We start from the raw sequence: 72,089 nt of genomic DNA, 5'->3' as shown, positions 1-72,089 counted from the left end.
CCGCAAAAACCACAACACATGAACACACATGACCATAATAACCACCACTAGACTGCAGCTAAATTTATCCGAAGTTCAATCCTGCACGACTAGACTTGAGTATAATGAAATCAGGAAAGGCCCTATACAAGTCAGCCAAGTTGGCCTTAACTACATAACTGTAAGGAGTGCGCAACTAGGCTTGGGCCTAGATCAAGTCATGAAAGGTCCTATAGAAATCAGCTAAGTCAAGGCGTTAATCACATGACTGTGGATGCATGAGTAAGTTACAAAGAATTAGAACAACCCACTACATTGCAACTGTACATAACTTCAAGGTCTCATCCAAATAACATAAGCTAATGCCTTTTATAAGCTTAAAGCCACATGTTTAAGGTTGAAGGATAGGGGAAACAAAGAAAATATGCAACTAAAATAAAATCTAAAAATAAAAGTTTGCTGTCTCTTTTAAGGCTTTGAAGTGCCCCTAACTAATGCTCTTGCTTCTTTTTGTTTTCAACAACAATGTGCAGGTATGGAGCAGAGCACAATTTCATGTCTGTTTACTACAAAATTTCCAAGGCCAAAAAGGGTCAAGTTCCACGTTATTCCAACTCAGCCATTTCAAATAAGACCAAATAAATTGTTTACAGTCTTTTAAAGTTTTTCATTCAGAGGGAGCACAAGATTTGTCTTAAAGCGTTTGAAAGATATGAAGGTTAACAAGTTCCATATAGGAGTTAGGATTCGTGAATAGTTTGAAGAAGATGGGAGTTAAATAGGAAGACAAAAGATCCATTTTTTTGTTTTTCATTTTGTTTGTTTATCATGCTAAACCATTTTGTAGGATCTTTGGGGAGCAATTTATATGAGTCAAATTCATCTGTGGATATGTGTGCTCTCGTCATTGGTTCATTACTTGATCTACTTATTTTTTATTTTGATTCCACTTTCATGTGAAATGCATGCTATATTCCAGGTTCAAATTCTGCTATATTAAACATTTGAATATGAATTTTGGCCACAAAAAATGGTCAATAGTAACTGAAATAAGAAGCAACTGGTCAAAGAAATTAATTTTGCAAATTGGACTGATATTTGTTTTGAGCATGACATACTTTGGCAAATAAAATGCAGCAATTGCCATAAAATTAGTTGTATTTTTATTATATGTCAATTAAAGCTCTTGACTTTCACAATCCATTATACCTAATGAGAAGAACAGTCTTTTTTTGAAATTTTTTGAAGGAATGATGACGGATGGTGTCTTTAAGACCTTATCGAGGACAATCAGTAGACTACCAATATCTGCTCTTTAACAGGAATAAATATCATAAGTTGTTACAATTTATGAGAAAACTTCAAATTTTATATATAATTATTGTTTCCTTCCCTTAGATTCCTATAAATTTCCTGTTATTCTAAAATAGTGAGTGACATATTGAAATTCATATCTCCATACTTCGTTTCCTTTTCAAGTATGATAACATTGTTGTATGCATGTCAAACCACCTTGATCACACAGAATAGAGCACTCCAAAACAACTGCTGTCATGTATGGCATCTTCTTTGTATGCACATCAAATCATATGACTTGTTTTTTAAGATTTATGCAAACCACAACTCTGGCTTCAATTAATATTAAAACTTCAAGTTGGCCCCTTCCCAAATTCATATCATCCATACTTCGTTTCCTTGTCTAAGTATGGTAAAATTGTTGTATGCATGTCAAATCACCTTGATCACACAGAATAGAGTACTCCAAAACAACTGCTGTCATGTATGGCATCTTCTTTGTATGAACATCAAATCATATGACTTGTTTTTTTAGATTTATGCAAACCACAACTCTGGCTTCAATTAATATTAAAACTTTGAGTTGGCCCCTTCCCAACATGTGACCTCTGTTGTTTTATCTTAAATAACAAGATTCTTCCTTTGTAGAATGAAAGCCTTGGTCAAAGTACAGGTCTGTTGTGGACCCATCCATTTAAAAAATGTCCTACCTAAATTATAAGAGAGCCACCCAAGCATGTCTTGTACTACTAGGTGAAGTTATACAATCTGAGAACCTATCATTACTCAGTGATTGGTTTCCAAGATAGCTTTGCCTCTTTTGGTAAGTAGCTTTCATACAAAATCAGTGGCTTATACATTTGGAAACATGAGGATAATTATGCCAAGTTTTGTCAAGAGGTGTTATCACAGAGTTACTGAGGCATGAATTCTTTTACAATAGAAACACAAAAAAATTAAATATATTGTGGGTGTTTTGCAGAGCTTAAAACTATTTGAAAAATTAAATGCAAGCCTTATTGAATACAATTTGCTGGTGTCTGAATGGGTTACCCACTGCATGAAAAAAATTATTTAAGAGGGCATTGTGAGTACTCATGATTTCAGATCTAGGAGGCATATTTTGTCAAAATATGGAGGATTCTCTGCCCAATAGAATAATTTATGTCATTCCTTCCTGTTGTTCCAATTATACCTCAGTTTGCAATAGGATTCTTGGTTCTCTAGCTTTGTCGCATGGTACTTTCTTGGTTGGTGAAAGTCACACGTCTATGGCATGGGCTTCTTTTTCCAAGTCTCAAGTGTTTACGAGTCTATGTCTTTGCCTACTTGCCACCAGCTTTTGGTGTCATGAGTGGTCCTTGTGCCCCCTTGCAGCTTTACCAAGGCGGCTGATTGCAATGTCCCTTGCCTTGTTAGGGATAAATCACACACACTTCTCTGTGCCAAATAATTTTCCATGGCCGTTTCCAGCTAAGCTGTGGAAGATGAGGATTTCTACCAACATAAAAATCTAACATGTACATTCTATATAATTCAACCTTCTCTTCTTGACCTTTAAAACTAGGTGTTCGGATCTTGGAAGCTTCTTGTGACAGGTAAGAGTGAACTCTTCCCATGTGCTAAAGATTTCTTCACTGCCTTTGTTGCCTTTTATGAGGACAAAAGCTTTTTGTTAGGTAAGTTGCAAGCTTGGGGAGAACATTCTCTCTTCATAATTTTGCTTGACTCACTTTTGGAACCACTTGATGTATGCCTAATGTGGGTTAGATTTTCAAATCAACCCCTTAAGTTTTGAGAGGTTACATGGGATGGTACTGAAAACTCAATTCTAACTATTGGATGAATCTACTTCTCACATAGGGCATTCTTTCTTTGGCAATATTTTGATGGACGATAACATCTTTGTGCCTCTTTATACTAAGACATGGTTTTGATAGTTGGAGATAGGACTTGGACTCAACCCCTTAAGTAGGAGGGTCTTGTCTTTATATGAAATTGTTGCTTCTCTATTGGTAACTTGGCTACCTTTGGCAATGAATAGTGAAGATCAATTGACCATTCATGCTTTGGATTCTCACTTGCACTACTCTAAAGATGATGATGAATCCTTAGCTTTTGGTGGATTTCATGAATCTTGTAGACTTTATTGAGGAACCCCATGCTTTGATCTCACAACATGATGTGCCCTTAGCTTTGAATAACCTCCACACCACTTGTAATGGAAGGCCTCCTTTTGCCTATTTATTTTATTGATCCCTCTTTGAGCATTGACAAACTCTTCATAGGGGATTCTCCTCCTACTTCACCTTGGTCTCAAAATTTGGAAGATAATGTCTCCTAGATTGTTGTAAGAAATAAGAAAGTTTTCACTATCACAAACTTAGTCAACCATTAGAAGAACAACTTATTCTTCACTTGGGATTTTCTAAGTTAGAACCTAGGGATCCCAAATCTCTCTCTTACGTTTATTTGTAGTAAGTTGTTTTGTAGCTTGCCTAAATTGTTTCCCTTTATCTTAGTTGTGTTTTGTCCTTGTAACTAGCTTACTTGGGCATGTTTCTCCTAATGTTTTGGTAGTCTTTGTAAATGATCACGTCACCTTTATTTCTCATTTATTTATTTTTGAAAAAAAGGATGTTGTTGTAAACCCAAATAGTATGGTGGATTGGGATTGAAGGAACTCAAAAGCATGCCTCTACTCTTGCTTCTAAATGGATTGTTAAGGTCGTCCATGGTAATGAGCCTTGGAAAGTTTTGATCAGAAATAACATTCAATGTTCGATAGTTCCAAAAGGTAAAAGTTGGAAGAACATTCCATTGTGATATGCTTTTAGGAGATTTTAAGATCATGGTTTTTGGTTCTAACGTTTTTAATACTCTTTGGAAGGCTTGGACCTAGTCAAGGATATTCTTACTAGTTAAGAGTGTTGTTGGCTCTTCTCCATCCTTTGTTGTCACAAATAGATCAATTTGGTGGGGGTTATACTTAAATGGTAAACCTTTGCCACTCATACATAGCTGCTCAACAAAACAATGGAATGTGGTGGGAATCTCTTTAATTAGGGTTGGCTACTTGGGATGATCTTAGAGTTAGATATGGTATCCCACAAACTCGGGAAAAAACATATACTCTAATTTGCAAGGCACTTGGTACATGTAACTTTTCCAAAACTCTTTGACTCAAATATTTTTTTAATCAATTGTTGTGGAAAGATGGTACAATTTTTAACGAAATTTCAGTTAAGCAGTTATATTCTATGCTTGTTTCTAATCCTGAGATTTTTCAAAAGGTGATCCAAGGGTGGGGTTTGTGTTCTCCCTTTTTTGAATGGTCTTTCTTTTTTTAAGTACTTGTGGGAGGGTAAAGTGGAACCCAAGAAAGTTTGTTTTAAATGGCTTTTGATGCTTAAAAACTTGCCTTAGGACCTAACTTCGAGTCTTTAGGTCTTTCTTTTGACTGTTGTAAAACTTGTGACTCAGTTCGTTTGAGCATGTTTTCTTTCAATGTGATTTTGCTGTTATGATATGGTCAATTTTTTTGGGCAATTCTATTGTATGGAATTCAAAGCCAAGTCTCTCATGGAGTGAGATCTTAGCTGGATATGTTGAAGCTTTTGAGTCTAAGCTTAACTCTTTTTGGTCTGCTTTTACTTGTGAATTTTTATGGTTCCTTTGGAAAACGAGAAATGAAGAGGTTTTTCAGCAAAAGGATAGAGGACTTACTGAGTTTACATGTAAACTCAAACATTTTTCCATTATGTCACAAGTTTCACTCTCTTTGGAAATCTTTGTGGTTCAGTTCATGCCACTAGTCAGGGATGGTATGTTATTCAAAAGGATGAAATCAAGGCTTTCAAATACCTTAATCAATTTAAGGATATGATGGACCTGGAAGACATAAAACAAATTGGTAAGATGGTGGAGAATCTACACATTTCTCCTAGCACTCAACAATCTATTGCAAAAGTTTCTATTGGTGATCAGGTTCAGCTGGCTAATGATAGTGATTTTGTTCTTGTAGGATGGAATGATGAGTTGTTTGATGTTGCTTTTCTTCAACCTTTGGCTTCTAATGATGGTTGGGGTCTGAATGTTAATCCATAGTATATCATTGTTTGATATTCAATAATTTTGATCAGCTTCTTGTTATCGCAACAACTTTTCTCTAGTTTTGGTTTATCTGAATAACTCTGATACTGTTTTGATTAGTTGTTATGTGATACATATGGGTTGACTACCCTATAAGGCATGCTTAGTAATGATCTAATAGTCCTTAATTGGTTGTTGTTCGAGTAGTTTATGATGAACAGTTCAATATGAACCTAATGTATTTAGTTTTTAACCTATTCTAATATCAAAAAAAAGATGTTGTACGAGGGTCTAGCCTTTTTAAAATTCATTTCTTACCTTTGTTGGTGTGAATAACGTCTTGTGCTACTACAGGCATTATAGCTAGCTAGTTCCAACTAGGAATTTTCAAAAAAAATAAATTTACTTGGGGTCCTAGTTCTAGAATTCTTAGTTGTTTAGATAGATATTTAATCTTTATGTTATTTTTAAATTCTAGTCATCTAGGTAATTTAATATTTGATTAAGATAGTTATCTAGGTAATTACATTCGTTCAAGTAGTCACAATTATGCAAACTATTCATGCCATTTTATTCGAAAGTTATTTTTGTCTCATGAGTGTTCCTGGGGTTGTTGGAGTTCACCATTAATTCCTACATGGTATCAAAATGCTAGATCCACAAATGCCTTGTATCTCCATTGACCATTTGTGGGACACACGAGGGTAAAAAATATACATCATGGTCGAGTCCAAAAGGCAACCAAAAGTTTCATGCCATTTTTAGGGCTTCAACATATTTTTGTAGGTTTTGCAACCTATAGTGTGTTATCATATTGATTCACATGATTTGTACTTAGAGTAATTGATATCATTGTCGTGGTCATTTATAATAAAAGTGTTGATAAAAAGTCACTTTTCATTAAAATTTTGAATTTCATTTTCTAGTTAGTTGTTTAAAAATTAGCCATTATTGTTTTTTTTCATCTCAAGCTCTAAGGTAACAATTAATGATGGTTACATTGCAAAAAAAAGGTATTAAGGCCACAATTACATGGTGAAACCTATGATTGTATCAACACTTGTCTTCCACCAAAACATTACCATGTTATCAACCTCCACGTGATACTATAGGCATTTTTTTTTGTAAATCCTCAAAGTGGTCATATGGGCAATCATAACTTTCAACTAAGTTCCTAAGTGTTAAATATTTAGCCGCTAAACCCTAGCAAGGATTTTTTTACTTTTCTCCTAACATAAGCTAATAGAGGAGTTTTTACAAAATCAAAATATTGTCAAAAAGTTTGATCTCACAAATTTATACTAGTGCAAATTATTTTCAAAGATATTGCTCTTTGTTATCTAGTTCTTCCATGTTGATGTTAGAGCTTGCAATTTCACATCTAAGCTCATTTTTTCTTTGGACTTCATGTTTCTCTATTCTTGCAACACTAGGGAGGTGTCAAGAGCACTATGGCATTGTTCATACACTTTTTGCAAAAATAAAAGTAAAAAAGAATTTCATTTTTTAAGCTAGTTTGAGATTTTTGGGCAACTAGTAAATCTCCATGAAAAATATCATTTTATCTTTAACAAAAGAGTTAATTGGTGTACATAGCTTGTAAGAGGTCATAAAATGTCCATATTGGTGCCTTTACTCAAGTGGTAAAGTCATCTTGTTGAAAAGTGCAATATTGTCAAGAAAATACAAAAATTGCAGAGTTGTAATGTTGCAACAAAAAGTTACAAATGGAAGGTAGTTGGTCATGAGCACTTGACCAATTTTAGCACTGTCAAGAGACATCATAGAGGCATGTGAAATGGTTGAATGGACAACATGAAGACAAGTTAGGGGTTTGAGATCCAATGATTCATCTTGAATACACATGATTGTTTGAATAGATCTAGAAACAGTCACAGAGAAGAATGAATATTGGTTGCATGTCTCTAAAGGATGATTGGTATATGAATGAAAGGGGAAAGTCCTTTCTTGGAGAAACCTTGTAATGTAGTTTTCTAAACTAAGAATAAAGGAATTGCAAGTCAAATGTGAATTGCCTGACTGTTATGTGTCGCAAACATGGTTTTGCTATCTTTTGGATCATTTTCCTTGTGCAGAATAGGTTGGAAGATCAATGAAATTCACGTGATCATGCAAGATATTGAAAGAACTTCATTTTAATCCAATTTTGATGGATTGGTGTGCCTTCTAATGGAAGATCTAATTGAGAGTGCAAAAACTATGATAAAACCCTCAGTAATAGGGTAATTCGTGATGGTTTGTTAAATTTCAATTTGTAACCAAAGGAAATTTAAGAAACCCGTTTCATCTTAGACTAGATTCATATGGTTAAATGTTACACTTTGTTTCGAATGAAATGATGCAATATGGTGAGATTAAACTGATGCCCTAGTGACTTAGAATGGAAAAGGTGTATTTTTTACAGTAAAAGCAACAAACAATTTGTTGTTGTATTTGTGATGGTTTGTTAAATTTCAATTTTTAAAGGAAATTTAAGAAACCTATTTCATCTTAGACTAGATTGATATAGTTAAATGTTGCACTTTGTTTCAAATGAAATGATGCAATATGGTGAGATTAAACTGATGCCCTAGTGACTTAGAATGGAAAAGTTGTATTTTTCACAATAAAAGCAACAAACAATTTGTTGTTGTATGTTAATGTTTTGATTGAAGAACATATAAAATGGATAAAATAAGGTGAGGAGATCCTCAAAGATTTCATGTGAATGAATTTATTAGATTTTAATGGAAATGGATCAACGGTGGAAGGATTTGATTTGTTTTGTTGGTTTGATCAAACCTAGGAAAATTGTGATCGGAATTCATATCAATAGAAGATTGGTATGTGGTTATAATATGGACTTGAGTTCTAACAAAAATGTATTTTGTAGGACCAAATGAAGGTTTGACAGTGAACTATATTATAATTAGTGCAAATGTGACTTGTTACTTACAAGCGTGTTGTTGTTGATATGCAATGATAGTTGAAGAGCTACATGTTTTGATGAATGCTTAGATGGTATTTGAACAATGTGTTTTGTGAAGATTGATCATACCTTCAAGGTCATTTGAGTGTTTAAATATGGGTAGTGTCGAGCATTTCTTGAGAAGGATTGAAAAGCCTATCATGTTTCCATATGAGAAAACCAATTATGCTGACGAATCACTAATGAAATGGGATGTTATTGTCTCTAATATGATTGAGAGCAATGTTTCTGGATTAGATTGTGTGAGTTTTTTTAGCATCAACGTTTCGGATCACACTACATGATCCCTCATCAGGATGAGAGCATGCTCTCATCCTGATGAGGGATCATGTAGTGTGATCCGAAACGTTGATGCTAAAAAAACTCCCACAATCTAATCTAAAAACATTGCTCTCAATTCTTAAGGGATTGTGGAAATCTAATAATGTTAATCTAATATGATTGTTCTAATGTTGTTTTGTGGAATGGATTATCAAGATCCTTCAGTTATTGGTGTTTTTGGGACACTCTATATCATCCATCTTTTTTATGGTTGTAAAATCTCATTTTCCCTAAACAACTACCTAAATTAATATACTAGTAGTAGTATAGCTTCTCTCGTCTTTTATGGCATATTAGTGTTATAACATAAAAATGACACATGGATGTGTTTTTGTATTGTGCCTCAATCTCTAGTTTCTACTATTTTCTCAAATTAATGTGTCATATTTTAACTATTAGGGTGAGCATCGTATAAAAAACTCGTGGATAATTTCTAAATGCACCTTGTTATATAATTTTGAAATTAGTAGCACTACAATACTTTGAATCAAGTTTCCAACCCCTTTCTTCTAGCAAATATCTAGTTTTAACCAATAATATATATATGCTTTTCATCTTGATGTTTGGCTTATGAGTAAACCCCCAACAATTTGCATTGCATATTAAAATAGTCACTCAAACATCATTTAAATGTGAGGTAGTGATTTAGTAGATTAGTCACACATGTTCTACACAATATATTACATTTATAAATGTTTTGATTAAGTAAAAACAGGTTTTGAAAGGATTCGAAACCTTTTAACAAAAGGCCATAAAGATATAACAATGAGGATCAAAGTACAACTGTGATAAACCACCCAACAAAATAGAGAAACACACCAAAGTTCCCAACAAGAGGGCAAACAACCCAAGAAGTAAAAGACCATCAAGATTTACATTTTGGTCCAGTCTTTTGAGAGCGTAAAGACATATCAAAAGAAGGAACAGAGGATTTGCCTTTTTTCCTTTGACTAATATCCAACCATCCTCTACCTTCCCAGCAACCTTTTGCTAGTCCCAACTGACCCCCAACAGCCCCTCATCGACAGAGTCAACAATAGAAAAATGGACAACAACATTACGATCCAGAGCTAGTTAAGGGACAACAGTCGAATCAACAGAGACAACAGCAGGCAACAAGTTAGAAACAACATTTTGATTTGAAACCATCGTAGAGACAACAACAAGCAACGAGTCAGCAACAACATTCTGATTCAAAACCGTCGTAGAGACAACCTTCAAATCACCAAAAACAACAATAGAATCCTTGGCCAAAGAGAGATCAATATGCGAAGAGCTATCCGAGCCATCCACCTCCGTAGAAACCTTATGAACTGTGTAGTGATCATCTGAAACCCCCGACCACCAAGAAGGTGATTTCTTCCATCTAACCTTGTCAGAGGAGCAACTCGCAGCAAGATGGTCGGTCTTATGGCATGTCCTAAATCTGAAAGGAATACCCTCATAATCAAACAACTGAATCCAAGAACCAATTGGAGAAGCCAGCTTCAACATTTCTGGAAGCCCCTTGGAGGTATCCATCTCCACTAGGATGCAAGCATATGTAGTCCTCTAGACATTGGAGGAAACTGAATCAGCCAATATGAAATCCCCAAGAGCATCCTCTGTAGCCTCCAGGACTGAATCCTACCAGAAATGAAGGGGAAGATTTGGTAACCTCACCCAAAGAGGAATCTTATTAAAGGTTTCAATAGTTAGATTAAATGCCGGAAACCAAGGTTTGGCCATCAAGGGGAACCTTTCCTCCCAAGAGAAACCACGACCCAGGATGGCATTTTTGTCATCAGCATTAGCAAATTTCACAATAGAAAAAGCCCATGCCATAGGGTATATCTGCATTTCATCCGAAATGATTGGTTTCCAAAATTTGGAAATCCAAGCATGCAAATATGAAAGAGAGGGCCAAAAACCCCGAAAACGAAAAATAATAGTTGTATTGGAGTAATCCACCACATTGAGTTGATCTCCTCAACTACATCTTGTTCAAAATGAAGCACAAGGGGATTACTAACTGGGACAAGCACAGTCGAACGACTCACTTAAGGAGCAAACAACCTGAGCCCCTTCCTCACAAGATCATAAATAGTTGCCTCATATGCGACCACATCCGCATAAGAAAGAGCAGAACAAATAGGAGAACCTTTCGCAACAGGAGAAACATGAACACTGAGACCAGGACCACTCCTAGCCGCAACAGACAGCACAGGAGGAAACCTAGCCGCAACCATTACAGAAATAGAGATCTAAGAAGCTCCAATGGTAGGCAGAGCCGTCGTAGAAACCCTAGTAACCAGTGCAGGAGAAGTCGGTGGACGAGTAGGAGAAATCACAGGAGCAGGAGCGAGAATGATCTTCACCGCGAGAGAGGCACCAGACCCAACAGGAGCGTCCCCAACCACAACCAGCGCAACAACAGGAGCAGTCACAGAACGAACAACATGAGCAAAAGTTTGAATTCGCCCATAGGCAAGAGCGTGAGTGGGAGGCATCTCATTCACCTTTATAAATGTTTGTATTTATTATTGTCAATGTTTATTTTAACTAATGGCTTAGACAATCTCCACAACATACATACATGTCTTTTTAAGGCTTGTTGGGTTACCAAACAAACTATTAGTACCACCAAAAACAAATGTGATGAATTATTAGCTCATTGACAATTTCATTAGCGTTTGTCACTTATCTTTAAGGAGACCTATTCTACAAAAAAACAAAATCAATGATTTACATCCCTTTGTTGATGTAACGTCTATGATTTAGCATATAATATTTTCAACAACCATATTATTGTTTTCAGGAACTGTGTGGAAATATTGTTAGCAAAAACTATAATGTGAACCAAGGTAAACTTTAAGAAAGCCCCCTCCAAAAAAAAGATATAAAATATTGACAAATATTTAATTATTTTGAAAAATAAAATTGTTTCTATTGGTGATTATTTAGGAATCATAATTTTTGTGTAGAAAATATTGGCAAATCTTAATAATAAGAGGGAGTTATAATCATCATGAAATATTACAAATCAAACTTGAACATTTTTACCTCATGGAATATTATAAGGTTCATTACATTATATTTAAAATCAATAATGAAAATTAAATATTGGTTATATATCCCTAAAGTAATTAATTAACTACGATAATTATTGGTCAATTAATTAAATTTCTCCAAAATGTGTAATATTTAGGTGAATCAATTCTAATAATGGATCAAATGCTGTGGCAAATATTTGAGTTTAATTTTTTTAATAAAATAATTTATTGAGCAATTTTAAATATTTTAGAACTAAATTTTAAAAAAATGTGGTTATTTAGTTTGCATTAAATCGAAAATATTAGTCAAAAATTTCTAAAATTAGCCAACTAGCGAATATTAACCATTAAAAAATACCTTGATGTGAACATTAATTAAAAAAAATTGTCATCAAATATATTTTTTTGAATCATGGACAAACTTGCAAAAACTATAAGAATGAACAACAATTCAAAAATTTGTTATCAAATTTATTTATGTATTTTTTAATTGTAGATAAACTTGCCAACAGAAGTTGTCAATGTGAATATTCTATTTTAAAATTCATATAAATTTTTTCTTTCACCACAAAAATTATTACCTTGAACTAAGCTTTGCTAGAATTTTGTGTTCCTTTTAAAAGAATTTCTCAAAGGTATCCATCTTCCATCTATAAGATTTGAACTTGAGTTTACAATGCAAAACACTTCCTTCCCACTAGTTAAACTTAATCTATTGCAATGTACTAATTAACAATATATATTTACAATGTAAGTTAATATGGATGTCTCGTATACATCTATTTAGAAAAGACAACTTAAAATATCAATTCTAATAGCTTATCCAATTATTATCCCAAAGTAATAGAACACCTCAACTATAATGATAATATGAAAAGCATAGCCCTTCTTATAAAACCGCTCACTACTGATAATCAATCTAACAATAAATTTTCATACCTATTTTAAGAAACCGCCTTAATGGATTCAATGTCAGTAGAGGAGCTCCTAGGAACATCTTGACCCTAAATGTTGTTAAAAAGCTTAGCTATCTCTGCGAGTGATCTATTAATCAGGTTGTAACAATGGTTATACAAATCGACACTTGAAACATCCTCCGGAAGTTGAAAACACTTTTGTCTTTAATGTATGCAACCTATTGTTTGCTCATGATGGGAAGACATATTAAATGGCTACAAATCTCTCTCTATTCTTTGTTTTTATTATAAAAGCAACAAAAAAAAAGGGTGCTTAACCTTGTACGAAATCAAGTTGATATTTGAATATCTTCCTTTTCTTACACAATTTATCATCTATGTTATCATATATGAATCTTGTAATACCTTGATTTTCATTATTAAGTTCTTCTGATTATGCTAGAGGTAAAACAATTTGGAATTATAAGTTTACTGCACTGCACTAAGGTAAATATTACTTGGCTATTTTAATGAAATACTTGTGGGAGTCCATGATAATGATATATCATGAAACATGGGTCAATGAGTTTGACTCGAAAAATTACACAGTTGAAACCTGACAACAATATCACAATGATATCGTATTTTAAATGCAAATTCAATGCCTATTACATCTATAACAACATTCACTAACAATGCAGAGCATGCACAAGCCTCTTGTATTGAATTCAACTGGCCAATTTAAAATCTAATTTATACCCAATGAAATGAGTATAGAAAAAATTCATCAGTTGTTCATCTTCAAAGAGGCTCCTACATCACTTTAGAGATATCCAATCAACCTCAATGTAAAGGAAAATATTATCAAATAGATAAGATAAATTTATTAATGTCCAACAAGAGACCAACGGGTGTCTAGGGGACTGGGAATAGTACAAAAGGAAAACGTCAACAAGAGAGGGAACACCAAATGGTGTCTGCGAAAAGAACATGAAAGCCAAAAATAGTAAACTAAGACGAGAGAGAGAGACAGAGAAACAACTAGGTACTCCTCACAGGCAAGAAGTAGTCTAGAATAGAAAGGTGCGCACTAGAACGAGAAGGCGCACTGGGTTGCCTCCTCCGAGGACCACTAGAAGTAGGGGGCGTTGACGAGTGTGATCTCTGCGAGGTCTCACAGACTTGGTGTGGCTCGAGCTAGTGCAAAGAGACTGCTTCAACTCCCAAGAGGGAACCACAGGGGTGAAGAAGGAAGTAATTAGTTGCCTAGGGGTTGAAGTCGAGGGAGACTGGATCTAGAGAGTGTGGTCACGAAGCCCTAGGGTCTCTCAAAGTGTGAGACATCACTAGTCAGTATAGCTAAAAAATGAAGAAAGGGACCTGTATTTTTTGAACAAACAATGGAATCTCCCTCGGATCTCATAATAGATGGGACAACGGAAAATAAAGTGAATCTCGTTCTTAGCCTCCTCAAGGTGACAAAGGTAATAAACCTTGTTTGCCTTGTCGACCTGGTGAACAATCTGGATACGTAGTCAATGGGAACCAACTCTGAAAGAACCCAATGAGATGTGGAGGGCGTGAGTCCAACGAAAAGTGAGGTACTAGAGGCGTAAAATGACTCCGTTCTGGATATCAAGGAAGTGCTCAGCATAGGAGGCCATGTGCAAACGAAGCCCACCGAGAGGGTGACTCCAAGTCGTGATAATATACTGCCTGTAGATGTCAAGTTTGACATGCTCATTCAACTCCTTCTAGAGTGGAAGGAGATGAGCCGAAACATCTAGGGAAAACAAAAAGGGAGGCAGGTGGTCCATAGAAGTACCAATTGAGCCAAGAAGGGCAGAGGCTTGGGCGAACCAACATCGAGATATGCTACCAAGGTCTGAGCTTGTGACCGCCTCAAAGGAGCAATAGGCCAAGTAGGAATATTTGTGACGACCTTTAGAAGAATTGGCGAAACTTTGAAGTTGGTGAAGGAACTAGACCAAATAAAAAATGGTCCCCAATCTGAAAGGGTGAGCCCCAAACTCGGCTAGAATGATGTTGTGAGGTGTGGATCGGTGACATCTGATAATGTGATGAAGAAAAAGAGTCTGGACTCTTTCGACAGAGGTGCAATTAGACTCCAAGAGGGAGGGGCCCCACACAGTAGAGTCATAGAGGACACTCAGCCTGACTAGGGAGTCCAAAAAGGACATCTTGGTCGTGGTGTCCTAGAAGTGGTGACGAAAACACTGTCTCTCGAGCATAGCAAGGGAGCTGAGCCCCTTGCTAACTTGGGGCTGCATGGCCAATCTCAAGCTTAAACAAGGCCTAGACAGGCAACCCCACCAGAGCCCACCTGATGCCACCTGAACACCTGACCTCGTCTCTGAAGAAAGAGAGCCACTGGAAGCCGGTAACCCCTGGAAGAGGACGCATGGGGCTCTCATGTGTCTCCATAATAAAAAGGTCGGTTGAACCAATAGCATCACTAAGTAAGCTAGGCAAGGACCACAAGGTACCATTGCCATTCCAACAGTTGAGGCACAGGGAGCTAGCAAGTGCCTCACTTGTGTCCAATTGTCTCTGTGCACGTCATTTGGCCTTAAAGCCTGACCTCGACTCCCACCCACTAGGAAAGATGTTGCGAACCTCTGCCTAAAGGTTTCTAATCACTGTGTATTTACCCTCCCCTCGTGCTGCCATAACAACGGCGTGAGCTTGTTTGAGTTGTGCAACTTGTGATCAGATAAGATACTCATCAAGATAGATCTTGGTGGGAAGGAGGAAGAGCTTCCTCTTCACACGAAGAACCCAAAGGCGGTCAGCAAGTGAAAGGAATTGGATAAAGAGAGTGTTGTCATGTCCTATCCAAGCACTGTCTAGTGTGATGTCAGTGATATCGAGCTGATCATTGAGGAAGGAATAACATGCCTGAAGAGGTTCAGAGGAGGATGGAGGGAGTCCACGCACTCACAAATTCAGTTCGCAGGCCCACCGAACTCTTTCATAAGTTATCTTAGTTTGGACCAGCTTCTCCACCCTGGAGGGAGAAGTAGGATTGGGGTTGCTGCAGAAGGAAGACCACGAATTCAGTTGTCGTTCTGTTTCAGTTTGTAAAGAGCATTGCTTTTGGTCAAGTGCAGATTGTTTCTCCTTCGAATCAGACACAAGAAGCCTGCTATTGTTCACTTGTGTTTTGAGGTCAGCAATAACTGAGATGGCTGTGAAAAGTTTATCCGGTAAGTCTGATTCATGTTGCGTCCTACAGTCTGGCTGCTTCTTCAGATTAGTCATCGTGGCAGAGAGGGAAGACACATACTCACGCAGGTTCAGATTGTCACTTTCCAGCCTGGCGATGCGGTCCATCATCCTCTGGTATGTAACAGGGGTAGATGGTGTCAACAGAATGGGTTCACCACCATCAAGTAGGCGAGCCATCGACCGAGCAGAAAAACACCAGGAGCTTGCAGAGGTCTAGTCACAGGGGAAGCCCGAAGATAGCAGAAGAAAGCAGACAGGCGACACAAGGCTTGCGGATCAGAGAGCGAGCAGGGAGAAACCACGGGTCAGCAAACACCCGTCGGATGCTCAGACAGACAGAAAAAGAGAGAGGAGAGAAAAAGCCCGGGAGGGAGATGGAAAAAGTCGAACGCAGGAGAGTGGAATGGGAGCCGAGCGCCGGGAGAAGCAGCAGAGATCAGGAGGAAGGAGCAATGGCACGCGTGGTGAGAAGAGGAAGCCACCAGTGGCACAGAGAGAGAGAGAGAGAGAGAGAGAGAGAGAGGAGGTCGAGCGTGGCGAGGAAGAAGAAGGGTTGGGAGGTGCAAAAGGGAAGGCGCGCAGGGAAGCGAAGGCGACCAAGACAAACAGTGACCACGGGGAAGCACGTGGGAGCAGGCACGGAAAGCGGGAGGCCAGGTTGCAGTCAGCAGACGCCATTAACGGCCTGGTCGTGGTGAGGAAGCCTGGTCTGAACGCGGGAGCACATGGGAGCACATCGCGGATAAATTGTTATATCCGTCAATGCCTAACGTTAACCCACATTGTTGTTGAGAACGATCAGCTCATTCTCATTCTCCTCGGCATGGTTCTACGGAACAACTTCAATAAATTTTGAGGGCTCTCAAATCAATATATCCGCATCTTTTACGCTGAATGTTCATTTACATAAGATCAAATTGGAAGATATTCTAACATCTAAGATAGACAAGAGATAAATATTGACCATCTTTAATTGATCTTCAACCATCGGAAACAATCTAACCATCAAAGCAAAATGACTTTTTGTTGTACAATTGTATATAAATCCTACTTATGCAAAGAAAATGCAGACTGCTCTATATGCATAATTGAATCTGCTAGGCACTAAGGTTATTTTTTACTTGAAACTCGAAATTTGATGTGTATAGTTTGTCAATTTTCCACCACCTTGAGGTCAATGGTACAAAATGTAAAAGCTCTAGTTAGTGTTCATATGAATCCCTTGAAGAGCTTCTACCTGAAGTATATGATGTCTATCACTCAAGCATAAATCTATCCATGGAATTAAATCAACCCCAACTAAAATTAATGGTCAAAGACAAAACATTGGCTGTGGCGTTGCACTCTCTTGTTGGAAATTAGTATTACATTTTTTTATGTACATAAAAACATCCCCTAAGACCTCAAGAAAACCTGTAATTGCAAGCCACAACATGATCACAATTCCTCTGATCTCATTCATCTGAAAGTTTTCGGGATACTTATATGCACATCTCAGAAATCTAGCCTCACTGGCCTGTAACTTTTGATATGGCATCTTTAATTATTTTTGCCAGTTCTTCCCTGAAATCATGACAATAGTTCAAAGTCTTGGAAGACAGTAGTCCAAAGTATCACTTATAAATTAATATAGTATACACATTATCAAAGAATGTACCAGTTGCTATTTACTTTTCCTATAATAAGAATGAAACAAAGGATAATACTCACCTGTCAGGTTGGAAGAGCAAATAGCGGTATACAAACCACTGTACAAAAGAAACCATTTTATATCAACCGTAACTCTAAAAACACATTCACACACTGTGTGGTCATTTTTAACCGACACTAAAAAATAGAACAAAATTACTTATAGATTTGTAGAATGAAAAACTATTGTAAAAAGTAAAGCTCTATAATTTCTTAATCATAAACTTACTCCAGAAAAAAGAATTCCGATCACTTCAAATGCACCTGGAATAAGAGGAAGTCTATCAATTGCCTGAAATAATTACAGAAACAGGTATTTCGTTAGTTTTTTTAATAAAGGTACCTGGGGTTACGTGACCCCAGACCCAAAAATCTTGAAGCTGCCCCAGCTGGAAAAGCATGAGCTTGAGGAGAACAAATGTCATACAACAACCAGCAATAGGTTTCTAAGCCCTTCACACATGAAATACAAGACTTCATCCAAAGAACAAAGAACATTAGGGCTGTGCCGAGGGATGAATCATCATAGAGATGATCTTGAGAGCTTCTTACTAGCTTCTGTTAAGCTAAGGAAAAAGAAAAACATGCTGAGATAGACAAATTGCAAACTTTACACCCTTTCGTTGTGATGTGAATTCCCAGTTCAGTTCACTCTCCTGCTAATTCAATGAAGACATCCTATCACCATAATATATTGAGAGTAGAAAGATCACGCACACACTCTCGTCATTCTATCTTTTGGCACCAGCAATCATTCAGAATCAGAACCTGCCATAAGATATGCATATGCAGGCCCGAAAGGAGGCAGAAATTCACCAACATAGGAGAGTAAGGCTTGCTTTGATTGATATGTGAACTGCATAGGTGCTCAAGTGCTATGGAATCTAATGCATCCAGAGACAGCTATGAATCATTCTCCATAATCACAGAATCAAGAAGATGCAAAAGTGTGGCTATGCTGTAGTAGATACCTTTATGATTGGAGAAACCTATTTAGATCTTATCAAGGGGACTAGACAAAATTATAAGATTTACTTCCACAAAAATTCAATTGAAAAGATGAATATTGGTGTCTCATTCGAGAGAGAACTGGGATAAAAGCTTCTCCAAATGGAACAAGGACATCCAAAGATAATTCTGGGGAAGTTTTCAATTTTCTTATGCACCTGAGATTTTTGCACTCTCTTTTCTAAAGCAGACCAGAGCTCCCAAGGAGAAAAGCTTGCACTAGTTAAGTACTGATCAGAAATCTCCTCTCAACTTTCTACTTGTCTGCATGTTATCGTATGGTGAATTAGTTTGTTCATCCTTTTGCAAATGCATAAGAAATGTCCTTACTAAGAATGAAGAAGATGGCATCTTATATTTTTTTCTTAGAATGTAGCTTTGTAATTAACTCTTATACATCTTGTTCAGCATATGAAGACCATAGAAGAAGTTAGATGAAAGTCTTCTTGAGAATTCTTGCATGTAGGACATCTCAAGGGGTCTTGATAACCATTGTTGTTAACAAGAACTAAAATCAAATTTTGCCTTTAAAGCATGCTATTATTAATTTTACCCAGCTTTGCCCAATCCAAATCACTTTCCATGCCTTAATTTCACTATTGTCTCGATTGCCAATCAAAACTATAAATTTTGGAATCTGTGATGAACACAACAAATCTATCTAAGACTAACATCTATGAGCCAATCACAAAACCAAGACATAGAATAAACATAATCTGAATTCAATATAATGAAGCCTCAATACAATTAGTACAGTACAAATACATAGGCCTCTTGGATGCATAAGCCTCAATACACGTCCAAGAGGTGACGAATGAACCCTCTGTCAATCCTAATTAGGAGGTGAGTTAACTTAGCCAACTAAGATAGAGGAGGTGGCCCTTTAATACAAATCAAGAATTGATGAAGTGGTGACATGTGGTCACATCAAATCAAGGGAGATATGTGTCATTATTAGCTAAATTAATGAAAAAATATATATTCTTATTACCCTAAGTAAGCTTTATAAGTAGGCACAATACTAGATTTAGGGTAAAAAGTACAATTCCAGGTGAAGCACAATATTACACCAACAACGACTCTTACAAGAAATGATAAATGGATCCCAGCAATGAGGCAATGCTAGGTACCCATGCACAAATATAAAACCCCGAGAAGAGAGAGATCAGGTAGCTTCTCAAATGTGGTTCCTTCAACAACAATGATGGATGGATGACATTGAATGTTGATGAGCCCACTTTCATCAAATAGCAGTTCTCCCTTCTAGAAGAGAGAGATCCATCGGTGCATGTAGCTCTACCCAATCCATGAAGGAAAATGAGTTAAGGAAACATAAAATATGTCTCATATCAATGAATCCCAGGCCAAGTTGAAGAAGATGACTACAAAAATCCATGTGGAAATTGATGTAACAGGAGCCAAAGATGATGAAAATGTAGTTAATAAATAACTATCATCAAAGAGGAAAATCAAGTCCTCAATGGTTTCACCTAGATCTGGAAAGTAGGACTCAACAACATGCTCAAAAGATCTACCAAAGAAGCCATCCTTGTTAACTATCTAAAAAATAAGAATGATCATGTTGAATGGAATCTCTGGAAGCCTTTTAGTGAAGCAACATTGGACTTGGTAGAATCGATAGGTGGAGGTGGAATCTCAATGCATGTCATGTGACCATATTCCTCATCCCACAATGTGTCCATCAGATGCTCGAGTATGAAAAATTGTTGAAGCTACTAGAGGTTGTGAAATCTTGGTGCATGTCAATCTACTAATGAAACATATGTTAATGGTGTGAGTATGAACATCTACTAAAGAGGCATCAGTAGGTGCCTTGTATCTTAACGTGAAGGTTTCTCCAAGGAAGCACCACTTTTCGATGGTGATACAAGATCTTCATGTCCCTGTGTGATGACAACTCAAGCAACGATAAAGCACTCTGTTTGCTTGATCTAATACCAAGAACCTGATAATTCTTGTCAAACCTTTCAGTCTAGGACATGGTTCTCATGATTTAAATGACTAATTAGCATGCATGATGATAAGAACACACAATGGAACTCCATCTAAATCAATCAAATGAGCATGAGATGTGGCACTTATAACTATTGCACTTTAAAAAACTGATTTATGTTTTCCTAAGTTTTCACAACTTCCAAAGAAGACAATTGTTGGAAGTACAATTCTAGGATAAAACAAGAAGAAATAATGATAACCAATGTGAAGTGTGTGAATAAATATACACTTTCAAACAAACAGAACACAAAGAGGAGCTTTTATGTCCAAGATATGGCTCTTCAAACTACACAAAATGAGAACTACACAACATTTTTTTAAGAAATGGAAAATAAAGCCATCCTACACAAAAACCATTATACCATTGTAAAGCTTGTGAAAAAATAATACATTTCAAAAAATAAAACAGAAAAGGAGCTCTAGATAACTAAGTTACAAGCCTCCAAAATTTGCTAGGAAACAAGAAAACTCCATTTGTCCAAGGTAAGGTTATCTTTAAGATAGGGGCAATGTCATCAATGCAAAGAGGACTGACATGGTGCAATTTGGAGCTTCCATATGTCATTATGACATGGGTCCAAGTCACAAGAAAAAAGTGGGCATACCAAGCAACCGATTCCATAGTAGAAAGATTCAAGCTAGCATATTAATCAAAGTTCCCAAACTTCAACTCGGCTTGGACTTGGCAAGGCCAACTCAACTTGGTGAAATGACTCACTAAATACTCAACAAAGTGAAAAAACCCTTGAAATTTAGAGAATTTAAGGATTTAAAACTTGTTTCATGCACGCATTATTGAATAAATCTTGAGACACAATAACATCATTAAGTAGAAGCTAATTTGATCACATACATAAATATACATTGATCACATAAGCACAAACACTAGTTAATACATTGACGACAATTAATACACTATCAAATAATTAATAATATCAAACACAACAATGGCATTTTATGCCGACTACATTCTTCACCCCAAGGAAAATGTCATCTTTCAAACAACAAGTATACACCAAGTAATATCTAGGAAGACTAATGAGAAGTGTGTAGATAATGACTCATACTGCACAAGCTAAAAGTTGTTGTGTACTTCAAAAATAAAATGGGAGTCTAAGGGTAACAACCCCAACAAGGTCAAGGGGAAGCATCCCCTAGCAAGGTCAAGGGGTACAACCCCTTGAGAGGATCTAGTGACAACACCCCCATCGGGATCAAGGGGTAGAGCCCCTTGTGGGGATTGAGGGGCAACACTCCTCATAGGGTCCAAGGGCAATACCCTAGGCGCACTCAACAAATGCAATTTCCAAATTTCTTCCTAGTAATGTTTTACTTGTCAAACAAAGCACAAGAACTCAAGGAATTGCAGTTGTCTTAGATAAGGGTGGTGTTCATGTAGCTTCTATTTGATTATGTTCATAGAACTCAATGACCCACTCGGATTCTAGGCATGACTTTGCATCTCAAATTGAATGTTTTTTGGACTACAAGGAAGAAATATGTCAAGAAAACATAAAAAATAGAGTTTTTCAAATACCCAACCCTACATTGATGTTGGTGGAGTCAACAACTTAGACTTAGTAATTCAGGTTGTGACTCATAACTCAGCAAGTCACATTCTTGACTCAAACGAGTCTAAGTTGGAGTCATTTTGACTCAATAGGAATGACTTGACTCACAACTTGCCATGAGTCTGGGGACTCTGATATGAATTGACATGTTTTGTAGGATGTCACATAGAGTAAATGATCCTCCATGGAGGCATTTAGTTCGTAATCCACTTAATTAGTCATACGGCCACAAATCAACTATTCGTAGCATTGTTACTGGCGTTGTACTCACAAGAAATAGTACCGATGACAAACAACATCAATAGTGTTGTATGTTGATTACAAGTATATGAATCCATTAGGGAAACTAAGTTTGGCAATCTGGTGATAGTCTTAGCTATCAAATGTACTTTACAAAAAATCAAGACAGATATATATACATTGATCACATAAGCACAAACACTACTTAATACATTGACGATAATTAATACACTAACAAATAATTAATATTATCAAACACAACAATGGCATTTTATGCTGACTACATTCTTCAACCCAAAGAAAATGTCATCTTTCAAATGACAAGTATACACCAAGTAACATCTAGGAAGACTAATGACAAGTGTGTAGATAATGACTCATATTACACAAACTCAAAGTTGTCGTGTACTTCAAAAATAAAATGGGAGTTTGGGGGTTACAACCCCAATGAGGTCAAGGGGAAGCATCCCTAGCAAGGTCAAGGGGTACAGCCCCTTGCGAGGGTCTAGTGACAACACCCCTAGTGGTATCAAGGGGTAGAGCCCCTTGCGGGAATTGAGGGGCAACACCCCTGGCAGGGTCTAAGGGCAACACCCCAAGCACACTCAAAAAATGCAATTTCCAAATTTCTTCCTGGTAAACATTTTACTTGTCGAACAAAGCACAAGAACTCAAGGAATTGCAGTTGTCTTAGATAAGGGTGGTGTTCATGTAGCTTCTATTTGATTATGTTCATGGAATTCAATGATCCACTCGGATTCTAGGCATGACTTTTCATCTCAAATTGAATTTTTTTGTGGACTGCAAGGAAGAAATATGTCAAGAAAACATTAAAAATAGAGTTTTTCAAATACCTGACTCTACATTGATGCAGGAGGAGTCAACTAGCTCAGACTTGGCAATTCAGGCTGTGACTCATGACTCAGCAAGTCACATTCTTGACTCAGACAAGTCCAAGTCAGAGGCATTTTGACTCGATAGGAATGACTTGACTCACAACTTGCCATGAGTATGGGAACTCTGATATGAATTGACATGTTTTGCAGGATGCCACATAGAGTAAATGATCCTCCATGGAGGCATTTATTTGGTAATCCACTTAATTAGTCATACGGCCACAAATCAAATATTCATAGCATTGTTATTGGCGGTGTACTCATAAGAAATAGTACTGATGACAAACAACATCAATAGTGTTGTACTCAATGTACAAGTCTATGGATCCATTAGGGAAACTAAGTTTGGCAATCTTGTGGTAGTCTTAGCTATCAAATGTATTTTACAAACAATCGAGGATTGGTGGGTGGAAGACTTAACCAATATGACATCAAAAATAATAACAAATTTGCAAGCAAAGAATGAGAACCTATTAGCAAAGGCTTTCAAGGTGACAATGAAGTTCCTCATGTCAATGTTTAACCATGACTTTCCATGTGCTAAACTAGGTACCAAGGTACCCTCCCTTTATACCTTAAACCAAATGCCTCAAGTTTTGAAAGAAACCTCTACTAATGCCATTAACCATGCAAAAAGAACCTCAACCGTGGCAAAAAATAGTTACCAAAAATATTGAAAACATAGTACCAAATATTGATCCACATGAAAATACTGACCTATGAAAACAATGTGGATCATCTTGGACTACATGCAACCAACAATTTCCAGACAATATCCTTGGAGAAACAAGCTAAAAGCCTCGTAAGTTTACAATCAATCTTAGTAGAATGATGACTCCTAGATGCAATAGTGAGATACATTCATTGTTAGTACTCTTGTAACAACCTACAAAAACCAATATAGACCCTAGACAACTAACTTCCAATTTGTTGGATTCAAACAAAATAATGGTGAACTAGCTAACCTGGCAGTTTGATTCACAACATATGCCAAAACGTAGATCACTATGCACCCAAAACCTAGAAATGGACTAAACTAGCCTATCATGGCTATACCATGTAACAATTTTGATAGATTCTACAAATCTACCTAGGACCTAATGTCTATGAGCTAATCACAAAACTAGGAAATAGAATAAAGATATTTCATATTCAATATAATGGAGCTGCACTACAATCAGTGAAGTACAAATATATAGTTTTCTTGGATGAGTCAAGGATTTGAGAGGCCATGATTTGACTCTAACGAATCCCAACCATGAGGTGAGTTAATTCAGTCAACTAAGACAAAGGTGTTCCTTGATAAGACAAGGTGGCATTTGACTTCTATCAAAGATGACATGTCATTATTAGCTACATAGATGAAGAAAAACGAATAATTCTATTATCCTAAGTATACTTAATTTTTCAAGTGTAATATTGCATTTAGGATGAAGTATAATCATGTTGTAGCATAATATTACACCAGCACTAAATCCCCTTTTTCTAAGAAGTAAACCATTTTAGAGGCTTTCCAAATTAACATGTCATGGTTCTCTTTGAAACAAATATAAAGTCAAAAGTAGTTTAGTAATTTTTTAAGATCTTGCAATCTATCTTGAATGTTAAAACTTATAGTGTGTCTACCCCATTTATCATCAACCAGGCTTATTGAAAGATATTTTCAGTACTCTATTCCATCGTTGTAAAACATGAATTCATTAAAATATAGCAGAAGATTATTTCAGTGAGAAACACACAAAAATATAGATTTGGAAGGTGCTATGTACCATCTACATCATGTTATTATCTTGTGCAATCCCTACTTAAGATAAGGTGTATGGGATAAATTAGGGAAGATGTACATATACGTGTCATCCGAGCATGGCCAAAAACTATGTGTCCCATGGAAAACAATTTGCAAGAATAAGGAGATTCTAATGAGTAGGATTGATTAATGGGTGTATTTAGCATCAATATACCCACTTAATATTGATTTGGAGGAAGCCCAACAGTAGTCTCCATTCTTGAGAAGGCCATTTCTCTCAAGATTGCATTAGACACAAAAAAACTGGACTTCCACTAGAATCTTTGAGAATGTTCTTGCATCCACTACATCTACCTACAAGCCTATAGAGTCAATTTTTTTATTCATTCCCCCTAAAACAAGTCTTATTGAATGAAGGACTTTGAAGAAGAAATGCAAAGTATGTGTAGGTACATCAAGTACAAATGCTAATATGTTTTGATGATATGGCTATGTGACTAAAAAAAATTATTTGTCAATTTTTGAATAATTATAAGAGTCAATTGGTAGACAGTTGTGTTCTTCTTGGCAACCACTTGGTTATTTTAATAGACTTTGTGTCACCATGGAAAGAAGTTTGATCCTTCATTGACCATCTAGTCTACTTCTATAGCAATTTCATGTGTGCATAAATACATGTTTTTAATGGGGTTCACCACTTAGTGTGTTGGTTGAGTGATAAAGTTGTTCTGTCCACTCAAACCTCTGCTGGGGCATTGTGATTGTGGGTGTGTGTCTTCAATAATCCAATGTGCTTGACAATTTGAGCCACAACTTTTTTAAATGGGGATGGCGTCCCCCATTTTTTGGCCTCACTGATTTATAGCTCCAATCCAAAAGCATTTCATGTGGAGCTGGAGGGCGTGTTGTTCCATCATCATCGGTGATGTTAAAAAGTCTACTAGGCACTTATTGTATACACACACACACACACATATATATTCATCATTAATTCAATTATTAGTTTTATCAAACAGTAGAAGAGAAACATTTGGCATCATTGCTTGAAAGAAATTAGGTCAGATTTAAGATAATACTACCATTAGAGACCAATAAAGGTGTCAAGTATATAACCAGATAACATACAGGTCTGAAAGTGCAGACCACACTTGATCTTCTCATCCTATATACTACGTATGGCATTATATGTATTCTTCCTCTTATGAGACAGCGACTTCCTAGAAGGTTATGTGTTATTAAAACTAATCTAAACTCTGTGTGTTAGTTAGTATTTAATGGCAACTAATCTTGTAAATCGCTGATTTATGGAAGAGGCATATGGGCCGACTTGGGCAAGAGACATGTCCATTTGAGTGTCATGTCCTTTAGTCGGGTATACAGGAAGAATAGTATTGCAGTTTGAAGGACACAAAATTACAATTAAGTCTGCTTCTTCAAGCAATATCATCCTATATAATTTATTGCAGAAATTATATAAGATTCAAATCAGAAGTAAAGGTGACAACTCCAATATAGAGATTAATAAGATCATTCTCAACAACCAAGGACAAAATCAAAGTCTGATTGAAAGGATACAGAATTTGCAGAAACTTTACATGGTATCAGAGCACTGGTAGTCGAACCTAGATTCTGCAAAATTCAGTTATCAGACTTTATAAATATCTAGCAAATATCCCCTATCTTCAATGGCATACACAATCAAACCCAAGGATAGGTTTGATGGGAAAGAACACTTTGAGGCCTGGAAATTCAGAATCATGATGATTCTTGAAGAGAATGATGTAAGACAATTTGTTGATAAAGCATCCAAGCAACCGCCAGTTGAACCTCATAAATCCATCTAGAGCAAAAGAAATAGGAAAGCAATTCAAATCATATTAGATGGAGTAAAAAATGATATCGTACCCATGCTTACAAAACATCAAACTACATTTGATATGATGAATGCATATGAGGTCAACAATGCAACTAGGGTTCTAGCATTGAAAAAGCAACTAAATCACATTCAAATAAAGAAAGGCGAATCAATGAATTCTTACTTCCTAAGGGTTGCCAGCATTAGAGATGAACTGTCAAATATAGGAACCATTATTAGTGACACATAATTAACACTAATGGTCATAAATGGATTACCAGATTCATGGCAGAATTTTGCACAAGGAATAAGTGCCAGAGATAATCTTCCTGACTTCAACAAACTTAAGAACGATTGTCTTCAAGAAGAATCCAGAAAGCTAAAGAAAGGAGGGAAACTAAAAACAGAAGATGAAGAACTTCATGTTCTTAATACAAACTCCTATAAGGGCAAGAAGAAGCATTTCAAAAAGAAAAAGGGAAATCGAAAGAATGGGAAACCAAAGAAAGATCTATCTCAAATAAAGTCTTTCAAATGTGAAAAATTTGGACACTACAAATCAAATTGTCCTAAAAATTCTAAACAACAAGCAAACTATACAAATGTTACTAGGGAAGAAGATACCTATGATCCTGAGAGTCATGTGTTGTACTCATTATCAAATGAAATTTCAAGTAAAGCATGGGTAATTGATAGTGGATCTTCTAGACATATAATGGGATACAAAGAAACACTAGACTCCTTATCAGTGAAGGTTAACGGTGAAGTTACCATTGGTGATAATTCAACACATTCTGTTGAAGGAATTGGAAATTGCACCTTGAAACTAAAATTAGGAAATACTCTTCTTCTCAAAGGTGTACTCTACGTACCAAGAATTAAAAGAAATCTAATCTCAATTACAGCGCTTGAAGATGATGGGCATAATGTTGCATTCATAGATGGCAAGTATTAACTTCGGCGAAGAACTCCTCAATCAAGAAAGCAAAGTTGATTGGTCAGAGAAAAGGATACTTGTATGAATTGAATTGAATACAGAATCTAGTCGACCTATTCAAGCCTTAGTTAATGAAACTGCAGACATAAATGAAATATGGCATAAAAGATTAGGACATCTAAATTTCAAAACCTTATCAACTATGGAGAAGATGGTTACTAGATTACCTAAACTAAGTAAAGACCACTCAAGCATATTCAAAGGGTGCACTTTGGGTAAGAACACCAAAAGTCCATTTCATGATAGCACTAGGAAAACAAATAATGTTTTGGAATTAATTCATTCAAATTTATGTGGGCCTATGTTTATTCCTTCTCTTGGAGGATTTTGGTATTATATTTTGTTCATAGATGACTTCTCTAGGAAAACATGGATTTACTTCTTAAAATGCAGAGAATCAAAAGAAATCCTAAAAAGATTTAAAGAATTTAAAACATTAATTGAAAACCTTTCAGGACACAAAATTAAAACCCTTAGAACTGATAACGGAGGGAAATATACCTCAGACTTGTTTAAACGATTTTGTAAAGAATTAGAGATTAAGAGGGAGTACACCGTTCCTTATAATCTAGAACAAAATAGGTAGCATAAAGAAAGAATAGAACAATTATAAAAGCTGCTAGCGCTATGATTTTTGATCAAAATCTAGAGCCTCTTGTACTGTTATTTATATTCAAAACAAAAGCCCGCATTCTTACCTTAGAGATAAAACTCTTGAAGAGGTATTTACTAAGGTCAAACTTAATATAAGTCATCTTAGGATTTTTGGGTACCCTGTATATATCCACGTTCCAAAAGAAAAGAGAATCAAGTTGGAACTCTTTGGAAGGAAAGGTATTTTTGTAGGATATAGTGAAACATCTAAGGCATATAGGATTTTCATACCTAGACAGAAAAGTATTAAACTTAGTAAGGATGTGATTTTTGAGGAAGATTTTGCATTCAAAAGAGCCTTGAGTTTTAAAGAACCTTCTCCTTTATCTAGTTTTGAAAGAAATAGTGAATTTGGGTCCCAGAGGGAGAACTTAGAAGAAATTGAAGATGAAATTCAAAATATGAATCTTGAAGAAAATCAAAATTCAAAGAGAAGACCACATTGGGCCATTCAAATAGTTGAGGCAGCTCAAGACTTTGCTGCACCTTTCGGAACAGTCACAGAAAGCAAAAGACCTAAAATATTCTCTAATTATACAGCAAATATGAGTGATTTATCCAAAACAGAACCAACCAATCCATCTGATGCTATTAAACATACAACTTGGAAAGAAGCTATGACAAAAGAATACCAATCTATTATTAAAAATGATGTTTGGGAAATTGTTCGTAGACCTAAAGAAAAATCTGTTGTTTCTTCCAAGTGGATATTTAAAATAAAGCATGCTGCTAACAGTAGCATTGAAAAGTATAAAGCTAGATTTGTAGCCAGAGGATTTTCTTAGAAGGAAGGGATTGATTATGAAGAAACCTTTTCTCCTACTGCTAGATATACCTCCGTAAGAGTAGTCCTAGCAATTGCAACATCGAAGGGATGGAAAGTACATCAAATGGATGTAAAAACAACATTCCTAAATGGAAAGATTACAGAAGAAGTATATCTGGAGCAACTTGAAGGATTTGAAACTCATGATCCTAACACTTTTGTTTGCAGGCTCAAGAAAGCTCTATATGGCTTAAACAGGCTCCCAAGGTCTAGTATGAAAGAATTGATAAGTATCTCACCAGCTTAGGATTCTTCAAGAATGACATCGATCCAAATTTATATTATAAAAGAGATAAAGATGATATAGTAATTCTGATATTGTATGTTGATGATTTACTAATAACAGGTGATGATCATCTCATAGATTAGTGCAAGAAAGATCTAACTAGAGAATTCAAGATGAAAGATTTGGGACTCTTTCATTACTTCCTAAGATTGGAAGTACAACAGAATTTTGACAGTATCATACTTAATCAAGGGAAGTATACATCAGACATTTTGAAGAGATTTGGAATGTGGAATTGTAAGCCTATGTCTTCTCCAATGGAGACTAATCTACATAAACTTAAGGAAGCAACAATAGAATCACCTTCCATAGATCCTACTCTCTACAGACAGATGATTGGGTCCCTTATGTACTTAGTAAATACAAGACCAAATATTTGCTATGCTGTTAATGCCTTAAGCTAGTTTATGTGTGAGCCAATGGAAATTCACCTAGTTGCAGTTAAGCACATTTTGAGATACTTACAAGGCACTCTTAATTTTGGACTCAAATATGAGAAGGTTGCTTCAGACTTGCATGGATTCACCGACTTAGATTGGAGTGAAAGTGTTAAAGATAGAAAAAGTACTTCAGGATGTTGTTTCAGTTTAGGATCAGCCATGATATCTTGGATATGCAAAAAGCGGTCTTCAGTAGCTCAGAGCTCCCCAGAAGCCAAATACATTGCAATAGCGATGGCCTCTCGAGAAGCAGTCTGGCTAAGTTACTTGTAGGACTATCTGGGCAAGCCATGAATCCTATAATTATTAATTGTGATAATTAGAGTTCCATCAAGCTTTCAGCGAATCCAGTTTTTCATGACAGGTCCAAGCATATTGAAATTCCTTAACATTATGTAAGACATATGGTAGATAGGAATTTTGTAAAATTAGAATACATTTGCACTGTAGATCATACGGTAGACATATTCACCAAACCTCTATCTAGAGTGAAGATAGAATACTTCAGGAGGAGACTTGGTATGGTTGAGTTGTAATCCATTTGTACTCTTTTAATTATTAATAAAATTATTTTATTTTATTTTGTCAGGCTATTCACTGTTATCAGCTCCCCTATTTGCATTCATTATTTAAGAGGTGACGATCTCTGAGATAATGAACAATTGTATAAAAGACATTATGAGAGATGACAATCTCTTAGATAATGTGCTAAACAGTAGAGTTCTGCCGTAAGATCTAGATGAGTTTTAGATCGTATTGTGATGTGGACATTGCTATGTCTATGAGTCACAATTTGGATAAAGGAAGAGTTTTAGTATTCTTCGGGTTTACCTTGTATTCTGGTAGATTTTAAACTTGGGATCTTGTTGTGATATAGAAATTACCGGTTTCTATGAGTCACAACTTGGATAAATGAAGAAATTATATTACTCTTCAGATTTATCATGTATATTATCACTAGTAGCAGTGATTTGTCATATCACAAGTTCAGTAATATGACATTGTATCATGTGTTCTATCATACCACATACTAAGAAGATTCAGAGAGATATAGAGTATTAATTGTTGCTTATTCATCTGTATTGATGTTGTTAGATATGATATCTCTCTGTATGATTATTAGGTTAAGAGGGAGTGTTAAGTATATAACTAGATAACATACAGGTTTGAAAGTGCAGACCGCACTTGATCTTCTCATCTTATATACTCCGTATGGCATTATATGTATTCTTCCTCTAATGAGACGGCAACTTCCTAGAAGGTTATGTGTTTTTAAAACTAATCTAAACACTATGTGTTAGTTAGTATTTAATGGTAACTAATCTTGTAAATTGCCGATTTATGGAAGAAGCATATGGGCCAACTTAGGCAAGAGACATGTCCATTTGAGTGTCATGTCCTTTAGTCAGGTATATAGGAAGGATAGTATTGCAGTTTGAAGGACACACAATTACAATTAAGTCTGCTTCTTCAAGCGATATCATCCTATATAATTTATTGCAGAAATTATATAACATTCAAATCAGAAGTAAAGGTGACAACTCCTTCAATTTTCAGATTATTAAGAAGATCATTCTCAGCAACCGAGGACAGAATTAAAGTCTGATTGAAAGGATACAGAATTTGCAGAAACTTTACAAAAGGTAGGAAGAGACCACCATATGGTCAACATCAAGTGATAACTCTCTTCCTGGAATTAAAAATAATCTAACAGCGTTTCCCCAAAGGAACAAACAACTCCCAAGTCCTTGTAAAATCAAATAAACGTCCAAGCTTCCCTGGAAAAAAAATCAATCTGAAGCACGCATCTCCTTGCTTCATACAATCAAAATTAAAGATTCATTTTCCAAATATCCAATGCTCTATATGAAAGTCTTCCTCCAAGCCTTGGATGTCATCAAAATGCAACAAAATTCATTTTAGAGTATACAGTAAGAGATGATAATAACAACTAGGTCTCCAGAGGTACAAGGTATTCTCAAAGTCAGGATGGAGAAAAATAGTAAAAAGATAAAAATCAGTAAATAAAGAAAACTTGTCCTGATTTTTCTTCTAGAGGATAATTCCAAGATTGCCTCATGCAGGAAGTTTCAATTTAGATGAGGGGTTCTTGTGCAATTTTGCATAATTTCAACACATGACGTTGGCTGAGATGGACATACAAGATCCCAACGATGGGAAGCCATAAGAAACTATACACTAGACTTCCCAATGAAACTGTAAAATAAAATATTGATGCTGATTGCCTATTTCCAGAGATGCTACTGCATCAAAATCAGACCTTGAATCCCATATTTTGAGCCTGGAATGTAAAAGCAAGGTAACATTGATTTATAGTCCCTTAAGGAGGAGGTTAAAGTGTTCAGAGTTGGATTGGATGACTTTCCCTGGTGACATTGGCCTAGATGGACATACAAGCTTCCACCCATGTGAAGCCATAAGCATACAAAAAAAATAACCAATGAAATTACAAAATAAAATAAATTTTTTTTTGGTTGATGCTGATTGCCTAATTCCGAAGGTGCTCCTATATCAGAATCTAGACCTCGGAATCCTGTATTTCAAGCCTGAAATGTAAGAAACATTGTAACATTGATTTGCAGTCCAATAAAAAGGAGGTCATGGTTCTTGAAAGTTGGGTTTGAAAGATCTTTCCTGAAAGAAATTGTGATACAACCTAACCAGGTTAATAAGGACGAACTGAAGATTTAAAAAACCAACTACATGGTCCTTGCAGTAGGTCGATCTGCCTATTGATGTGCTGCAGCATTGCAAAGGGCCTGGGCATCCACATGGAGACCTGCGGATATGATGATACCAATACGGACTCAAAGTGCTGTATGAAGACTCTTAAAGATAGTACAACCACTCAGAGGAAGAAGTCTTCTTTTCATAGAGGAATTTTATATTCCAGAAATGATACTAGTAGAGTTAATTATATTAAATGTGTTACATCCCAATTTTTGACCTAGCTTGAAATATAGACGTTGATGTTCACATGAAGTCAGTTGGTAGTTTAATTTGATATAATCCGGCGAAATGGTAAGATAGTTAGTCGTTATGATTTCAAGTGAAGATGACATGTTAGTTATTCGTTAATCGCAAATTCATGGAATTAAGACGAAAGGTTAACTAATATGATTATTTATAATTTATAATTTAATTACAAAGAAATTCCTTGCAGGGAGCTTGTTGAAGGGGTGGAAGCATTGTCAAAAAAGAATTAGGCAAGGCATCACCATCATTGGACAGATAGGTAGAGGACCAAGCGATTTGTAACAGGACTCATCTCTGGAACTGCATGAGCTGTTGATAATTAATTAAATTTAATTAATTAAGTTTAAATATAAACGTATTCTTAAAAGATTTTAAATTATCTTTTGTCGTATTATTTTCATAATAGTTTATACATGTGCATTTGTATATTAAAATATTTTGGCATCTTTATATGTTAATAAATTAACAGAATGATGTTTTAAAAGTACTTATAAGATTTTTAATAAATTTTCGAATTATAATTATATTAATAAAACCTTTTCACCTTTGTTCCAACGTTTTCATATTTCCAATTGTTGGAAAATTCAAATCGCGTGGAGTTTTGTAACGGCAGAAGATGTAAAGCCAATCAAAATTTTTTATATTGCCTTTGTCGTTTTCGAATGGAAGCAACCACATTTTCGTCTGCTCTTGTTTTCCACCATAGTCTCAGAGTTTTGTCTTTCATTAACCCGAGTTTGTCAAATCCTTGAAAGTATTCTGCCGTGAGATATTCAGTCGACCTTTTTGCCCCAACAATCAACGCCTGCAGCACCATTCTAAATAGCCACGATACCAAATATCTGAGCATACGTGAATCAATCTTGCACATCTCTGAGCAACGGAAATACTGTAGATATTTGAAGAATTTACCAGTCTGGGTGCATAGTAATCAAAGCCATGTAAGGGTGTAATTAAATCGAATTCATTTCCTTTCACTCACGTTTTGCATTCTATCCTCATTCTGAGTCGAGTTGATACAAAATGCATAGATTGGAGTCTTGTTCTTTTCTTGTGCTCAAAAAAAAAAAAAGAATAATGCCAACAGAGCCTAATTACTTTACTATTTATTAGAAAGATGATCTTTCGGTAGAAGCCAATTAAGGAAGTAGTAAACTTATGTTTCCATCTTAAACATTGTTGGTTATCACCATATTCCAACACTTAATTCAATTATACCTTTGAATAAAGATTATATTTTTTTAACAAACCCCATCATTAATTAGTAGTTTGAGTCATGAAATGCTCTATTCTCAAACAAGTAAACGCAGTAATAATGATCAACTCTGTATACCAATGAAATTCTGAGAATACAGAATCATAATCTTATGAATAAGATGAAATGGTTCAGGCACCGAGAATACACCGGTCTGATGACCTGTTGATGGTGAGAGGTGTAGATGAACCTAATAAAAAAATAAAAAATAAAATTAAGAATGATATCAGTAAATTGAAAATTCACAAACTAATCTAATGTGTTTAGCTCATGCAATTCCACTTTGATAATTATTAAACAAGCGCTTGGAAATCACGAGCTTGGAGGCCTGATGAGGTTGAGGGGCGTGAGGAAAGATTCATCAATAATAAGAACTAGTAATATCAGTTATGACATTTTAATATATATTATTTAATATGAATTAATAATAGCTCATGCATATTCTTGTTATGATGATCTCCTACTACCAAGTCGTATGGCGTGTTATATATCATGATGCCCAGTAAATGGTAAGATGTTCCCTATCAATTCCGGGTAGGGAGGCCCTTTCTTGTTAAGAGATCGTGTGAGGATATATATTGTGGTCCGAGGTTGGGTGGTAAAGCCCCTGGCAATGTTTCACCTCTCTCAAGACATCAAATATGCGTCAAACAAAGATAAGCCATGAAATCAATTGTCTATTGGAAACAGGTATTATCATTTTTGTTTATGAGAAGGTAAGATTAAATTGAGGTATTTCATTGTTATCATCATTTTACTTCATATAAATGAATATTGAATATAAGTAATTATCTAATTTTGAGAAATTGTCACAGATAAGCAATCGGAAGGAAAAGAAATCCGAAGCCCTAATTGATTGTGTGACAGCCGGAACCTTAATTGATATGGTGGTATTGGAAGCCCTAACTGAATCCGTGGTATCGAAAACCCTAGTTGAATCCATGGTTGCGGAAGCCCTAAATTGAATCCGTCGTCGCAAAAACCCTAAATAAATTCGTTGTCGCGGAAGCCCTAAATTGAATCCGTGGTCGTGGAAGCCCTAAGTGGTAAAGCAGTACCAAAAACCCTAAATAAACCGATGGTAATTGATGCCCTAATTGGTAAGATGATATGTGATGCCCTAATTTAAGTTATAATGGTATTTAGTGGTATTCATCAAATGATTTTTGAGATAGCAGTCGATTTGAGAAATTGTTATAGTATATTTGTGGACTAACCCGGGTGGTTGCAGAAGCATACTTAGATGAATTTCAGTCTCAGTTTTTCCAAGGTATGTGATTTCAATTTTTGATGTAATTTCAATAAAAAGAATTTCAAGTATTTAGTTAAGCAATTTTGTTTAACTGACTTTAACGGTAATTTTCCTCACATGAATATGAATGATGTAACTGCCTTCTTATGAAGTCGAAGTTAAAATTAGATGTTAAAATTAGATCCGAGGAATCCGGTTGTTACAATAAGAACCAGTAATATGATAGATGTTAAAATTAGACCCGAGGAATCCGGTTGTTACATAAAGGGGCATGAGGAAAGATTCATCAACAATAAGAACCAGTAATATCAGTTATGACATTTTAATATATATCATTTAATATGAATTAATAATAGCTCATGCATATTCTTGTTATGATGATCTCCTACTACCAAGTCGTATGGCGTGTTATATATCATGATGCCCAGTGAATGGTAAGATGTTCCCTGTGAATTTCGGGTAGGGAGGGCCTTTCTCGTTAAGAGATCGTGTAGGGATATATATTGTGGTCCAAGTTTGGGTGGTAAAGCCCCTGGCAATGTTTCACCTCTCTCAAGACATCAGATATGCGTCAAATAGAGATAAGCCATGAAATCAATTGTCTATCGAAAACAAGTATTATCATTTTTGTTTATGAGAAGGTAAGATTAAATTGAGGTATTTCATTGTTATCATCATTTTACTTCATATAAATGAATATTGAATATAAGTAATTATCTAATTTTGAGAAATTGTCACAGATAAGCAATCAGAAGGAAAAGAAATCCGAAGCCCTAATTGATTGTGTGACAGCTGGAACCTTAATTGATATGGTGGTATTGGAAGCCCTAACTGAATCCGTGGTATCGGAAACCCTAGTTGAAACCGTGGTTGAGAAAGCCCTAAATTGAATCCGTCGTTGCAAAAACCCTAGATAAATCCATTGTCGCGGAAGCCCTAAATTGAATCCGTGGTCGCAGATGCCCTAAGTGGTAAAGCAGTACCAAAAACCCTAAATAAACCGATGGTCATTGATGCCCTAATTGGTAAGATGATATGTGATGCCCTAATTTAAGTTATAATGGTATTTAGTGGTATTCATCAAATGATTTTTGAGATAGCAGTCGATTTGAGAAATTGTTATAGTATATTTGTGGACTAACCCGGGTGATTGCAGAAGCATACTTAGATGAATTTCAGTCTCAGTTTTTCCAAGGTATGTGATTTCAATTTCTGATGTAATTTCAATAAAAAAGAATTTCAAGTATTTAGTTAAGCAATTTTGTTTAACTGACTTTAACGGCAATCTTCCTCATATGAATATGAATGATGTAATTGCCTTCTTATGAAGTCAAAGTTAAAACTGTATTCTATGCTTATGATAGATGTTAAAATTAGACCCGGGGAATCCAGTTGTTACAAAGTGTAGTTCAGTTGTTTTGCTCTAGGAATATAGGTGTTATTATCAGTATTTCTCTAGGAATATAGGTGTTATACCAGTATTTCTGTTAGCAATAAAGCTTGCGCTTTATGTGGAGCACTAATTATTATTTAAATTTTTGTTATTAGCATTACAGACCACATGAATATATACGATCATAAGATTGGACATGGCAATCCTATTACAGACAACTGTAGGTCAGTGATCAAGATGTTACAAGCTAGAGTTGCCTTTGCACCAAAAGATTGACCTGTTAATGCCCGACACAACCACTAGACTTATAGAACACAGGAGGCGGTTAAGCTATGTCACAAATCTTGAAGGGGAACATTGGCGATTAGTCCAACAATCCCCCCCTCAGCGTTACCTTAGGAGATTTGAACCTGTGACCAAGCTCTAATACCACTTGTTACAAGCTAGAGTTGTCATTGCACCAAAAGATCGACCTGTTAATGCCCAATACAACCACTAGACTTATAGAACACAGGAGGCGGTTAAGCCATGTCACGAATCTTGAAGGGGAACGTTGGCGGTTCGTCCAACACAAGATTGGTTCAATGGTATGACTTTTGATTGATCAATCTAGTTTTTACCTCATTTATCATAACAAGAAAAGTTTTACCAACCAATTGTTAAGACTTACTTATGCACATTAACATTCTCGACCAAAGTTGGTTTACCAAAGCTTCAGAAGATGGCCTATAATAGTATGAATATAATCAGAGGTCTAGCATCCAAGTTCATCTGCAAGTTTATTTGTGGCTAGTGGCATCCAAAAAATTCAATAATATATAGTTTAAACTCTCTATACTTTCTTATAAGAGCATTAAGACCACATATCTCTCTTATAGGTAGGTGCAGGTCATTCACAAACGAACGTATAAACCCTGGGCAATAAAGGCACACCTTGCTCACTTCACAATTATTGCAATAAGTGCAGTAGAACACCTTGAAGAGAATCTTTTTGGTGCACCAGCCAAAAAAGGTTTTGATCCAGATATCTAAAAATTCATTCAAAGGGCAAAGTCCTACGCTTTTATATTCACAAAGAGAACATCATATTACTTCAGGGTTCTTGGAGTGGTAATTCAACAATACACATACTTTTTGTTTTCTCAAGATTCACACAGAATTAGCTTAGCGTTGTGTTCCATACACTCCTCGACACACTGCAGTTATGCAAATAGTCAATCATTAACAACTCTCAAGCATAGACTTAATTCAAAAAACACTTCGGAATTTTGGCATAAAATCTGAGGCAAAATACCCTGCTAGTATAAAAATAAATTACAATAACTTGGAGAAAGTGCAAATTGTAAGTCAGAGACAGTAAACTGGTACTGAATAGCTACAAAAAAAAAAAGACAAATTAATTGTGAAATGTTTTAGATGCATTTTAGTATTTTACAATAGTAATTAAAATTAATAGAAAACAGTCAAACAACTACCTGTGCATAATATAGCAAACTGATTTCTGGGAATGGCTGAGAACAGTTGACCGAGTATATTAAAACTATACAATTTTTGCAGTGTAAAAATTCAACAAGACCAGTCAGGATTAAGCTATAGAAAGAGGGAATCCAAGACACAATTCTGCAGTTCTAATCCCTTTAAACAACAGAATATCAATATGAATTACCAGTAATTAGTAAATAACAATCATAAAACCTTAGAAAAGAACAAGTACTTAAGGGGTGAACATGTGATACTCTAAATAATGAAAGTGCTCTTTAGCCACCAAAGGAATTATACGTAGAAAGTCCACAGTTTAAACCTACGTCACAAGATACATGGAATTTCATTGGATGAAATTCAAATTTCAGCAACCTTTTCTAAATTTCTGAACTTCATCCAAATTTTATGATATTTAATATAATATTGATTTATTATAAAATAATATTAAGTTATTTAATGTAATTATTTAGCAACATCAATCTACTTTGACAATTTTGTGGATATATTACTTATAATTTAAAATAAATAGATTTATATAAAGTAAGATTTAATGGAAATTTCATCCGAATTTTATGATCAATGAACTCGAATTCAAATTTGAACCTTGTGACTTAGGTTTAAACTATCAGGTGACAAATTGAATTTTGAATTTGAAACTGAGTCTCCAGAATATGATACAATTAGGTAGTATATGACTGAAGATTGGGTTTCTGTGTCCTGGTTCTCTGTAATGGAGTTCTGGAATGAGATAAGTATGTAGAGCTGGGGCTGTGTGTGCCACCAGGCACCCTAAGTGGATACTATCCCATATTCACGGTTCCCCTTCATAATTGTTTCTTTAATTTTTGTAGTTAAACTAGAATACCTTCATTTTATTTTGCTGACTGCTGCAGTATACTCTGTCACCTTTCATTTGGTTGTTCTTTTTTAACTTGATTTTGCACTTGAACTTAAAATAACAATCAATTCTTGACAAGAATGGAGATTATGATGGAGTGCTCTGGAATTTGCAAAGGTTGTGATTTTTTTTCCAACATTTATGCAACCAGCCTCTTTGATATCGAATAAGCCATAAATCTCATGTACAGAGATAATATGAGATCTCTCCTAAAGATGCTTATTATTAATTTATTATTTGTTTTGGCGCATTGGTCGATAATAACCCAATTAAAGCTTGAGATTTGCATTAAAGCCAGATAATTCTAGATGTACCATTGTAAAAGCCTACTATATAAAATATCCTAATTCCTAACTACTGAATTCAGAAAACATACCGTAATAAGACCAGTTGAGGCCCAAAGCACTACTATTGCTGCAAAGCCTAGGCCACCAATGGCAAGCTTGTCATCTGTCTTTTCCCACTGCCCAAAAACAGGAAATACTATCAGCCAATAGCTTTATTGCACCCAAAAGTAATCTAGAGCATATTATAGAAACTACAAAGGGTACTAAGTTTTTTTATTTTCTCGTGATATCCCTACCCACATATCAAACTACAAGAAAATTCAGCACAAGTCTAAAGTCCGCATGGAGGTACAGGCCATTGACAGAGAAATACATTTGAAATAAAAGCCCATGTCGTGAGTGTAGTTGAGACAATTATGTGGACTTTAGCATTGTTTATCTATATCCAAATAGGGACAACTGGGAGACATGCAGAATGAAAAGGATACAAGAAGGTTGGAAAGCTTCTTATCTAAGCAAAGTTCTCGGATTTGAAAAATTAGGAAAATCCTTTTCGTTTTTTGGCCACATTGGTTGTCATCTATAGTTGTGAGGTTTGGAGGAGCAGCATGTCAAACCTCAAGTGGAGGCCAGTAGAAAGAATTCAAAAGCATCTAGTTACTAGTAGTTTAAAAGTCAATTCAACAGTTCCTTATTAGATTCTTCTGACTGAAGTAGAAATATTTCCGATGGAAGCATCGGCAATAATTCGTCCAATAGGTTACTTAAAAATGTTGAAAACATCGATAGGCATGCTAGCCAAAATGGTTGTTGAAGAGAAATTAGATTGTAGAAAGAAGTCTTGGATGAAATAGGATAGTAACTAGATGAGTAAATCGGACATTCATTTGTACAATTATCCCAACAATAATTAAGAGATAAAAAAATTGTATTAAAACAACATAGAATTGCCATTTAGTCAAAACAGATTTGCTGAGAAAAAACACACTATGTCAAGGAGTTCAGCCACATGCGGCAACATAGTAATAATTATTTAAGTGTCACAATCAAGGGAAAGGATAGAGTTTTATTTGCACAGTTGAGAGCCAGTTTGCACCATCTTTATATATGAGGCAGGTAGATGGACAGTCCTCAAGCAAGAGTGGAAAAAAAAGAACCTACATTTTCTGCAACAGGGGTGGTTGAAACTGAATGGTATTTTTCATGAAGTGTGCTACATATTGGTATTCAATATAAATGCAATTTAAAGATGGGTAGTCTAAATGAGCTATTTAAGAAGGCAAGACTTCACAAAATTGCTGGCTTTTTGAAAAAGATTCATAATAGGACAGTCAATATCAAAACAGAACTTGAGAATTACTAAGGTTTTAACTCTGGTTCCCTTGGACTGCTGATCTCATGGACATTATTAAAATTTCATCATCTTCATATTAAAATACAACAATCCTCCGGGTTATAACTTTTACAATTATTTTTACTATTTGCACTCAAATGAAAAATTTAGCATTATTCTGCTATCCAGATTGAGAAGATATGAATTTTGCCATCCTTTCGGCCAAAATAGTCAGGACCTGTCAAAATATGTCTACCCTTTTGGAAAATTGATTGTAAAGATGTATAGCTCTAAAATAGGGTGCTTTTAAGCTTTGCTTGATTGCCTTGACTCAAGTTTTTAAATGTATACCTAATTGTGACTCATATCATATTACCTTGGTTAAGTTAAAACAATTGTGTTCATCTTCTATTAATTAGGCTACACGCCTTTCATATGCTATTTTCACAGGTTAATAGCGTGAAAATGTTGAAGCTGGTAAAAGAGAATGCTAACTTACAGCCTCCTGAATAGGTTTAGTGACCTCAGTGACTGGCTTCATAGGATCAGTAGTAGCCATTGCAATTACTCTGCTTCTCCTTCCTCCTAATATAGAGCAATCCCTTCTAAGCTTAGTAGACTACAATTATCAAAACAATTCAAGTCGACGTAGTTATTCAACCCCAAATTACTTATTTAGTGTAGCTATGAACGAAAGTTGAAACTGTTCAATTTATTTGAGTAAAAGACTACCTGCATGGCTCCGAAATGGCGAAGAGAGGTGTAATTGACTAAAATGACTTTTACAAGCCGGTAGAGATACCAAGTGAGGAGAAGAAGTAGCCATTCTTGTAATCCCTGGCTTTTGCACTGCTGCAGTAGGCATGATGCAAGGTGAAGTGCATGCCATTGTATCCACTAGCTGATTTTATTGACAGTTGAAAAACAAAAACAACCCAACTCAGATATTGAAGCAACAGGGTATCCCGATCGGTTGGAGGAGAAGAAAGAATTGATTTCCGGTGAAGTTGATACACAGAACAACCTCAGAGGAGGAAATGAAATTTGATGAAATAATGTATAATTAGGTGATGTGCGAGAGGAAATTACGATTGGGTCATCTTACAATTCGGCCACACGATTCGAACCTTCCCAGATGTTAGCGGTTTTTGAGCGATATTCACTCCTTATTGGAGGAGATTGACGGTTTATCTCTATATGAACGGCTCCTCAGACAAACACCCCAATGGTTTGATTATGCTAAAAAACTTTATGAACAAGAGGGTGGAGTGGGACAGCCACCTTTGGTCAATGATACCACAAATATTTTTACTGTGCAAGAGATAGAGACAGGGATTAAGAAGTTGGGTGGAGGCAAAGCAAAAGACCTTGTTGCGCTTCAAGCTGAATATTTGAAGTGGGGTATGAAAACTCTTGCACCGCACATCACTGAAATCTTCAACAAAATCTGCCAGGAAGGGTTTCCGAAAGATTGGACAATCAGCCTTGCAATACCACTTTTTAAGAGTGGTGATGTTAACAATCCCTCCAACTACAGGACTATAATGATCAATCCCCTCTTTGCTAAACTTTTTGGCAGTATGATAGAAACTAGGATCAGCAAATGGGCAGAAGAAAATCATAAACGTGCTAAAGGGCAAGCTGGTTTTAGGCCAAAGCACTCGACAGTGGATCACTGTGTCACTCTGAGACACATTATTGAAAAAGAGTGGGAGAAAAAAGAAGAGGTTTTTTGTTGCTTTGTTGACTTCAAAAAGGCTTTTGATACCGTTCCGAGAGACAAGCTTTGGTTGAGGATGGAAGAATTGGGGATTCCTAGGCATCTCAGAGCTGCTGCTCATAGAATGTACGAAGAGGTGAAAGTCAAAATCAGAACTTCAGATGGCATTTCAGAATGTTTTAGGAGCGATATCGGGGTCAAACAGGGCTGCCCTTTATCCCCTACTTTATTTGGTTTATATATTGACAAACTGGAAGAGTGGTTAAACACGCAAGAGCGTGAAGGCATTCAGTTAGGGGAATTTGTTATAAAGCTACTCCTATATGCGGACGACCTCATTTTAATTGCCAAATCTGCTTGTGGTTTGCAAGACCATCTATCTTCTCTTGAGCGCTTTTGTAGAATGGTGGGGATGCAAGTCAATATCAGCAAAACCAAGGTTATGATTTTCTCTAATAATAAAAAATAGCATCAACATGAATTTTATTACAATGGAAGTGTTCTCGAAGAAGTTGCGGAATATAAATACCTTGGCATCGATTTCAACAAAAAACTAAGCTGGTCTAGCTGCAGGTATAAAAGGACATTAGGTGGATGGAAGGCTTTCTACGCTCTTCAGAATAGGTGCCGTGAAGCGGAGTTGTGGGATTGGAAAACTATTCAAACCTTGTTTGGTCTTCTTGTGCTGCCAGTTGTTCTTGAGCACTACTATAGCACAATGGAAACAAATCGAAGGAATCCAAAAGCGCTTGATTACAAGCAAGTTTAAAATTAAAAGCACTGTTCCATATGACATCATGCTAAGTGAAATGGGGGCTGCACCTATTGAGGCACTTGCTATGGTTCGCCTTTTAAGCTATCTAAAAAGAATCGAAAAAATGGAAGATGATAGATGGCCGAAAGTTGTCTTTAGTGACACACTATGTAAGCGAAAAAGGACATGGATGCAACAAAACATTAATTGGATGAGTAAATGGAATATTCATTTCAATATGTGCCCCACAAGTAATAAAGAAATAAAGGTCTTTGTTATGGAGAAATTCTACAAGAGAAATTGGGGAAGCGAGATTGGGAGGAAGAAACTATATTATATAAATGAGTTCAACCCCACTTGTGATCAACTCGAAAAAGTGTACATAGGAGCCAACATTTCTTGGAGAGCTAAAATTCTTATTGCTCAGCTGAGAACCAACTCTCACCAACTTCGTTGTGAGACCGGGCGTTGGAAGAGGCCAAAAGAGGCTTGGGAAGAGAGAATTTGCAGATTTTGCAATTCTGGGAAAGTGGAAACTGAACAGCACTTTATTCTAGAATGTGAGGCCTACAAGGATAGCAGGGATAAGTTTGCGGATACTATATGTGACAGTTCTTGGCATAACCTGTTCAACGAAGAGTACATTGAGCAATTGGGGGGGCTCATCATTAGTCTACACAAGAGGCGAACAACGCTACTTAAGTCTGCTTGAGTTGTCTTGCTGTCCCATAGGCTATTTTTGGCCTTGTGGACGTTAAAATTTTATCTATCTATCTATCTTTGAGAACGCTTCAATAATTCTACCGAGTGGCTATTGTTTTTTCGAATTTGATAGCGTATATTTTTATTTATTAGATGTTGTTAAGTCCGGCTTTAGCCATGTGAACTCTTTCGCGGGGTATCTTGTATCCTCCGATTTTTTTTTGTGAATTGTATTCTTAGTATATTTTATTAATAGAAAATGACTATTCATCAAAATAAAAAACATTTCAATAATTTATATCAATCTAAAAAAACTTATAATAATGAATAAATGAAGAAAGATTATAGGACCTAAGAATAACACATTTTCAATAGAGAGTACTAAAGTTTTAAAAAAATTGCAACATCGTCATTTGATTTGTCTTTTAATTATGAATTTTGGTCAATAGGTTTGTAACTTTGTTCAGCTTTATTTCCCTAAACAAAGTGTGTTTAAATTGTTTATTTTTACATGTCCTCATAATTGGAATGGATATCACTATGCTTCACATTTCAAGACAAAATATCGCTTTGTCTCTACCACTCATGTGTTGCATCATAAGTTTTTTTTTTTTCCATTCTTATTTAAGTGTTATTCATCTACTTGTTTCACGCCTGAGATGATAAGATAAACAATCATAGCAATATATGATTAAGTATAAAGAATAAATTATGTAAGCATATATTGTTGCTAAGGATCCTTATAAATAACTTTTTAAGTCTATATTACAAGTACAAACATGTAAAAATAGAAATATGTAAATATCTAATCATATAATAATATACTCATGTATTAATAAGTATAAAGAATGCATTATGTAAGTACTACATGGACTAGAGATAAAAATCAATAAATATAAATATTTCCTCCAACAAAAATAAAATAAAATGGTGGTGTGGACCTTATTGACCTAATAAACTCTTTATAAATATGTTGAGTAATATGATAGACATATGCCTATGATATCACAACCAAAATCATAAGAGGAAAAAAGTTTGTAAAGTGTCTTATGCCATAGTAGTGTAGGAATAGGAATAATGATATAAACATGAAAATGTGGCCAAGGGTGTTTTGGTGAGGAATGAAGAAGATGTAGAAGGGTTACAACAATGATAGGAAGTGCAAATCCAAGGTAAGAAATATGAACCCACAAGCATGTTTAATATCAAAGTGATGGGGCAAATTCACAAAGTTGAGCAACAGTACGACATAATCCAAAATAAAAGCATGGTGTATGTTTATTGTTATAATTGATATATTACACACATGAAACAATAATACAAATGGCACTTTGTACTAGATATAGGAGTAAAATATATCTTTATTAGTCATGAATTCATTACAGAGAAGAAGACCAAAGACGGTTGATTAATGATTACAATTCCTCCAACTATACACTACTTCTTTCCTCACAATATAAAATATATTTAAAGGACACGAGAATTGCCAAGAGAAACACATCCATCAACCAACCAGCATTTACAACTACATTAGAGTCACAACCAATAGATAATTAATATATTGACAATAATCAATACATCAACAAGTGACTGATATTATCAATTGTGTCATCCTAAGTTATAAGTACTCAATTAGTGTACAATTTCTAGATTTAGTTAGTAGCTACCTAAGTGTATCTTCATAGTAAGACTTCAAATGACACTTAATAGGAACCTGAATTCATATATGGGTCCTTTTATTTCTTAGTGTGCTCCTATTTCATTCCTTTAAGGATATAATTTATTTCACCACCTAGGCCTTGTAAACTACTATTTGTGGCCTTTACATTTTGTCCCAATCCTTAAACTAGTTATTTAATGTTATTTGGCATCCCTTGATTGTTTGGAACCTATAGTCTTGATTTCATCTCTAATTGGCTGTGGTCTTGATTTCAACTCTGATTAGCTAGAACATTATACTTGGGGAATTTTGTTCTTGGGAACATAACACTTAAGGTGTTTTATTCCCTGAAGATCAAGTTCAAATTTGGTTTGTGGTCTAGTCTCGATGATTTAGTGGGATATTTAGATTGACAATCAACTTTCTTGTATTTTAACCCTCCAAATGTTGTGAGAGGTATATAAACACCTTATCTCTCCTCATTTTGGTATCTGTGGGCATCCATTATCAAGCAACTATGATTGAAATCCAATATTATCCTCAAGCATTCATTATTGTCAAGTGCAAGCTTTCAAGTTCAAACAATCAAGGAAAACATCCAAGATCTAAGCTTTTTTTCAAGTATTCAAGTTGCTCTTCAATATGATAAAGCTTTTTTCCTTCATTAAAGGTCAAGTAAAGGTGTTATCTATCAAGGAAGAATATACATGAAGATACACTGACATTTTCACATTTATATCTTCTTTCCTCTTCTCAATCAAACGTTGTGCAAAATCATCATTGCATGAGATTTTGTCTTTCATCATTTCCTTTTGGGTTTTTGTGTTACGTCAAAGTTATTGCATCAACACATTTGATCACAGTGAAATAAACATTTGCATTATCCAAGTACGTTACATTCTATTTTTCAGATTTAGCCTCTATTATATAATAGTATGCTTTCTTTTTTTCGTTGATTCTTGACAAAGGTTTGACTAAGGCTAACCCATCTATCCAACCTTTTTCCTTTTCTATATGTACGAGCAGTTTGAACAAATGTCAAGATTGGATCTGGTGAGTACAGGTTTTTTTGGAGTCTGCAATTGTATCCAGGCAAAATCCCTAGGAACAAAACACCCCATCCTTTTTTTTTGAATAGGAATACTTCAAATTTGAGGTAACGGTAGTACAATTTATAGCTTTTCATTTTTGGTAATTACAAATTCTTATTTATTTCCATCAATCTATAATTTATTGAAAGTGGTCAACTTACCTTATATTAATAATTTATCTTGCATCATTAGATTAATTCCCCAAATCAATTTCATTCCTAATCATAATAGTGATGGATAATTACATTCTCTTAGTGCTCAAGTCGTGCTTAATCCTATTGGGTCATCTTTCTTCTAATTGTGGATTAGAAGAGGAAGATGAATCTCTTGCATACCAAGTAGATAGCCCTCTCCCCTCTTCTCATTATACATCCCAGTGAACCCAACACATGACATTTCCACTTTTGATTTCCTAGAGATTTCTATGCTAGATTAGAATTTGATAACAAATGTTGTTTCATTTCTCCTCACTTTTCTTCATCAATCACATGGAGTGAATTAATTTTTTTTAATTCCTTCATATTTTTTTTGCATATGGTATTATGAGACTTTAAAATATCTTCTTTCCTTATAAAGCATGTTTTAAGTCCTTTATAATATCACATATGGATTTCTAATTGAAAGCATGGAATATGTAGAGTGTCTAAGGATCTATGTTGACAAACATAAAGATGATACTACCATAAACCACTCTAATCATCCTCACATGGTTCCTAATGACAATGAAGATAGTGATCTTCCTCCTATTGATCCTATTTAAATATTCTTGCATATGGTATTATAAGACTTTTAGATATCTTATTTTCATATAGAGCATGATTCAATTCCTTTATCAATATTGCATGCATGGCTTTCTAATTCAAAGCATAGAATATGTAGAGTGTATAAGGGTCTTTGTTGATGAGCCTAAAGATTATACTATTATAAACCATCCTATTGTTCCTATTGACAATGAAGATATTGATCTTACTCCTATTGATCCTATTTTAGTGAGACCTAGATCCTCTCCTCCTCAACACACCTTAACGAATAGTCCTAGGGAAGCTAGTTAATGCACTTCCCTAGATGACCTTAAGAAATATTTCATTTATCAAAGAATTATTCATAATCCTGATGTTAACCATTTCCTTGAAGATTTCTCTCCAATAATAACATTAAGTAGACATGAAGATCTTAATGAAACCTTCCACTTCTTCTCCTCTTAAAGAAGACAAGAATAGTGACAAGAATCCTATTATCCATAAAGAGAAAATTTATCCTTACATTCCTATTTATACCTTGCACTTTCAAAAAGCTCGAGATAAATTAACATCACCCTCCACATTAAAAAGAAATTACAATGTGGGTAATGACATTAGTGCTCAAAAATGTTTTATTGGATAGATCTTAGTATCAATGAACAAGGTATTGAAGTCCCTATAGATCCTCCTACACAAGTTATTATATGTAGTCTAGGGTTTATACCTCAAGCCACCACTTTTTCTTATCCCAATTGTTCTTCCTCATAACAAAACCCTCCTTTAGACATTGTTTTACAAACACCATTCATTGTTACACTTCCTTGTGATGATTGTTTGACTTTGGCTAAGAGGATCTTTTAGATAATTAAATATAATCCTAATATTCATTCCCTTTTCAAAACTTTCCAAAGAATCAAATACCTGTTAGTGGTCATTTGTTTTCTCTTTTCCATAAAAGCAATAAACATTCCATTGCTGATTATATTTGGTTCAAACAAAATTTTCATGAATTAATGGATAGATCTCCAATTTGTTTAACAACGAAACTTATGTTTTTCTTCATATCATTTCTTAGCATCTATCTCTCTCCTATAATTTTGTTCTTGATAATGTGATCTTACTAGCCTACACCATTGGGCTCTTTTTGATTTGCGTGATATTTATTTGAGCAACATAATAGCTCTCTTTTCCATAATCATCTCATGACAACCATCATAATGATTGGTGTGGAAGAAGCCAACTTCTTGCCAAATGGAAGCAAGAGTGGATTTTAGATGTACACCACTAACTTTAACTTCTTGCAACATGACAATATCAAAGTGATTGGTCTGAATGGACTGTCAAACTTGATATTTTCGAGAGGGGATTATTAATATTCTACATTCAATGATTGGATGTTGTAGTTCATTGAGAAGAACTGGGGAGGATTTTCTCATCCACTAATAGAGTAGAAAACTTATTTTTGGACTAGCATGGTTGTAGACTCAACAAATATGGCATATAAGACCTTTCACGATATCTAAAGTGGGCGTTAGAGGGTGGAGATACATGATATATAGGATTCTGATGAGAGAAAATTGTGGGGGGGGGGTGTGTGGGGTGGGTAGGTGAGGGAAGTTGAGAGATATGCTTTCTGCTTAAAATCTCTAGAACAATCTCCAATGGGAACAAATCTAAAGGAAGGAGAACCATGTGAAGGAGCATGAGAATAAAGAGATAAGGAGGCAGTGGTAATGCAGGGTGTGTGAAGGAAGGTAGTTAAGTGGAGGAGGTATGCAATGTATATGAAGAATTAGTAGTATTGTGAGTTTTGGGGATGACAGTGAAGGGAGAAGGAATAGAAGGATGAGGCTCACTAGAAGGTTGGGGTATAGATTATGGTTTACAAATTAGGCAATATGTAATAAGATGATTCTCTCATCAACAATTGAAGAAATCATTTGGTCTATTTGGGTAAGAAATTCATTCGTCAAACTCAAATCCCAACCTTGCAAGTTTAATGCTATATTAGAGTGATTGCGTGAGATCCATTTCTATACAAGCACATGGCTCAAATCTTAGACTAGACCATTTATCAATGTTATCTTTACACCATAATACCTTGCCTAGTTAAGAAGCTATTTCACTCATGTATGGAGTGTAATCACCCAAAACTGGTCCTCTAGACTAGAAGCCCCCTTTCTAGTTTTTTTGCATAATTTACATATCACTTGTCTTTGATCAAATTGTCACTTTACTATTTATTTGATTATAGCTTATGATTTGACCACTTTATCTTAAGTCTTTATTTAATTCAAATAAGATCTTCCCTTTTAATTAAACAAAAATCTCAATGTCCCTTTATTCCTGTGTATGCACATGAAAAGACATTTTACTAATTTAAAAATAAAAGGAAAAAGCATTTTTGTCTACACTTGAATGCACAATTTTCCATGTGAGAGAAATATTTGTTTTCAAAATAAATTTAATTCTCCTCCCCACATATTTTTCCTCTTAAACATATCCGTTGATCTTGCTTAGTTGAGATTCTTGTGCAAAAAGTCAGCACGAGACTCATTCTCCATCATAGATTTTGCCTTTTATTCTCTACGGTCCATTCCTCTTTAAAAGGAGGTTCTCTCCTCACTCTCTCATCTCTTACACTTTCATGCTAATGTAATGTTGCATGTTTTCTTAGAGTTTTGGAGCACTTGGAGCACTAATTTGCACTTGAATTCTTTTACTTGCATTTAGCTTAGTTTCCTTTTATGCATAATATAGCTCACATAGGTTAACTAGGTGGTTTTGAAATTCTTCATACTTGTTAACTTAATCTTGCATCTTGCATTTTATACTTGATTATTGGATATTGGTATTCTTGTATGTACTCTTTGAATCTTTTGTTATATGATGCACCTTGCAAGGGTTTTTTTAAACTGGGTCCATTTGAGAGCCACAGTCTCATAGCTCTTGCTCGTCATAGATAGAGTTATAAGGTGCATCTTGAGATGCTCTTCATCATGGGTATTCTTGAGGATAAGGGTTTATAGAAGTGTGTCCACATTTTTGGTATACATGGACAAAATGCAAGATTAAAAAATAAGAGTTGAACCCACATAGGGTATTTGGATTTGGAATGCCCTCAGGGTGAAAATCAATATCCAATCTTGAACATAATAGGTTTGTCCACAAATGATCCATGAACCATACTACAAGACTATGAGGGCAATATCAAGGTTGATGAAGGTACAAGACGCATAACCCCTACCTAATTATCTAAACGATTTAGTAATCCAACCATTTGATTCCCAGGTGTTACAGGTCCATTTGAAAAAAAAAATATTCTATTGACACCCCTCTAAGAAAAAATAATATAACAATCTTAGCTTTATAACTTGAAATGCCATTGGTAATATTATTTGAGAATTCAAAGGTAATTATTTAACCTGTTGGGTTATTGTCAAGAGGGATGGAAGAGGTTTGGGCATTTCCAACAGGGCATTTGATGGGTTCAGATGACACCCTAGAACAATCATTTTGTGGGTTGGGTTTTTTATGATCTCTATCTGGGAGTATAAAATTTTTGTGTCATCCAAATTGGACAAATTATCTGCATCATCAAGACTTCTACAATTGTCTCTCTCAAGAGCTCTATGCTCTCTGACTTTTTTCTTCATGGATACCATTGGAGTGAGCAATCGGTGGGATTCAACATCAAAAGGCTTGGCTTGTGAGGCCTTGGGTAAGTCGTTTTGCCCATAAAATTTCCTCTTATATAAGTATATCCATCAATTTCATTGAGTTCTTAACTTTTCAAATAAATGATAAATCCAAAAGTAAGACTTCTTTCTTAGAAAATGCTCCTTTTGATCTTCACCATTTATCTTACCCCAAAAACATCCCCACCAAGCAATCTCCTTGAATCATGGAGCTCTTTTTTTAACACCAACTGCAAGGTTCCACTCAAAAGTCTCTTATGGCTCAAAGTATCAAGTAATCTCCACCCTTAGTCTCCAAAATCAATCATATCCATTGATCATTACTCTCACAAATATATAAGTAGCCTCTCATGTGAACTATTATACTTATTGGATACAAGGATATGTTGTTACTGTTAGCATCAATATACCACCATTCTCACATCAAATATCTTGAACAAATCCACATTCCTAGTGTGCAACAAGAGGTACTTAAGAGGATTATTTTGAGTCTCTCAATTTTAGTGCATTAGCCTCTTAAGAATTGAAGATTAAATAGTTGAGCATAAGATAAATGTTAAAATTTATTTGCTTAAGTTTCCTATTTGTGTTAAATGCTTACTTGATCACAACTAATTTGAAATGAAAACATTTTTTTAACAATGTGTCCAAGTAAGATGTTGGATCACAATTCAACATAACAAATCCTTATTTGAAAGTGAGGCTCATAATATGATGAGAAATCTCCTTTTTCTATTTTATATTCTATTTTAAAAAGTCAACATTATAATATATATTCGACTACAACAACAATCTAGACATTTCTAAAAAGTGTTTCTGTATTGCGCCAAGATGATTTGTGGGTATAAATTGGAGGCACCTTTGTAGCTCAATTGCTTTGGCACTTCTTTTGATGTCTTAGTAGTTTTGTAGAATTCCCCTTTCATTAATCTTGAGGATATTAATTCTTACCCACCTCATGTTGGGATATGAAGCCCAATGGTCATATGTTCATTAATTTCCTTGGGTCTCTAGGTATTTGAAGAGCTTTCTATAAATGACTTGTGCAATCTATGTAATGTGTATTGGATATTTCAGCAATACATTGATTGCCTACTTGATGTGGACATAGACAAGTTTTTCAAACCACAATAAATATTTGTGTTCTTGTATTTCATCCTCTTCATTTATCTTTTCTTTCATTTCTTTTCCCGTTTTGTATGTACAATTGGTATCAGAGTCAAGTGAGGCTAAAGTAGAGATGGAAGACAGTGAAATTGATTTTATCATCAAGAAATTTGTTGGAAACCTGGGCTTAGTAGAGAATGAAGTTGTTCTTACAAAGAGAAAAAGATTTTTCCATATGCATTGGTGGGATGGCTAGAGATAAGCCGAAAGATGAAGCACAAGATTTTAAAGCTTTGAAAATCTGAGCTTAATGCAATTCTTGAGTGCATAGGTGATGCACAACATAAGAAAGTTGTCATGAAAGAATTGTGAAAGCACACAAATGAGAAAAATAATGGCAAGTCTATAAAACACTTGATGTTGTCCAAATATTTTTTCTTACAAAGTGCACATGATGTTGCAATTGAAAAACTATACATATCCCCCTAGAGAATAAAAGTTTGGGAAAAACAAGGAGTTCTTTGTAGAAGAAGATAAAGAGGAAAAATAGAAGTTTACCATGAGAAAAGGTGAAAGAGTAGATGAAAAGTTATGTTGTGAAAGAAGATGAAGGTATAAGAATTTGGTATAGCTTTGATACCATGTAAGAATTTCCCTAAGGCAATAATGAAATGCCAAGATCTAGAAGCTCAAGAGATAGCACAAGAGAGACAAGATATGATCAAATGAGAATGGATATTAGATGATTTGATGAATACATTAGAGAAGTGCCTTGTATATAGAGGCAACTGATATGACTAGCAGTCAGTGACGAGATAAGCATAACAACTAAGCACATGTCCACAAAGAGTGGACTATCCTCCATTGTGCATGAATGTACGTTCAACAATGAGAGGATAAGAATGCAAAGGTGTATCTCATAAAGAGTTGTAGTAGACAACATGTGCTCAATAAGAGTACAAACTACTATGTTTCCAACATGACAACTCATATGAATGTGCAAACTACTAGGTGTCTACATGACAACTAATATGAAAATGCATTAACCTAAGTAAACTTAAGTAAAGTGTAAATAGTAAATACTTATTTACACCAACACCCCCTTAAGTGCAACTTAGGGAAATGTACTTAAGCTCACATAACCTAGATAATAATGCAAGATGGGTCCTAGCTACTAGGCCATGTTAGGTACCCATATACAAAATGCAAGTGCAAAACATATGCAATGCAATCTCTCATAAAGTAGAGAAAGAGGGAAAACCACATGGGAAAAAACCTCCCCCAAAAAGAGAGATAAGTACAATAAAATAAAATGAGAAAGAAGAAGACCTCATGTGAGGAAAAGATCCCTCCCATAAGAGACAAGAAGAGGAAGATAGACCAAGTAACACCCCTAATGTAGAATGTACACCAATGGTAGATGCTCTAGGCTCAATGTAAAAATTGCTCCATGAGTGTAAAACAACATTCCTCCCCTTAGGAAGAAACATAACCAAAGGTGTATCAATGAAGCCTCCCTCATTTTTAGGAAGAAACCTCAAAATTTATGGAATCTTTGAAACATGCTCAAGTAACCCCATATCAATACTGAAATGTGCCTCCTCCAAATCATGTGTACTATGCCACTCTACTAAAAAAGATAAATTAGGCTCAATTGAGGATGAGTGTAGAGCATGTATCAAAGACTCAAATATCTCCTCTAAAAATAAAGTGACCTCCTCTAAATGTTGTATCAAAGGATCTACCATCATGTCAACCTCAAAAGACTGATCAAGTAGAGAATGAAGATGAGGTCAGCATTCTCCCTCGCAACAATTGAAGAAGGATCATCTTCATCAAAGAGAAGATGAATATCATCACTAGTGTCTCCCAAATCAGCAATGTAGGACTCCACAAATAAACTATAAATGTTTGTCAAGTAGTCATCCCATGGAATTGAGTCTGGAAGACAATGAATATTCTACTGCACTGAATCACTTGAATCCATGGTTGTGTGAATACAATCATCATTAGGAGCAACAGAAGATGGAATATCAATAGGAGGAGAAGAAATCAATGACTCGAGAACTTGATCACATTTGAGAATGCCCAAGTTCAAGTAGCTAAAGTCCTCCTCAAAGTCTGAATCAACACTAGAAGTGTGATCAAAATCTGCTGAAGAATCTGCTAAGAAATTATTGTCATCATCATAAGAAAAATCTAAGAAGTAGTATAGCCTAGACACATGATCAACCAACCCTGTAGAAATGATCTCTCTAGTCTCCAAGTCTCTGATAAAAATTGAATCAGGTGTGATTTCCATAGTCCTTCTTCTATCTCTATGAGTGAGTTGATAGATGGAAAGAAGATTATGACTTAGGTGAGGTACACACAACACATCTTTGAAGTATCCCTCCCCCTTATCAATAGTTCCTTTCCTAATCACATTCATGTAAGTATGATTTCCCATCAAAATAGGTGGAGTATGACAAGGATCAAATGATGAAAATATAGATTGTGAAGATGCCATATGATGAGAAGCCTCTGAATCTAGAAGCCATCTCCTTGAATCTTGACTTGAAGTAGCTACTAAGGCTTGACCTTTTCCCATGTGATCATTTCCTTTATCAAAATATAAATGTGAAAAAGAGGATGAAGTAGTCATTCTTGAAGGTAGACTAATTTGATTCTTCTTAAGAAGATTCTTGAGTTCATCTATCTCCTTCTTATAACAATGATGTTCTTTACGTCCATTCTTTTTGCAATATCCACAAGTAAGAAAATCCTTCTTGGATGATTTTCCCTTGTTGTTGGAGTTGTCTTGTGGTGAGGAGGTTGAGTGTTCTTTCTCTTGTTGTGAATTTTGTTGCCATGATTTATGCTTCTTATTAGACCCTTTTCCTTGATTCCCTTTACTAGCCACCAATGTTTTGTACTTTGAAGACTTGAGAATCCCCATGCTCATCAAATTTTATTGTTCTACCATCAAAATCTATGTGAATGAATCAAATGAAGGCATGGTGTAGGAAGAACCTAAGGTCAACTTATGAGTGTTGAAGCTTGAAACAAATGATGCATACTCTGAAGGAAGTTTTCTCGTCAAATTATAGATCAATTTTTCATCCTCTATGGTAATTCCACAATCCTTAACCATTGACCTTAGCTCATGTGCCTTGGTGATATAGTCTTGAATTGTGTCAAACTCTTTTGGATCTAATGACATGAGATTTTCATCAAGTTCAAAACCCCTAGCTTTGTCCACTTTTTCATACAAGCTAGCAAACTTATCCCATGCTTCCTTTACTGTTTTACAATTATTAATATGGAAGATAAGTCTTCATGTACATACTTACTCAAAATACCAATATCAACCTTATTGTTATGATTCCATTCATTTAGTTTATCAGGATCAGATGGTGCAACCATGGTTCCATCAACATAATCAATTAAACCTTTTTTCATCATTTTACTCCATGCTCTAATTTTTCATGTAGCATAATTATGTGGAGTTAAAAGTGGAAACCTAGGAGAAATCATGATGCAAAATAAAAGAACACAAGAGAAAGAGAAGTGTAAACACTCAAGACCCCCCTGCCCGCCCAAAAAAAAAAAAAGGTTGATTTTGGCACTTTACTCTTTGTGTGTGTACAATTTCCACTTGTCAAAATGAACCAAAGTGGACTTCTATTTTTGATGATTACAACAACTATGAAGCTATATTAGACTCAACAAGATAAGACACAATACCTCTCAAGGATCTAATTAATTATAAGTGCCAATAGGCCAAAATGAGACCAAAATTTGAAAGTACTATGTCTACTAAAAATTACTCTAAAGTGATACCAGATCTGGAAAGTAGACAAAAAATCATGCACTTTCAAAAAAATAGCACTTGAATTTGTGTCCAAATGAGCCTAAACTAAGCCTTTGAAGTTGCAAAAATTAGGATTTGCAATTTTTAGAAAAATTCAAGATTAGGGATTGTAAACAACCTACAACAATGTGTAGATCACAAAATTCTACCCCAAAACAAAAAAACATTGCCCAAAAAAAGGAGTTCATATGAGGGAGATATCACTGTTTGAAAATCACTTTCGTAATTATTTTTCCTGAAACGTCGTCATCGCACCTCCAAAAAACAAATGGCTCTAGATTTCACCTCAGATGTCTGATTTTGATGAAACAAAAGTCGATTTAGGAGTTTTTTGACCTTTTGAACGTGATGCCAACATCTAAATTGCACTAGCAAGCTCCAACCTTGACTTGCAAAAAAAAAATGTCCAATGGCTATGCAATGAAACTCCTATGGCTCTGATACCATGTAAGAATTTGGTATAGCTCTAATACCATGTAAGAATTTGCCTAAGGAAATAATAAAATGCCAAGATCTAGAAGCTCAAGAGATAGCACAGAAGAGACAAGATATGATCAAATGAGAATGGATATCAGATGATTGGATGAATACATTATAGAAGTGCCTTGCATATAAAGGCAACTGATATGACTAGGAGTCAGCAAAGAGATAAGCATAACAATTAAGTACATGTCCACCAAGAGTGGATTATCCTCCATTGTGCATGAATGTATGTGCAACAATGAGAGGATAAGAATGCAAAGGTGTATCTCATAAAGATATGTAGTAGACAACATGTGGTCAATTGGAGTGCAAACTACTATGTTGTCAACATGACAACTCATATGAATATGCAAACTCTTAGGTATCTACATGAAAACTAATTTGAAAATTCATTAACCTAAGTAAACTTAAGTAAAGCATAAATAGTAAATACTTATTTAAGTAAAGTTATGTTGTGAAAGAAGATGAGGGGACACTTGATAAAGGGGTAGAAGATGTTGTAGAAGAGACAACCAGTGCAAAAGGAAATGTTAGTATTCTAGCTATCACAACTCAGAGAAGAGGCATGCAAATTGGCCAAAAAGAAGGTCAAGAAGCCTAAGTTGTTGCTCATCTTGGAGATGGCTGGGAAGCACATAATCAGTTGGTTTCGTCTACAAATGCAGAGAAAGATGAACTTATGGTTAGGTTCAACCATTTTGGTATTAAGTCTACTTCCACAAGCCACGTATACACCACTCATAGAGAATTGATATCTTCAATATATTTGGGAATAATGAATCCTAATGTGTATGCCCAATCTCATATTCTTTCTAATTTTGACCTTGACGAGTTCACAAACTCTAATAGATTTATGTATAGGCACAAAGAGGCCTAATATGGTGGCTTAGCCTAAATGCTTGACAACACTTGGAGGCAACATACATTCTAATGATGGGTCTGCAGAAAATAGGGATGTGGACCAAAAATTGTGCTCTATGGGGTGTATTTGATCATCCTATGTTGGGAATTTAAATCCCACACTACCTAAATTCTCTTTTATATCATCATTTTCATAATTAATTAGTGGTCATCACAATAGCTCTAACATTCATAATAAAGGCCACCAAGGTATGCTTGGAGGCTACAACATGACTTTCTTCAAAAACCTACTATTAGATCATTTCACTGTGAGATGCATGCATCACACAGTTGTTGGTGTCATTGACGATGTGTGCTTTATGACCCACCAAATAGTAGAAAAAAATATTGAAATATCTTATCCCCTCTTGAACAAAGTCCCGGGTATGCTAAGATTGCTATAAGATCATACGATGACTCCAAGGTTCCTTCAATGTCAGGTCTTGACTATGGATAAGCTCGGTGGTTGATGTGATTGATTGATGATCACAAGGGGGCTTACATATTTACAGGCCATACTGGATGTGGGAGTTGTCTTAAGTTTTTGCAATGAAGTACTTTTTTTGGGTTTTTAAAAAATACATAGAAATGAAATAGGATAGGGTTCATGAATTCTATTCTAATCCTAAGGGTAGTGATGACAATAAATGGTACTCTGGTGGACAAATTCCACAATTTACCGAGCTTCACTTCGTGAAGTTATACTTCAACTGTAGGTGAGCTAGTACAATCTTCAAGGGTTATGCCAACGATTTTCATATCACCACATACAACATCATAAATAATAATATATATGAATGATCAAAGTTAAACATAAGCATGAAACAGGTTCATGCTAACTTTGCACAACAATTTAGAATCACTAAAACATCAAAAGTATGAACCAAAGGAATCCATCAATACATTGTCATATTATCTATCACAATCATAACATCTTAAATAAACTAACTTAATCTAAATGAGGAAATTTAAGAGAACAAGTAAGAGCTAAGACACATCAAGTATTCACCAAGCTTCAACGAAAACTTTGTTATCTTAGTAGCTCATAGAATCAATCTCAAAAAATCCTTCCCTTACAAATGAGAGGTGAGGCCTTTATATAGGTCCTCAATTACAGTGGGTGGACTAGATGATCAGAATAATTGATGGCCCAGATTGTGCCACATCAACCCTAATTAGGGTTAGGGAAAAGAAAAGAAATCTAGATTAATGCAACAAGGAATCTACTACTAAATTGGGTAATAAATGCCCATTATGCATGCTAGTTTAGGAAGGGAGTGGGGTGCAATAAATGACCACAAAGAACACCCACTATGCATTAAATGCATTTATCCTTGATTCCACCATTTGAAGGCATGGAATCACTCCAATACTGTTCCAAATCCTTTGTATTGTTGCTTTTTGCAAATGCTTGCTTGAATTCTAGAACTATAATTGCTCTTTCTGCTTTTACCAAGCTTTCCTCCCAATCCAGTAATAAGTACTGAGTGGTGTGCATTGTATTTTAGAAGATGGAAAAGCCCTCGAAATCAACTCTTTCATAGAAATTCAATCAAAAGAATTCCTCTAACTTGACTTTCAAATTACCAGTTGTCATTTCATCTTCCACCAATATTTGTGACAACAAGGATGCAACTATATTGGATACCCCTTGTTTGATGTTGCCAATCACCCTTTTCCATTGAGCAGAATCCTTGGTGAAGTTCTCAAACATTTCCTTGGCTATAATCACTGCATTGTACCATCGAACAAATTCATAGATGTCCCCCTTGTACATAACTTGACCATCGATCAATGCTTTCTTTGGGGTCTCCATCAAAATCTGAATGTCAAAAATTACTTCATCTTGGTAAATATGTTCACCCTCCCATGATTCCTCCATGCACTAGATCCTAAAGAGTTTAGCTAATGTCCTACAATGCACTTGCACTAATTCTTCTGCATGTTTGAGGCTTCCACCTGAATTCCTTCAACCCAGACCTTTACACTAGACTTTTATGCCTTAAGCAATCTACTTGATCCTATCAATGTCATCTACCACTTCAATGGAAACACCTATCAGAGGGATGAATGATGGACCTTCTTCTCTTACTGGGTGAGGCAAGCCATTGATGTACTGACATAAGGCTCTAATTTCTCTTTTTTGTTTCTCGTACCCTTCTTCCACCTTCTTCAGTCTATCCTTCAAATCCTATGTAGAGTCATCAAATTCTTCTAATATTTTCTCTTGGGAGGTATGACGAAGATTTATTTTTGTAAAATGGTATTCAACTGGAGAAATCCAATTTTTTCTCTTGTCGATTGTAGGAGTCACAATCTGCAAGATTCTGGGCCTTTATTCTCCTTTGACAACCTTAGTGAATCTTTTTTCTTTCCCTTGTTCTTCTGATTGGTTTTCTCGGCCCAAAATTTCCTATAATTCAATTGTCGAATCAACCTCCCTTTGTTGACTCTTCTAAATTTGTTGCTTCAACCATTCTGGAATGGGTATACTCTAGTCCCTTGGAATCACCAATTTCTCTTTCCTTTGGACTACTCGAATGTTGATCTCCTCTTCACCTCATGTACTATCCACTATTGCTTCAGGAATTACAACTTCAACATTTGGAAGATGTGTTGCTACTGTAGGAGCCTCTTCCTCTAGTGGACCATCATTGACCTCCATAATTTCTCACTACAAGATTGTAGCAAGACTTTCTTTTGTAGCTATATCTTGATCTCTTCCTCTTTTTTTCATGGATCTAGGCATTTATACTTAGTCTATCATGCACTGGCCTATCCAAATTTTACTCTTGGTCAAATCTCCTTATATTTGTCTTTACTTCCTACCTTTCAAATGTTTCTATCTATTGAATGCTCAGAGTGCGACTCGGAGAAGGGGCATTTTCAGATTTTTGCTTCTTCTATTGAGGCTCTTGGACATCTATCTCACTCCTAGGATGTTTTTCTCGAGCTATCTCTTTCCCTTTCCTAGTTTCTACACCTTCTTATGGAGGTACTCTTTCTTCAGTACTCCCCTCAGATATCTGTCTCAGTCTTTCATCCCCAAGTAGTTGGTGACGAATAAGTCTATATGTGAATCCATTTACTCATGCAACTAGTTTCTCAAGCTTACACTCAATCCACCACTTTGTAAAATCCAAGACTAGCTTTGAAAGAGCTTCCAGATTTGTAACCGGTTTCCTTTTCCAATCATATGGATGAGTTATCATTTTTGGATTGAATCATTTTCTCATCATATTTGGATCCTCCTCCATTTGATCAGGAACTCATAATATGTTGCATGTTCTGATAATGTTCAATAGTAATCTTGAACACATCTTCTTTCTAATGTCATTCTCATCTGCAACATTTGCCCAAAAATCTTCAAGGTGAACTTTGTGTTGGTACTTTGATCTTGCTACTAATCTCATCTTGTTCTAGGGATCAAAATTAGGCCTTTTTAGATAAAGTAGAAGATGGAAGAAGTGGAGCTCATCCGATGATCTCTCTGTAGCCTTTAGACATGGGCATACCTCAATTTTTCCTTCTCCTATGGAAATTAGGAACTGCAATCCTAGCTTTGTCATCCCTTTCTGGATCTTGTCATAGGTTGTAAGTTGTCAAGGAAGCTCTAAGAAGATCATCTTATCCATTGGGTACATGGGAAGTTTATATGGCTCAATGGAAAATCCTTGAACTTGGATGTATGAAAAGGTAGGAGATTGAAAGAACCAGGTGTTGTAATCTTTGACCAACTTCGTCGCACCAACTGAAAATCTCATATGTAGCCTCTATTGTAGTGTTCTCACTATGCGCATGGAAAAGGTATCATTAACCCTTATGTAATCATCTTTTGAATATAAATGCAACAATGGTTAGCATTCATGAAATTTTAGGTGCTAGGTTCTGCTTCCTAATGGTCCTTTGCATCATAGTCCATCATAATTCATCCTATGTGCTAGGATGTAGATGGCATAAGAGTTCATGTAAAATTTCCTTGTATACTCTAGATTCATCAATTGTTCATCCAAATTGTCACTTAGGAGCCCAACACAATCTATTTTGTCACCTTCCTCTGTTACATACTCAGCAAAATACCACATCCAAGATTCAAATCTATAAGAATGAGGCATTCCGAATATGTGACTCAACATCATGATCATGTCAATATACTCCCTCTGCAAGTCGAGCCATATTATTTACTTAGGAATCTTGGAATGATGTGATCTATTCTTTTTCAACCATCTTTTGTTGATTATTTCTTCACAGAACTGGACTCTAGAGGTGTAGATTCTAAGTGACTACTCCTATGTTTTTTGTGACCATCCTTGAGTCAGAAGAAATCCCAAAAGCTTCAGAAATGGATACCAGGGAAAAATTTGCCAAAATATTTTATTCAAAATCCATGATGGTTATGTCCTTAGGACTATAGTGTTTGGTGCATTCCATGATCAACTCTAGATGTTGGAAGGAAGGAGGGAAACTAGCTGCAACAACAATTCCACTTCTCACAATTCTTGTAGCTAGGTGTGTTGGATGATGGTCATTGTATCCAAACATTCTCTGATTAAACTCTTTCAAATCAAGGCTATCGAGGCTTGTATCTCCAATTTCTGCCCACTTTGACATGATTTTGGATTCAGGGTAGAATCCCCCTGTTTCATTCTTTATCAATTGTTTGTGTGTTTCTTTCGTTCCCTTGGGTTCTGCCATTCTTCCTTCCTACAAAATAGAAAATGTCCATATGTAAGAATATGTAGAAAACATTAAAAACAGATACAATTTGCCCAAAAGACAGATTTTTGATCTTTGTCAAATTTCCATATTAAATTCCTCAGCGATCTCAATAATTTCTCTAAAAATCTTTCTTCCAACCTCACAAGATTTGCTCCCTTTTCTCAATTCACTCTTCAAATTTCTATGTGTGAGAGAAATAATAGCATGGTTTCTTATATAATTCTTTTGTTTGAAAAAGCTGTCATTAAAGCTAGAGGCTAGAATTAGGTAGTTTCTTTTCTTAACCACCAAGGTTTCCTTTTTTTTGTGCCACTTGTCACCTTTTTCCTTATTTTTCAAGAACTTGCCAATTTGATGTTTTTAGCTTTAGGATGAAGCTAAGGCTTTATTTATCTCATTTTGATTTTCTTGAAATTAATTAATTAAATATCAATTAAAATCAATATTGATTTTTTTTCATGTTTTAATGCAAAAAAATCAAATTTCCTTTCAATTTCTTCTCCAATATTTTTTTTTTGGATTATTTTAAAAAATAATTAAATCAAATATCAATAAATTAATATTTAATTTATCTTAAGTAAATTCAAAAACATTTCCACAAAAATTCCTTTTTGAAAAAATAAATGTTTTTTTAAAAAATGTGACTTATCCATCCTTAAGGAATTTTCCAACTTTTTGCATTTTTCCGATTTTGATGGATTTCTTTCCAAAGTTTGCATTTTTTTCTAGATTTTTTTTCCAAATGCCCATCGTTTGGATGTTTCATGACATTTTCAATTATTAAAGATTTTTGAAATTTTCCACTTCAGATTTTTTCCAAATTTCAAGCTTCCTCTTAAATTCTTCCAAATTTTCCATTTTTTTTAAATTTCTCCAAAATTTCAAGTTTTTGAATTTTTGAACTTTTTGCAATTTCCCAAGTTTTTTGAAACTTTTCCAAATAATGAGATTTTGTATTTTTTTTTGTTTATCATGGATTCTCTAAAATTCCAAAATTTTAGATTTTGTCAAATTTTCTCGAATTTTGAAATTTCAAACACTTTTGGATTTTAAATTTTCACATTTTTCTAATTTTTTTTGCAATGTTGTGGATCTTTTTCTTCAAATTTTCACAAAAATAATTTCTTAAATGTCTTCCAATGTGTGAAGAGAATGAGAATTTGCAGAGATCAAGGATTTTGCCCATAAGGATAAATAAAATAAAATAAATTTGGAGCAAAAGGGGAAATGTGCGAAAGAAATAAGGCAAAGCAAAATTTTGAGGACGTTTTGGATTTGTTTGTTGTGGACAAAATCCACATTACAAAGGAATTCACACTCCATGAAGTGGTAAGTGTGCTTTTTGGTGGGTTGGGGATTTCAAAAGGCAAAGGAAATCCCTCACTCCAACAAAAATTCACTCCAAGGAATGTGGAGAGCGCATCTTGGAGGGGATGTGGAATTTTCCATTGTGGAAGAAAATCCATGAGTTGAGAAAAGGTGTGCTCCACAAATCTCGGTGAGTGTAATTTGGAGTAAGTGGAGGATTTCATCCTTCCTGGATACTATCCTTGACACGCATAAAAATGCACTCCAAGGATATGGGAGAGCGAGAGTTTGGGATAGTCATGGATACTACTTGTTTTGACCCTTCCCTCAACTCCGTTGACTTGCGCTCCAAGGAATGTGGATTTTTCATTCAACACTGTCAATTCTCAAGTAGGAGATAATTTCCACATCAAGTCAAATTGTGATATTGTTATCAAGATTTTACTATGTGATTTTTGAGTCAAACTCATTGACCCATGCTTCATGAGTAGTGATTCAACATGAATCCATCTCTCATGAGAATAAATGGAACACTTAGCACTCATTGGATCTAGGTGATGCTCACAAGGGTGAAGCACCGAGACTTCCCAGGAGGTCACCCATCCCAATACTACTCCAGTCTGAGCGTGCTTAACTATGGAGTTTCCTCCATGGTTAAATCCAAAGCTTGCAACCCCATTTGCAAAACCTTCACCAAGTGTTGTGCCTTATGAACCATTCATTAGAAAGCCCTGTAAGCTCATCAATTGATAAGTAGGAGATAATTTCCATAGCAAGTCAAATTGTGATATTGCTATCAGGATTTTACTGTGTGATTTTTGAGTCAAACTCATTCACCCATGCTTCATGAGTAGTGATTCAACATGAATCCATCTCTCATGAAAATAAATGGAACACTTAGCACTCATTGGATCTAGGTGATGCTCACAAGGGTGAAGCATCAGGACTTCCCGAGAGGTCACCCATCCTAGTACTACTCCAGCTTGAGATTGCTTAACTACGAAGTTTCCTCCATGGTTAAACCCAAAGCTTGCAATCCCATTTGCAAAACCTTCACCAAGTGTTGTGCCTTATGAACCATTCATTAGAAAGCCCCTTAAGCTCATCAACTGATAAGTAGGAGATAATTTCCACAGCAAGTCAAATTGTGATATTGCTATCAGGATTTTAGTGTGTGATTTTTGAGTCAAACTCATTCACCCATGCTTCATGAGTAGTGATTCAACATGAATCCATCTCTCATTAGAATAAATGGAACACTTAGCACTTATTGGATCTAGGTGATGCTCACAAGGGTGAAGCACCGAGACTTCTCGAGAGGTCACCCATCCTAGTACTACTCCAGCCTGAGCGTGCTTAACTATGGAGTTTCCTCCATGGTTAAACCCAAATCTTGCAACCCCATTTGACTTGCTATGGAAATTATCTCCTACTTATCAATTTATGAGCTTAAGGGGCTTTCTAATGAGTGATTCATAAGGCACAACACTTGGTCAAGGTTTTGCAAATGGGGTTGCAAGCTTTGGGTTTAACCATGGAGGAAACTCTGTAGTTAAGCGCGCTCAGGCTAGAGTAGTACTAGGATGGGTGACCTCCTGGGAAGTCCTAGTGCTTCACCCTTGTGAGCATCACCTAGATCCAATGAGTGCTAAGTGTTCCATTTATTCTCATGAGAGATGGATTCATGTTGAATCACTACTCATGAAGCATGGGTCAATGAGTTTGACTCAAAAATCACACAGTAAAATCCTGATAGCAATATCACAAACTATCAATTCTACTTCACTGAAACCAAAACATCTTTCCATGGGTGAAATGTTACAAATATTTCAAGGATAAAACTTAATTTGAATTTAGAATCTCTAGTTACCCAATTCTATGTCATCAAAAGAGAGAAAAAAATCTCAAAAGGGGAGAAGAATCATATATTGGACCAAAACACCATTACTCTATGATAGCCTAAGTGTGTACAAGTGTATTAATTTTGGCTCAACATGACCACTAAGAAACCCTAAGATTAGTCATGACAAGTTATTGGTTCCTCTTGACTTCAAATGCATCCTAGACATTTCCCCACTACCAATTAGGCATCCATAGCCCTAATAAGGTTGTCATTGCAAAACCAATGGAGATTGTTACACTTCCAACGAATTATTCTTTCAAATACCTATGGAGATTTCCATGTACCCCCAAAGCCAATTTTATCATTTCATCTTTCTTTTCTCTTTAGATTCCTTTTCAATTGGTATTGCATTTCTTTCTTTTCTCTTGACTCGTAAGCAATGAAGCTCACTATGGGTTTAGAAGTTACAATTGTTGAAGTTGATGAAGATCAACTCCACAGCTCCCAAAAATCACCTGCATGTAAACACCTATCACAGAAAGAGAGAAGCAAAAGCTATGGAGGCTAGAATTCCTAGATCCATGGATGAGACATTCTTGATCAACAAAAAGAGAAATTGCTATTATCAAAAGTGAATTAATGAATTACAAAGAGATCAATCCTTATATAAGGAGATCAAAACCCTAATACATAAAACCTAGGTTGTATGATAATAATTAATAAAATAATTAATTATTATATGTCCAAAGTTTAGCTTAAGTAAACTAGAGATAATAAGTGACTTAATTATTGGCACTAAAGCAAGATTTTAAAAATTTCACAGGTCATCACTTCTCCCAAAGAAACCAAAATGGACTTAGAAGCATAGTTAAGCATGTGAAATATGTGGCAATCTTAGATTTCAAGTGTCAAGACACAATATATGATTAACCTTCCGAGTCAAGTATGCATTCCAACCTAATGAGAACATAAGAAGGAAAACCAGGACTCTGATGCTCTTCATAAGAATTATCCAAGAAACAAGATAAACAAGACATGTGAAATCTTCAAATGAGGTAACCAAATCATGATGCCTTTTGCAAAGAGGGACTTTCTCAACTATGAGCTACTTGGTGAAAGCCAAAACCAAATCGAAACCAAAAATGAAAGCAAAAAGAAAATCATACCAGTTGAGGAAGACAACTTAGGGAAAACTAAAAGCCAACAAATAAGGGAAAGCAACCTAAACTATGCAAAGTAAAAAATCCCACAAGGAGAGGAGAGACAAACCCACCCCCCACCCACCCCCCCATCAAAAAAAAAAAAAAATCCCACCTAACTAAAAGTAAAGAAAAACACAGCACAAAGGAAAACCAAAACCAAAACAGAAGGGAAAATCTAAACTATGTACAAGTTAGGCTACTAAAATGAAACCTAAGGGAAAAAATAATGCTTGAGGAATTTCTCATTAATGGGCAATTGGACTTCCTTTCCTATTAGAGTTTTCAGCTTGAATGCATTATTTCCTAGTATTTCATAAATCTGATAAGGAACTTTCAATAGATTGTAAAACTTGTCATGTCCACCTTTCTTTTCATGTGTCTTATCCTCGGGAAGTACCAAATCTGAAATTCAAAATTCCTTAACCTTCGCCATTTTTTCACACCATCTCTTGACCACTCCTAGATGCTTAGCAAACTTTTCCAATGCTTCATTTCTCTTTTCTTCCACGTGCAACAATTGAGTCAAATGTGTTTGCACTCTATCTTCTCCTTCCATATATTCTTGCATGGACCATAATTTTGGCATCCTTAATTGGATAGGAAAAAAGTGATCTTGTCCATAGACCAAATGACATAAAGATGTCCCTAAAGAACTGTTTATCCTAATTCTATCCACCAAAAGTGTGAACCTTAGTTGTGTATGCCAATCTCTAGGATTATTGTCCAACAACTTCTTTATTGCACTCAACAGATTCTTGTTTGCTGATTCTACCAACCCATTCCCTTGTGGGTAGTGGTTTGATGAAAATTAGAGTGTAATCCCATAATCAAATCTCCAATTTGAAAATTTCAAGGATCTAAATGCTGGTCTGTTATCACATACAAATGCACGGGTACATCCAAACCTGGTAATGATATTTTCTTCAAGGAATTTGATGACAACCTCCATTGTGCTATTTTTCATTGATTGAGCCTCGGTCTACCTAATGGAATAATCCATAGCCGTTAAGATGCACTAGTGATGTCATGAAGATGATGGATTGATGGGACCAATGAAATCCAATCACCATTTTACAAAAAAATTTACTTCAATAATAGGTTGTAATGACATGGCAAGATTTCTTTCACGTGTTGCAACTATCTGACATGTGTGACAGGTTTTCACATGTTCATAAGTATCTTTAAACAATGTTGGCCAATAGTAACCTTCCCTTGAGATTTGATGAGCCATAGCCAAACCACTTCCATGACTAGTTCCATATTTACTATGAAAATGTTCAATGATGTGTCTAGCCTCTTCCTTTCCAACACATCTTAAATAAACCCCATAATGGTTCTTTCTATATAACACAAATCCTTGAAGTATAAATTCTCGACTCTTCATTCTTAATGAACACTTTTGCACAAAATTCAAGTGCGATGGAGACTTATGATTAGCAAGTAGTAAACCATGTCATTATACCACTCATCTAGGGATATGTCTTCTAACACATACACTTTTTGTACTAACTCAAAGCCTATTATAAATAGGGTTTGAGCTAGAGCTTGACCCCGTACTAGCTTCATAGGTTGTATCTCCATGTCATATTCTTGAATGACCGCCATCCACTTTCCTCTTCTTTCTCCTAAATCATTATGCATTAGCAACGTCTTCACTGTAACATCAGGAACTATTGCATATACCTGCTTCTTCAAATTTAATGTCAGAATTTCTTTATTGCCTTTACCAAAGCGTAAGCTTTTTTCTCAACATTTGGGTATCTCAATTTTGCGTCTTTCAATGGTGAACTCATGAAGGCAATATGATGCTTATCTTGATCATCTACTTTCTAGGTGAGGATAGTTGTACAAGTATGTTCTGAGGTAAAGGAATATATATATATATATATATATATATATCGTTGTAGGTGTCCAATCTATCTTTGCTCCTTTCTTTAACATGGCATTCAATGCCCTTACTATCTTTGCAAATCTAGTTATGAACTTTTTTATGAAGGTAATTTTCCCAAAGAATGACTTTAATTCTTTTTACCTAGCTATCAATCCTATGTTTGATATTTCCTCAATGCACTCAAGATTGATTGAGATTCCTTGTTCTGATATTACATGTCCTAACAATTTTCCCTCAGTGATAACAAACATGCATTTCTTTGGATTCAAGGAGATTCCATATCTTCTGCATCTTTAAAAGATTCTCTTCAAATCACTGATGTGGTTTTCTCTACATCGAGGAAATACTATGAGATCATCCATGTATATGATGATGCACTTCCTTACCAAGTCTCTGAAAGCATAATCATGGCCCTTTAAAAAGTGGCTCCTGCATTGATCAAACTAAAAGGCATTCTTCTATAAGCAAATGTACCCCATTTAGTTGTGAATGCAGTCTTTAGTCTATCTTATTCATCTACCATCACTTGATTATATCCAAAATAACCATCTAAAAATGACATCATTTGAGACCCATTAACAACTTGTATCACTTCATCTAATGATAGCATTGGATACTTATCTTTCTTTGAATCTCTATTAAGATTTCTAAAATCTGCACACAACCTTATCTCCCCATTCTTCTTTCTGACAGGAATAAAGTTGGCGACCCATGTTGAGTGTTGAACTGGGAATACAATTCTTGTTGACAATAACTTCTTCACTTCTTGGTGTATTAGTGGTTCTAACAATAGATTTATTGGTCTCTTCCATTGTCTAAATGGCTTACTATTTGATTTTAGTGGAATCGTATGTGTGATGAGGAATGTATCATATGTCTTCAAATCTTCATATCCCCAAGTATTCACATCAGAGAATTCCTTCATAAGCTTCAAGATTTCTTCCTTTTCAAAGGGAGTACAAACTTTCCCAATAAATACATTCTTGACATTTTCTTTTGTTTCGAAGTTTACCTTTTCACATTCCCCTCCTTTGGTACTTTGTTACTTGAGGGCGCTTAATCTAAAATTCTCTCCAGTTCAATAATTCCTTTTGGAATGGCATTTTTCCTCAAATTCATATTCTCATAGATTTCAAACTAAGCTTGTTGTTGTTCTCCTTTATCTATGTCTTGTGCTTCAAAGACCCTCGAGATTGTTAGAAAATTGAGGATATGCTTATCATCTTCAAACACTTGAAAATTTATGATGTTGTCAGGAACTAATGTCACTGAAGTTAGCTCAACTATGAATTTATTTACACAATCCATAGCCTATAGTTCTAATGAACTTGCAGATTGAGTTAAAGATTTTGCTATAGGATTTCTTGTTCGACTTATTCTATTAATATTATAAGCATCAAAGCTTTCGATTAGGTCCCAAACTCTATTGCGATAACATCGACCCAATCTTTAATCTTGGCATGTATATTTTTTGTGTACTTGTCCAACCACTATGTCTGAATCTCCACATACATGTAGGATTTTGACACCCTTTTGGATAGCGAGGAGCAATCCAATGACCAGTGATTCATACTCAGCCACATTATTAGCACATGGGAATCACAACCTATGTGCTGCCAAATAAGTTTCTCCAATTGCACTGATAAGTTCAACACTAGCTCCATTGCCTTTCTTTGATTTGGATCCATTGAAGGATAGGGTCCATACTTGATCACTTGCATATTCTGTGGGTGATTTTACCTTTGACTCTTTCAATTGTTTATGATGTTCTTCTTGCCCTATTTCACCATCTCAAATTCCTTCATATTCTTCTTGTCTTATTTTATCTTCTTGGATTCTATCATGTTGTGGCTCTAAAGTCCCCATGTAGGATGAGTTCATTTTGGCCGATTTTTTTGCTATCCATGCTTGTGGAACCATTTTGGATACTCGTGCAATTCCATATTTGCACACAGTGCATGACATCTTAGAATGAAACACATTATGTATTCTGCACCAGTTGGGTAACAATAAATTCTAAATGGAAGCATCTTTTCCCAATTCAACTTCTTTCTTAATGCTTTTTAGGACAAGATTCTTAAATTTCTCAAACATTCCTTCATTCAATGATGGTTCTGAATCATCCATAACATGTACCTTAGTGAAAGTTGGAGTCACATCATGATATCTCCCTTGATTATAACCTTGCAACATTAGAATCTCTCTTATTTTGGGAACATATGATCCCAAAGTGATTTCCATGAATAAGATCTCATTGTTTTCCATACTCACTGATCAACGATCAAAGCCTTGGAGTGCTCTCTATCATTATCTGATTGGGAATTCCCTTCCATGGAAGCCACATGTGTGAAAAGTATGTTGCAATGTACCCATTCAATTTCCTTCCCCAATCTCTACTTAGGAGCATGTCATATCCCTCTGGAGTATCCATGCCAAATATATGAATACAACTTTGAACACATGGATCAAATGCTAATTCCATGTGAATTTTTTCAATTCTCCCACGATTGGGACCTCTGTTTTATCCAATTGTGTAACCTTCTTATCAGTTTGAAGTGGAACCAATCCCAACCTTCTACATATGTCCAAAGACATTGCATTACTTGATGCACCAGAGTTAATTAAAAAATTATGTAACATTTTCCCAAAAATTCTAATAGATACTAGGAAAGGTATAGGTTCCTCCTTGATAAAAAAATAACTGGCTTGGCTTCTGCCCTTTCGAATCAAATGCTTCATTGTTATGCACATGAGTTCTCCCATTTTGTGTTGTCATGGAACTTTCCACTACAAAAGAATTATCTCTAATCATTTCTTGTAGTGGACTATTTTGGGAGATTTCTCCACTTGATGTAACCTTCTGATCATCCCAAGGGTTTTGTACCATTCCAATGAAACTTGAAGGATTTTGAGGAAGCCCAGATGCATATGAAAATACATCCTCTACTACATGGGTGTTTTGTGCAAAATTGAATTGTTGGACATTGAATGCCCCTCTTAGTAGATGTGATGCATTTTGAGAAACAATCTTCATAGAGGCATCGTCTAAACTTCCCAACAATGTATCTCTAATTTATGAAATTTTCATCAATTCATATAATGGAAGACTCACTTTGATTTTCTTGAATTCCTCTAGTACATAAGAAGTCAACCTCTTTAGTTCCTCTCTAGGAGGAATTCCTTTTGTTCTTGTCCCAAATTTTCATATTGCCTTCATTCTTCTTTTTGTGTGGAGGATTGAAGATTATTTTCCCCCTTCTCACTTTGTGAAGAATTCATCATGTAAGATTGGACTCTATCTCCTTGAGAGTTGGTGAGTTGTCGATACTTAGGTGAGTTTTTGAGAGGACCATGATTATTGTTCACATTAGGATGCAGAGGAGTTGAAAAGTTATTTGGAGGAATTGATGATGTCAATGGCTCGTGGTTCCTATAATTCCTT

The 72,089-nt window shown here is 35.4% G+C and overlaps 2 protein-coding genes across 2 annotated transcripts in view; one reads left to right on the top strand and one right to left on the bottom strand.

The window, feature by feature from the left end:
- The window catches only part of LOC149550745 (delta(24)-sterol reductase-like), an 8,260-nt gene extending 7,389 nt beyond the window's left edge, over window positions 1-871 (top strand). The window contains exon 5 of the mRNA XM_089786298.1: window positions 513-871. Coding sequence (XP_089642424.1) covers window positions 513-621 — 109 coding nt within the window. The 3' untranslated portion in view covers window positions 622-871. The remainder of the gene's footprint in view (window positions 1-512) is intronic.
- Window positions 872-16,952: 16,081 nt separating this feature from the next.
- On the bottom strand, window positions 16,953-42,233 carry LOC149550744 (protein CURVATURE THYLAKOID 1C, chloroplastic-like). Its single transcript, XM_089786297.1, has 6 exons — window positions 41,709-42,233; window positions 41,476-41,561; window positions 39,733-39,819; window positions 17,773-17,835; window positions 17,565-17,602; window positions 16,953-17,417 (listed from the first exon to the last, which is right to left on the bottom strand). Exons 1-6 carry the CDS (start codon window positions 41,863-41,865, stop codon window positions 17,363-17,365), a joined length of 486 nt encoding a protein of 161 aa, XP_089642423.1. The 5' UTR covers window positions 41,866-42,233; the 3' UTR covers window positions 16,953-17,362.
- Window positions 42,234-72,089: the final 29,856 nt, after the last annotated feature.

This window comes from Cupressus sempervirens, chromosome 6 (genome assembly GCF_028749045.1).
Source record: "Cupressus sempervirens isolate cs-2001-9-10 chromosome 6, ASM2874904v1, whole genome shotgun sequence".
Lineage (NCBI taxonomy): Eukaryota > Viridiplantae > Streptophyta > Pinopsida > Cupressales > Cupressaceae > Cupressus > Cupressus sempervirens.
Note: the sequence above shows the minus strand (reverse complement) of the source record. Positions and strands in the feature narration are given on the sequence as shown.

What these genes read in the sequence shown, in the direction of transcription:
- LOC149550744 (XM_089786297.1), bottom strand. Translation starts at nt 41,865, where the DNA reads ATGGCATGCACTTCACCTTGCATCATGCCTACTGCAGCAGTGCAAAAG. An exon ending in CCTCAACTGGTCTTATTACG is followed by an intron (nt 17,836 to 39,732) that starts GTATGTTTTCTG and finishes TAATTATTTCAG; the next exon opens with GCAATTGATAGACTTCCTCT. An exon ending in TTGCTCTTCCAACCTGACAG is followed by an intron (nt 17,418 to 17,564) that starts GTGAGTATTATC and finishes TCATGATTTCAG; the next exon opens with GGAAGAACTGGCAAAAATAA.